General features: G+C 33.1%; 4 protein-coding genes, 1 long non-coding RNA gene and 1 pseudogene across 13 annotated transcripts; 3 read left to right on the forward strand and 3 right to left on the reverse strand.

Moving 5' to 3' along the window:
- Nucleotides 1-16,400: 16,400 nt before the first annotated feature.
- Nucleotides 16,401-18,550, reverse strand: LOC107897935 (superoxide dismutase [Mn], mitochondrial). Its single transcript, NM_001326852.1, is given in 6 exon segments — nt 16,401-16,493; nt 16,892-16,969; nt 17,364-17,420; nt 17,516-17,641; nt 17,728-17,774; nt 18,256-18,550. Coding segments are annotated over 6 exon segments (696 nt in total).
- A 1,478-nt stretch (nt 18,551-20,028) lies between these two features.
- On the forward strand, nt 20,029-27,960 carry LOC107897933 (uncharacterized). 5 transcript variants are annotated; one of them, XR_001684332.2, is made up of 5 exons: nt 20,029-20,438; nt 20,543-20,652; nt 21,104-21,520; nt 21,603-21,720; nt 24,168-24,571. It is a non-coding gene; the product is annotated as an uncharacterized lncRNA (long non-coding RNA). The 5 variants fall into 5 exon arrangements; XR_001684330.2 differs by having other exon boundaries at nt 20,031-20,438; nt 20,543-21,189; nt 21,311-21,520; nt 24,168-24,563; XR_001684331.2 differs by having other exon boundaries at nt 20,032-20,438; nt 20,543-21,189; nt 21,341-21,520; nt 24,168-24,562.
- A 7,414-nt stretch (nt 27,961-35,374) lies between these two features.
- Nucleotides 35,375-41,431, reverse strand: LOC107897932 (uncharacterized). Its single transcript, XM_041077873.1, has 5 exons — nt 41,379-41,431; nt 40,466-40,516; nt 36,230-36,808; nt 35,918-36,148; nt 35,375-35,819 (listed from the first exon to the last, which is right to left on the reverse strand). The coding sequence occupies exons 3-4, from the start codon at nt 36,803-36,805 to the stop codon at nt 36,140-36,142; spliced, it is 585 nt and encodes a 194-aa protein (XP_040933807.1). The 5' UTR covers nt 36,806-36,808; nt 40,466-40,516; nt 41,379-41,431; the 3' UTR covers nt 35,375-35,819; nt 35,918-36,139.
- On the forward strand, nt 39,249-50,242 carry LOC107897930 (reticulon-like protein B16). Of its 5 annotated transcripts, none has more exons than XM_016823537.2 (6): nt 39,249-39,422; nt 40,301-40,398; nt 48,171-48,351; nt 48,437-48,581; nt 49,272-49,341; nt 49,680-50,242. In XM_016823537.2, the coding sequence occupies exons 2-6, from the start codon at nt 40,308-40,310 to the stop codon at nt 49,844-49,846; spliced, it is 654 nt and encodes a 217-aa protein (XP_016679026.1). In that variant the 5' UTR covers nt 39,249-39,422; nt 40,301-40,307; the 3' UTR covers nt 49,847-50,242. The 5 variants fall into 5 exon arrangements, with proteins under 5 accessions (XP_016679026.1, XP_040933805.1, XP_040933803.1 ...); XM_041077871.1 differs by having other exon boundaries at nt 39,280-39,422; nt 48,440-48,581; XM_041077869.1 differs by lacking the exon at nt 39,249-39,422 and adding an exon at nt 46,985-47,301.
- A 315-nt stretch (nt 50,243-50,557) lies between these two features.
- On the reverse strand, nt 50,558-52,931 carry LOC107897931 (macro domain-containing protein VPA0103-like; annotated as a pseudogene).
- Nucleotides 52,932-63,154: 10,223 nt separating this feature from the next.
- Nucleotides 63,155-64,094, forward strand: LOC107896211 (probable methyltransferase TCM_000331). The gene is made up of 3 exons (XM_016821312.2): nt 63,155-63,261; nt 63,380-63,787; nt 63,868-64,094. The coding sequence occupies exons 1-3, from the start codon at nt 63,187-63,189 to the stop codon at nt 64,057-64,059; spliced, it is 675 nt and encodes a 224-aa protein (XP_016676801.1). The 5' UTR covers nt 63,155-63,186; the 3' UTR covers nt 64,060-64,094.
- Nucleotides 64,095-72,089: the final 7,995 nt, after the last annotated feature.

The raw sequence follows: 72,089 nt of genomic DNA on the forward strand, positions 1-72,089 counted from the left end.
TAAAAGGAAGGTTGCGAATCAAAAGGGAAAACAACCAGAAAATTTTAGTGAAGCTGATGTTGTAGAAGACTACAGCGATGGTGAACTTTTAGTCGCTTCTGTCAATGATTCTAAAGTAAGTGAGGAGTGGATACTTGATTCAGGCTGCACCTTCCACATGAGTCCCAATCGGGATTGGTTTACAACTTACGAAACAGTATCTGAAGGTGTTGTTTTGATGGGAAATAATGCTTCGTGTAAAATCGCAGGTGTTGGAACAATTAAAGTTACGAAACAGTGACGTGTGGCATGTTCCAGAATTGAAAAGAAATTTAATTTCGTTGAGTACTCTTGATTCAAAAGGGTACAGATACACAGCTGAAAGTGGGGTTTTAAAGATTTCCAAAGGGTCCCTTGTTGTAATGAAAGGGCAGAGAAAGATTGCCAAGTTATATGTTTTATAGGGTTCTACTGTTACTGGTGATGCAGCTGTCACTTCCTCTTCCTTGTCAGATGATGATATTACTAAACTTTGGCATATGCGCCTAGGGCATATGAGTGAGAATGGCATGGCAGAATTAAGCAAAAGAGGACTTCTTAATGGGTAAGGAATTTGCAAACTGAATTTCTGTGAGCACTGTGTTTTTGGGAAGCAAAAGAGAGTTCAATTCACTAGAGGAATCCATAACAACAAGGGAACGTTGGAGTATATTCATTCTGATATGTGGGGGCCATCCAGAGTGCCTTCAAGAGGTGGAGCTAATTATATGCTAACCTTTATTGATGATTTTTCCAGAAAAGTTTGGGCATTTTTCCTGAAGCAGAAAAGCGATGTGTTTTCCGTATTTAAGTCTTGGAAAATTATGATTGAAAAAAAGAAGGGAAAACAGATAAAATACCTCCGCACAGACAATGGCTTAGAGTTTTGTTCTGATGAGTTTAATAGATTGTGCAAGTCAGAAGGGATCATGAGACACTTGACAGTTCGTCATACTCCATAGCAAAACGGCATTACAGAACGAATGAACAGAACGATCATGGAGAAGGTTCGATGTATGTTGTCAAATGCCAACTTACTGAAGGCATTTTGGGCAGAAGCGGCCTCTACTGCATGTTTTTTGATCAACTGATCTCCATCCGTTGCCATTGAGAAAAAGACTCCACAAGAGGTATGGTCTGGTAATCCTGCTAATTATTTTGATTTAAAGATTTTTGGGTGTCCTGCGTATGCTCATGTTGATAATGGAAAATTGGAACCGAGATCTATTAAATGCATTTTTCTTGGCTATAAAGCTGGTGTAAAAGGGTATAAGTTATGGTGTCCTGAAAATAGAAAAGTTGTGATTAGCAGAGATGTTGTTTTTGATGAAACTGCTATACTACCTAACTTATCTCTTAAAGACTCTTCCAATAAAGAAAATCAAAAGCAGGTGGAGCATCAGATTAATACAGAGTCAACTCCTCAAGCCAGAATAAAAATTGAGAATAGAGTTGCTTCTTCACTACAATACTCTATCGCCAAAAATAGAACTAGAAGAGAAATTAAACCTCCAAAGAAGTATGCCAAGGTTGATCTAGTTGCTTATGCTTTAAATATGGCTGAAGATATAGATGCGAATCAAGAGCCATCTAATTATTCTGAGGTGGTTAGCTGTGAAGACTCAGAAAAGTGGATGTTTGCTATGCAAGAAGAGATAGAATCACTCCACAAAAACAGAAAGGTAAAAAGGTTGTTCGTTGTAAATGGGTGTTTAAAAATAAAGAAGGGACTCTAGGAGTTGAAGAACCCAGATATAAAGCAAGGCTTGTTGCAAAGGGTTACAGTCAAATTCCAGGAGTGGACTTCACAGATGTGTTCTCTCTAGTTGTTAAGCATAGTTCGATTCGAGCTTTGCTTGGTATTGTGGCCATGCATGATTTGGAGCTTGAGCAGTTAGATGTAAAAACTGCATTTCCTCATGGAGAACTTGAGGAAGATATTTACATGCAACAACCAGAGGGTTTTCTAGTCTCAAAAAAAGAGGACTATGTTTGCTTGCTGAGAAAGTCCCTTTACGGTTTGAAACAATCACCAAGACAGTGGTACAAGAGGTTTGATTCCTTTATGACTTCTCATGATTTCAAAAGAAGTAGTTTAGACAGTTGTGTTTACTTTAAGAAAAACAGTGATGGTTTTTTTGTGTATCTACTTCTTTATGTTGATGACATGTTGATAGCAGCAAAAGATAAATGAGAGATAAGAAAGGTTAAAGCCCAACTAAGTGAAGAATTTGAGATGAAATATTTAGGACCAGCAAAGAAGATACTTGGTATGGAGATTCTCAGAGATAGAAAAGCAAGTAAATTGCACCTAAGTCAGAAGGGGTACATTGAGAAAGTTCTTTGCAGGTTCAATATGCAGAGTGCTAAGCCTGTTAGTACTCCTTTAGCAGCCCATTTCAGACTTTCATCAGACTTGTTTCCTCAATCAGATGATGAGATTGAGTACATGTCACATGTTCCATACCCTAGTGCAGTGGGATCTCTCATGTATGCTATGGTTTGTTCACGTCCAGATTTATCATATGCAGTCAGTGCAGTTAGCAGATATATGGCAAATCCGGGTAAAGAACATTGGAAAGCAGTTCAGTGGATTTTAAGATACTTACGAGGCACTACGGATGTTTGCATACAGTTAGGAAGAACTAAAGATGGAGTTATAGGGTATGTTGATGCTGATTTTGCTGGAGATCTTGATAGAAGAAGATCTCTCACAGGTTACGTCTTTACAATCGGAGGTTGTGCAATTAGTTGGAAAGCCACTTTGCAAACTACAGTCGCTTTGTCTACCACTGAAGCTGAGTACATGGCGATTACTGAGGCTTGTAAAGAAGCTATTTGGTTGAAGGGACTATTTAATGAACTCAACGAAGACCTTCAAATCAGCACAGTATTTTGTGACAGTCAGAGTGCCATCTTTCTTACAAAAGATCAAATGTTTTATGAGAGAACAAAACACATTAATATTCGGTATCATTTTGTTCGTGATATTATTGCTCGTGGTGATTTTGTTGTGAGCAAAATTAGTACTCATGAAAATCCTGCAGATATGATAACTAAGTCACTTCCTATAACCAAGTTTGAGCATTGCTTAGACTTGGTTGGTATTCATTGTTGAAGTTAAACCCTTAAGGGGTTTTATGGAAGAGGTGGAGAACTTGTTTATTGAAAGTTCGCGATAAAGAACTTGTTCATTGAGAATTTGTGTTAAGGTGGAGATTGTTAGAATTAAGTGACCCAAATTCTTATTTAAATAAAATACGATGGAAAATAAAATAAAAGTAAAATCCATATAGAACTAGACTTCTTTTATTTTATTTTAGAATAAGGTTTTTAAACCTTATTAAACTCCATCTATTTTATATTGATTAGGATAAGGTGTTTCAATCCTACTAGAATATGGCTTTGCAAGCCTATAAATAGACATAGTCTATTCCTCTTGTATTTGATTCAAATTTTTCGACATAGTGAATTTTCTTCTCCTTTGCCCGTGGTTTTTTCCCGAAAGGGTTTCCACGTAAAATTTGTGTGTTCTTTATTTTATTTATTTTATTTTATTTTTTTCACAGATACGTATTACTAAGAAAATTTAAAGTTTTAAATGCATGAATGATTTATTGAAAGTAAAATAGTGGTAAGATTAATTGTGCATATTTATTGTTTTTACCTTAAATATTTGAATTATAGTAATACAACTGAGTGTATACTTAGCGTACGGTTTGTTTCCGTGCGCAGATTAGGTATAGAAATTTTTCAAGAGTTGAATTTTGAGATTGAAAGCTTTCATCTCATCACATCTTCAAGCAACAACATGGTATGTTTTAAAATTTTGAATAGAATGACATGTACTTAGGAAAAATATTAAGTATGTTCCAAGTGTTCATTTTTATGTTCAAATATATTAGTAATTAGCGAAGAATTACTTTGGCACCAAATGTAATATTCTTATATCAGGTTTCTTGAGTCGAACATGGTATAGGGGTGTTACATTTAGTGGTATCAGAGTCTAGGTTTTCTGATTACTGGGAAAGAACGAGTCTAGAAGTACATGCCATATAGGATATATCGATGTGATAAGATGTGATATCAATATTAGAATCATTGATAAGGAAATGATTTTGAATTAGTTAGTAGTGACTCAAGAGGGAAATAGATAAATACTGGAATTTGATAATAAAAAACTTATTTTTTTTCATAGATATTGAAAGAAATGGCAATGAATTTGATATTACCTGATGAGATAACATCTTCAGCACAAAGGGATAAAGTTGATAAGATGATGAGAGAAGTGCATGATTATAGAATGAAACCAGAAGAAGACATAGTTCAACACTTCTTTACTGTAAATCGAAAGATGCAAGAAGTGTTATGAAAGGGTCACGAACTGATTAGAAAGAATAAAGTGCAAAATTTGACCCTTAGAGGAGCATTAATAGAATAAGAGCACCAAATGATTTTAGACCAACTTTGGAAGACATTGGTACCACAAACTTATTGGAATATAGTTATATACTTTGTGAAGTTTACAATCTCTGAAGGAGCAAGGAAGATAGCGAGACAAAGTGTAGGCTCACAAAAGTTGACTAGGAAGCAAGATGTCTTTAACATGCCATGGATGGAAAAACTAGCTGTTAGGAAATTACCAAGAGAATTTATAGATTCAATGCCCGTTATAAAGATGCAAGAGAAAGAAAATCCCGAGGAATTTTCAAATTAGATCATAGAAGATGAATTTGAAGAGAATTTAGAACTTAATATAGATAATCTTTCGGGGAAAGATTGTAATACCCCAAACCCGGCCTGGACGTCATGGTCGAATTTGGCGATGTCACATGAGAGTGTTTTTGAAAATGCATTGACCTTAAAATCTTTCCAATTATTAACTTCTACATAGTTCGGTAAACCATGTTCTAATTGATTTGATTTAAAACATTTCTTTTGTGCGGAAGCTTTTGAAACCCAAATAATTTTTAAAAAACCGTTTCATTTACGAAAAATCTTAGTTTAATTTAAGAAAACCATACTTTGTTGCGTTACAACTTATAAATCCATAGTCAACAGTTTCAAAATCCCAAATTAAAACCAAACAATCCCAAAGTCCATCATACATAAAATACCAACAAGAATTAAGCGATATAACCGCAAAAACTGTAAATAAGCAGTTCGATAGTGATGGTCACCATTGAGCCCTCTGCTACACCGATCCGTCAAGTCTTGGGATTACCTACATAGATCAAATAGAAAAGGGTGAGATTTCGCAAACTCAATGTGAAATCCCCACAGAAATCACACATACAGAATACACATCAGGTGCCATAAATAAACAGTCTAGGGCCGGATCCCTTTACAGAATTAGTTAGGGCCTTAGACCATCAGATACAGAATCAGATACAACTTAGGGCCTTAGCCCATGTCAGATACAGTATACAGATAGAATATCAAAATGCTAGCCACCAGCCTCTACACACCATCTCCGTCTAACCCTACACACCATGTGGGATAAAATCGACCTACCCATCCCTATAAACCATGCTGTACTGAAATACGGCACATAATCAGATAATTGCAACTGAGCTGCCAGATATCAAGTTTAAAAGCCTTTCAAAATACTTCCTCCTAATAACATCATCCCAACCCTGATGCAATGCAACATACAAAAATGACATGCTAATATGCAATTTATCAGACCATACATTCAGTTCAGATATCTTAGTTCATGCTCGGTACAGAAATCAGACATTCAGAATACTCAATGAAGGGTTTAAGTAGCGTTTACCGACCCTACAGTAGGTCCATAGTCGACTTGGGCGACCCGTGAACCTTAAAGATCATTTCAGAAAAATGGGCTCATACGTCCATGCGTGTGGGCCCACACGGCCTAAATTGGCCTTGGCCGTATGATCACACGGTCTGGCCCAGAATCCCACACGCCCGTGTGGTTCACCCGTGTAGGCCCACACGCCTTTGTGGCCCACACGGCCCAATAGGTCGAGCTTGTGTGTCGCACATGGCCTCACCGGCCATCACACGACAGTGTCATGCTCCTTGTCCTGCGCGTACGACCTTGCTCATCGATCAACGCCCGTGTATTATCACACGACCTACCACACGGGCGACCACACACCCGTGTGGCGTCGACATATTCTTTTTTCAGCTTTCACCGTTTCTTGTTTTCTGTGTTTTCAGGTACACATTTGTTTTGATTTCGCAGCCCACACAACTTTAACACCACCAAAACCTAAATTTGACCAATAACTCACCAATTTAGTCACTTATAGTCATACTCAAACGAAAACGCACAAGATAACCAAATGCTAAACTCACAACAATGTACCTCCGATCGCACAATGGAAATTCCGCACACTTAAACCGTCAATTAAGAATCTCCAGCCCTTCGATTGTCTCCTAAACACCAACCGAAGCTCAATAAACTACGATTCATCATTCCAAGAATAATAATACACTAACCGTACTTACCAAAAATGCGCACAACGGATCGATATAATGGGATGCAGGAACTTTTCAAAAAAAGAAAACGATAGCAAAAGAAAAGAAGAAGATTAGGCAGTAAAAAGGGAAGGAATTTCGGCAGGGGGCTTTTGGGAAGGAGAAAATACCCCAAATATTCTGATAACCATCCCATTCCCCCAAATCACTCCACTAACCCACTATTCAAATTTTTAGTCCAACTCAAACTCTTCGGTACGAACAAGCAAAAATAATGCCCATGCAAGGACTCGAACACAAGACCCCCCTCACACTAACACCCCATTTAACCACCAAACCAACAGGCCCATTCTGATATGAAATTACAAATAATAAAATATAAGCCTAATGGACCAAGTTCAGGCCTTACTCATTAAAATACCAAAATTTTCTAAAGCTAGAACTTGAACTTAGGACATCACACACACACCTAGAACACTTAACCACTGAAGCAGATACAAATTTGTGTCAAATTAATACAGATACATAAATACCAAATTTTTGGGGCGTTACAAAGATACAAAATTAGAGATGGAAGAAGACGCAGAAATGGATTTAAATGGTTAAAAGTAAAAGTTAGGGACTAATGAATATGAAGGAAAATGAATATATATATGTATATATAGTTGTACATGTACAAAATTAGAACTTAAAAAGTCAGAGCTTTTAAATGAAAAGTTCAGTATATTAATATAATTTTAGTCTTTTGGAAATAGAAGAGATAATAGAAATATGAGAAGTAGAATAGAATAGTAATATTTTTCAATTATGAAGATCAAAAAATGAACTTTTTTAGAAAGAAGTATAGAAAGAAATAAAGACCCTAGTTAAAAAATAAAAAATAAAAATAGATTATAGAAGATAAGAATAGAATTGACCATGAAAAAAATAGTGTAAGTACTTTAGAGCACATAAAACGGTAGCGAAATGATTTTAAGAATTAATGAATAAAGAGCGATCTAAAGTGTGAAAAGAAGAAGAAAAAATAGCAAAGTTGTAAATTCTGTAATAAAAGAGGCAAACTTTGGAAAAAAATACTTACCTTGAGGAGATTGTTGGCAGCGGCCGGGCCAATAGATCCAATAGACTTCTAAAGGTTTGGATTAAGAGTAATAACTCTGATCCATAACTGGAATAATCATTGTTTTCCTCGAAAAGAGAAAGAAAAGAAAGAAAATGAAAATGAGAATATAAAAGTATAACAAAGTAGAGCCTAAAAATATATATATAGGATTATAAGAATAACTCCAAAGATAATCTACTAAAGGTTTTCGATTCTTAGGGAAAGAATATTTCCATTTATAGTGATGATTCTTGAACGGTTTTAGTCATGTTTTGATGTAAGACTAGAAGTGATTGCTCATGCATCTCGTCAGCTAAAAATGTATGAACGCAATTATCTAACACACAATTTAAAAACTAGTTATTATGGTTTTTTCTCTGAAGATTTTGATACATTATTTGTATGATGAAAAGTGTTATATTTATATCAATCATAAAAGCCTCAAAAATCTTTTATGTCAAAAGAATTTGAATTTAAGGCAGCGTCATTAGATAGAGCTTTTGAAAAATTTTGATTTTGTTATTGATTATTACCCTAATAAAGTTAATGTTATAGCTGATGCATTAACTAGGAAAGCAGCAATTGAATTGCGAACAACGTTTGTTCAGCTTAGTATCAATGACGATGAAAGCTTATTGGCTGGATTAAAAATCAAATCGGTGATGTTGATCAAATTAGGTTAGTGCAATTAGAAAATGAAAAATTGGTGAAGAAAAGATAAATGGTTCAGAATGGTATATTAGAAAATTTCAGCCTTGATATTTGTGGTTACTTGAGATTTCACAATCAAATTTGCGTTCTGGATATTTCTAAATTGAAAATGTTGATACTTTGCAAAGCTCATAATAGTCCTTTTGTTTTGTATCCTAGAGGAACGAAAATATACTATGATTTACAAAAATTTTATTGGTGGTCAGGAGTGAAAAAGAGATGTGGTCGAGTATGTGGATAAATGTTTGACTTATCAATGAGTTAAGGTAGAGTATTAGGTTCCTACTGGATTACTTCAGTTTATTAACATTCTTGAATGGAAATGGGAATTGTGTCACTATATTTGTAACAAGACTACCCTTATCAGCAAGTAAAAAAAGAATACTATTTGGGTGATTGTTGATAGGCTTATGAAATCAGCTCATTTTGTAGCAATCAGAACTGATGGATCACTTCAAAAATTTGTTGAAGTTTAAATTCGAGAAATTATGAGGTTGTGTGGTATTTTGTATTCCTATATATTGAATGAAAGAAAAATGACAGGGCCAGAATTAATCCAAGAAACGGAGGAAATTGTTAAGAAGATTCGAGATAGACTAAAGGCAGCTTCAACAGATAGAAATCGTATACAGATTTAAAACGCCGAAAAGAAAAAATTAGTCCTCGTTTTATTAAGCCTTAAGAAATTATAGGAAGAGTTGGGCCAGTTGCCTATTGCTTAGTATTGCCTCTAAAATTATAGAAGATTCATAATGTTTTTCATGTTTTCATGCTACGGAGATATTAATTAGAACCTTCTTATATTATTTCGACAAAAGACATTAACTCGGAAGGTAAGGAGTTACGGAATAAACAGGTTTCTTTAGTGGAAGTGTTATGGAAAAGTCATAGTGTAGAAGAAGCAATTTGGGAACTGAAAGAAACTATAAGATCTCAGTACCCCTATCTCTTTCAGGTAAATTTCGAGGACGATTTAGATTTTTTTTTTACCACCTCAACTTATGCTAAATGGCTTATTTTCCATTTTGGTCCTTTTTATTTTCTTTTAATCTACAATTCAAATTTTACCCTTATTCACTTTAGTCCTTTTTCCTAATTACTCTTAATTAAAATAAATTCACCTAATTATAACCTAATTAGGCACACCACTAGTCTCATAAATATTTCTAATAATTATTTACAAACCCATTTCGCTAAAACGGAGGCCCGATATTACACTTTTTTTATGCTCGTGAATTTTAGGTCATTACAATAGCAGGGCATAAATGTGCAATCACAGCATCATAATGCAAACAGGAGCACGGATGTGCTATCAGGAGCACTTATTCAGTATTTGGGACATTCATGTTATCACAACACTTCTAATAACTACAGCATGTATCAAGTTCATCTCAATTCCAAACCAATTTCACAATTTCACCAAGTTACGCAATTTTCAATTTATTACTCTATCTTGATAACAAATCAAACTCATACCAATATGATTCAATCAATCATAATAAGCTATTATTTCATTACATATATTAAACTTAAATTCATCATATTCAATTTATCAATCAAATTATCATTTCTTTACAATTTAGTCCATATCTCACATTTTGTACCAAATTGCAAAAAAGTTAAATTACTATCTAACATACATATTTTCATAATTAAGTTAGGTAAAAATTTAAATACAATCATACCATATGGACTTGCCAGATACTAATAGCAATAATTGAAGTGTCACAGACTAATTTTCAATTTTCCCTTTTCTTCGATTAACTATCGTTGATTCATTTCAAAATATTAGTGCCAATTACCCTATATCATCTTATTCAAGGCATATGAAAACTTAATTTCATTTTACAAAATTTTCCTAAAGTTTTACATTTTATTCAATTTAGTCCCTAAAATCGAAACTATCATATCTTTCACATTTAAGCCCTGTTTTACCATATGATTTCAAATACATCCTTCTACATCCCTCTAATTTCAATAATTATAGAAATTTCATGTAAATTTCAAAATATTTTTGTTTTAGTCCCTAAGCTCAAAACTAATAAATTTCACTTTACAAACTAGTCCTTAATCAAATCTAAGCTTACAACCAAGCCCTTTAACAAAAAATATATATATAAAAAACCATCAATGGAAAATTTCAAATTTTGATATTTTTACAATTTAATACTAGGGATTAGCTAAATCGAGTTACAATGATCTCAAAAACATAAAATTTACAAAAAAAAAAATGGGTCTTGATTTGCTTACCTTGCAAGAGGGAAAAAGCTTGATCGACAAATTCAAGCTCTAAAAATGGAGGATTCAGGTGGGAAAGAAGAAATGAAAAAGATGGTGGTTGTTTGTTTATTTTTAACATATAAAATTAATAATTTAATAAAATTTGAACATATAAAACCTTTAAAAATAAAGCACTAACCGTACACTAACTTTAAAATGGTCAATTTTCCATATAAACCCTCAATCATTTACCTTTTAAACCTTTTTAACTAATAAAAATCAATAGCGATTAACTTTTACGATTTTTACAATTTAGTCCTTGTACCTTAATTAGTCACTAAATTGGAAAAAAAACATATCCAAAATGCAATTCACTTATATAATCACTCAGTAAATATTTAATAAAAATATTTACGGCATCGTTTTATGGAAATGAGATCCTGATATCTCAAATTTCATACTTAACATGTCACTCTCACTTCACTTCTAGACTAATTCTAGATCTTACTAGTCGTTATAGATCTTAATCCTTCTTAGAACACAAGATACTTCTTAGAAAAATATCTATATAAAACACACTTTCATCTTCAAACAAACACTTCACATTTTTCCAGAATGGTTATTCACAAACACTATTCTTTAACGGATAATTACTAACCAATCTCACACTTGGCAGATTCCCATACTGGATTAACAATTATTAGACCAGCAATCAGATTGTAACCTGAATTAAACCCAAAACGAACTTATGCTAACGATAAAATATTTTAGATCATTCAAAAGAATTTTCATCATTCCATGTTACATAACATAAGAACTCCCAAATAAACAAATAGTTCAGATTCCAAATAACCTTAAAACAACACATGATACTATTCATACGTGGCCAATACCTGATAACTCATATTTCAACCCTATATAGCATAGGCAAACTCAAACCAACGAACACCTATATCTTTTATAACTATGAACAAGTCTATATCCTATACTGACGGACTACTATAGTGAATTCCCTCTTTAAAAATATAGATACATACTTTCTTTCAAGAACTGTCCCTTAAGACTTATTCAATTTCCTCACAAGACTAACTAAACCAAGTTAACTATAGACGTATGAGATCCTTATCATAGAATCACCTATTAAAGAGATCTTAGAACTTACCACAGAGGTGGATAACCAAATTCTGCCACGTAGGCATCCCCGAATACACCACATAGGCATTTCACCGATCACCATAAATACATCATAGAATACGCCACAAAGGCAATTACAAAATACACCACAGAGGCATTTACAGAATACGCCACAAAGGCAATCATAGATAACCTGCCTAAAAAGGATTTGTCTGGTTGCCACCAATGCACCACATGAACTGTCGTGTTTACCATATGGGTTTGCCTAAACTCATCATTGTGTGAAGTTTGCCCATCATTTCCCTAGGACACATAGAAACCCAATAAATAAATGCAACTCATCTACTCTTTTTAGAATGTATCATAGCCATGGTCTTTCCTAATAATTGTCATACCGAATTTTGTGTTTACTGTCTTAACGAACTTCACTGCATACCACCGCAGTGTCAAAACTCACATCACATAATCTCCCAACGCTCTGTTAAACCTCTATTCTCCAACATTTACAATCATGTATCGTACATCTAAAATAAGTACACATTCATGTAAGCTATACTCATTTTCCTAATCGAGTCATACTTCTTTACATGTTTCACTTACATCAACACTACCATGTATCACAGTATAAGTTCCATGTACACTCATACATTTACTTTACAAAATCACATGCACCCATACATACAACACATCACACATTTAAACTCACATGGATACTATACAAAAGATCACATATACACATTCAACAATCACTTAAGGGCTCATGCATCGTTACTTGAACATCAACATAAGAAGAACTTTCTAGAATAATTATAGGAGTCGAGACTAAGGTCCCACCTGATACTTACCTGGGATGTAGCTTGGAGTTCTAGACTCAAACATCATTCTCGAACTAGCAGTAACAACTGCTTAAAGAATATAGAATCACTATTAAAACTCATTTATATACAAATGACTAACATCTCAATTACAGACAACCCTCATGCAAGATCTCTTATTCACAACTCACTATTCATATGCTTCTTAACAACCTTATTCTTTTAAAAACGTAACATGCAAAGCTATCAGACTTACCAGGAGGTGGAACATCCACTCATTAATTCAAAAACCTTAGTTTCCAGCTAAATAAAGGAAAGGAAAACATATAATTTTAAGAAGAAAAACCAGAGAGTAGTATTGAAATAAGAAAAACCCTCTAGACAGACCTTTCTCTCCATATATATATCTAGTTCCCTTTAATGGAACTTGATAAGTGGCGATTGTATCCAGAATTTGTCTTAATAAATGACCTAAAAGATCCAGGAGAAACATAAATGAGAATCCTGTACAAATATTATTTGACCAGTCAATCCAGTTGACTCCTAACCAATTCACGTTACAAAACGCAATGCACAGTGCTCAGGCAAACTGGGCATACTATATTTTTGGCGGTAACTCACACCAAGCTTACTCTTTGATTGTCACTCTCTTTTCTTAAATAGTAGAATACTCTGAGATAAAATCTTTAATTACTTATACGGCAAGTAATTTACGCAAACTCTTATTCACCAAAAGACTGCAAATGGACGGACTAGACTACGCCAAATAGATAACTTCACATATACACGTCTTCTAATCTAGTTCCCCAAATTTGAGGTGTGACATACAAAATGAAATTCACTTATATAATCACTTGTTAAACATTTAATAAAAATATTTATCACCTCGATTTTTGAAAATGAGATCCCGATACCTCAGTTTCCAAAATCACTAACTTTAGGGTCAATACACTTGTACTTTAAATAACTCTCCACTTAACAAAACCATTAGACCAAATTCCAATATAATAATATAATTAAATCATAAATATTAATTAATAATATTTACAGACTTAATCATCGGAGAACAGGGTTCTGAAATCACTATTTTTAGTACCACTGAAAATCGGGCTATTACATCCCAATGCCTCTCAATATTTTATTGTTTTTGGGTTTATCAAGAACGAAATTGGTACAAAAGATATAGCAAGCTCTGCAAGCTTAAATGACTTCTGGAGGAGCACCAAAAAAATGTTTGGTGATAAGAGGGATCACTAAGACTCTAAATGCCAACAAGAAAAAGAGAGTATGATCAATCTATTTTCTGTTGTGAAATGTCATTGGTGTGATTCAAATGATCATGAGGGTTTCGAATGTTCGATTCACTATCCACCTAATGATGAAAGTTGTGAAGAAGAATATATGTATGTCACTTAGCCTATTGAGGAGTCTTCTTTTAGTGTTACCATCGACAATGATGACATGAATGAGCATGGAACTTCGAGTGACGTTGTTTGTAAAGGCAATAAGTGTGATTTTGTGCCTATTTTTTAGTCTAGATCTAACACTGCACCTTGTTCCAAATTTGATGTCAAAGAAGTTGATAGTAATAGTGAGAACTGTGATGATAGTGATAGTGCACTTTGTGAATCGAAAAAATTTGATAATAAGAACTGTTTCTTAGAGTATATGAATTTGGATGAGTTAGACCTTTATTGTCCTCCTAAAGAGTTGTATTCTAATGAATTTAATGTTCAAATTTTTTTAGGGGTTAAAGGGAAATGAGGATGTCATGTAAAACGATTGAAAGAGAAGAGACCTTGAGCGATAAAAATCAATTGAGTTCAATTTACATTGAAAAAAAAAAGAAAGAACCTATACAACGAAGAGGAATGATTATTTTTTCACTAACCTCAACTTGAATTTGTCTAAGGGACTTGCTTCTTTCAAGAATTTCTTTATTCTTTGAGAGGAGCTTAATTAAATCATTCCACCTATGATAAAGATTCTTTCTTATTCGACCAAAGAAAAGATTCAAAGACGAATCTTTTCAAGGAAAGGGGGAATGATACATGCACAAATGGGGTGAAATTTATTAAAGTCAATTCAACCAAGCTGCCAATTTTCAAGTTTGGAAGATCAATCAACTTGCAATGAACTTTTGGATGGGGTCTAAGCATTTCTAGGCTAAGATGTCTGCATAGCATTTGAAGAGTTATATTTTAGCTTCAAAACGCACTTTGAATCACTCAATTTCGAGTCTAAAAGCTTAAGTTATGATCATTTTACTGAAGACTATGTTGAATCACTCAATTTCGAGTCTGAAAGCTTAAGTTATGATCATTTTACTGAAGACTATGTGAGCAGAATCTATGGACAAGAATATCATGGGAAATTACAAGATTCAGGTTTTAATTCGAGTTTAAATCATAGTGGGTTCGAGTGTAATGTCTAATTTTGATTATATATGAACTCAATATTGTATCTATTAGGTTTTATTATTTTATTATTTATTTATTTCAAATTTTAGGATATTTTTAAGTATTTAAAGTTGTTTAGGAGTTTTATGTTTCTTAGTCAATAAAAAAGTTTAGTTCTACCAAATCTACTTCTTATTTAGATTAATTAGAGTTTCATCATACTTTAGAGTATTATTTTGATTTAATTAGTTAGCCTATATAAAGGTCTCTTCGTTATTCATTAAAGATATTGATTCATTCATTCAACTCTTGGAGTTAATTTCTTTTGTGCAATGTAATTTTTAGAATCAATTTTTTCTTCTCGATTTTCTTCAAGGAGTCATGAGAATCTATTCTTCATCTTTCAATTTATCAAAGATTATTTATTGAATGGTTGATTAGAGCCATTAATTGAATTTGTTGAGGTTTATATCTCAAACAATTCAATTGCACAACTATCTTCTATCCATATTCATCTGTTTATTTGATTCGTCTTTCACCTTCTAATTTTAATTTTCTTTATTTATCTATGTTTTGAATCTTTATTTTTTTTTTTATTCTTGAATTTCTTCTTTTAGTTATTTTTGTTTTCTTTGTTACTAAATATGTTTGTTTCTTCTTTCAAGTTAGATTTGAATTTTGTGTTGAGTCGAACAACTACCTAGCAGAAAAAAAGGAAACCACTCCTTGGTCCGCTGCTTCCCTATCACCATTCCTTAGTTCTCATTGCTCTATGTATACTGTGACCAAAAAAAAACGTAGGGGTATAACATGTCTCCCTGATGATTTCCCCTGGAAGGTGTAAATGCTTCCGTGATGACCCCATTCCACAACCTGCATCTTAGCAGTAGAAATACAGTTCATAATCACCTAAATTAAATTCTAAGGGAAGTTTGCTTCAATGAAGGAGTCTTAGCTAAAATCCCATTGAATATAGTTTTGAGCTATTTCAATAACTTTTATATAATTTTGAGCTTTTTCCATAACCATTATGGCCATTTATCCCCACATTGCCTCTCTTAATCCTCCTGTGCAATAATGATATTATCTGTAATGTTTCTTCCAGTAACAAAGCTCACTTAATTAGGGAATGTGTATCTATTCTTCGAGAATATTATATAAAAAATCAAGCGAATTGACTTGTAAGTGAACGTGTAGATCAATTCATTTAAATACATTACCGAAATTAAAAAAAATTATAGTTAAATTTCTTTTTAATACAACCTTCGTATTAAACATATTACAAATTTCTACTTCATCACACATAGATTACAAGTGTTACCATGTTTTGAATCAAAAACATAAGAAGTGCTACCATGCAACCACATATAAAAATTAAACCATATTTCAGAGACTGACGTTATCGCATTTAACAAATTGAAATTCATCTCACGCAATTACGTATCATTTTTTGCTACACATGAAAGAAGCTTGAAACGAACAAGCAAAAACCCAAAACCAAGGTCGTCACAAGGGAAATTATTAACTTTCATTCACTAAGAAAAGGGCCCAATCTCAAGCACATTCTTTCTCGTACACTTCACTGGCATATTTCCAATTGATGACTTTCCATATGTTCTTCAGGTAATCTGGTCTAACATTCTTGTACTGCACCATAATAACATAAGTCAAAGGGACACAATCAACAGGACAAAAGGATTTGCTAAGAATGCTGTCTTCAAACAGATCAATGAATAAGCTAAATTCTTGATACACACACATATATATCCCTTCCTTGTGCACGCACTGGAGAAACAGTTGTACAGAGATTCTCTTAAGAGGAAACAAAGTCCTAACCACTTCTATTGACTTAACAGGAATATGATGCAGTGATAGGCTTATTTATGAAACTAAATCAAGTAAACCATAAGATCTTTTCGACACTCCCTATCTTCAGTCATTTGCAGGAGTGCAACAGTGCAAAACTCAGTTTGTTGCTGTGACTAATCGTAGAAGATAACTTTTGAAAAATATATATAGTGGACAGCTTAAAGTTTGAGAATTACCTGTAAATAGTACGCATGCTCCCAAACATCTATGCCAAGCAAAGGAACTAAATGTGGCCCTTTAGTCACGAGTGGATCCTGCAGCAAAATTTCCATAATTATATTGAACCTGGCAAAATCTTCTGGGTTTCTTTTATCGTCTTACTACAATAGCCACAACTCTCAAGGTTCAAGAAAGATATGAATTTGACAAGACTTCAAACTTCAATCTATAGAAACTGATGGCAAGTAACCTCTCTATAAAAAGGGGAAAAAGAACACATCATAGACCTATAAGGTTATGGCCAACCCCGTTGCTTGGTAAATCTTCTAGAGAGCATAATCTAATATCAGATATTCTCAGTTATTAAGTTATGTCTTCCAGCAAAGCAGGAAAAGCAGGACGATAGAAATAAGTAGATTTAAATTCAACCAAACCAACTAAGATGCCACGGTAATTGGTCTTGGTTTATGCTATATATTACAATCATACCTGATTTGGAGTTGTTTCTATAACGAGTTTCTTTAATTCCTTGTTCACTCCAAGCCACTGCCAAGGCAAAAAGGAACCAAACAAGAAAAGAGAAGTAAGTTATAGATGCAAGCCATTCATGACCAATAACTAAAATTAACCAAATTCCTTACCACCCAACCAGAGCCCTGCAAAGCAGCACCCTCAGCATTCATCTTCTGAATCAATGATTCCAATGAACCAAAGTGTGTGTCAATAGCCCAACCCAAGGAAGCTTTTGGAGGTTCACCTCCTCCTTCCTGTCATGTAAACGTCAATAAGCAAAGAGGGAATGGATTTGAAATCACAAGCTCCATCACGTATTACTTGGAAATATGGAACTTACACGAATAGGGGCAAGGTTCTTCCAAAAAATGGAGTGGTTGACGTGACCTGCATGAGATACCAATCATCCAACATAAGGGGAATTTAATGTAATCACCTACAAAGGATAAAAAAACAAAGAAAGCGACAGTCTAGTCAATAGACAACTGTCCTAGTTACACAGAATCATTGATCAAGCATAATTGAATTATGCTTGTGTCTAATGAACTAAGTTTTTTTTCCCAACAGATTTGTAGTAAATCATCGAAACTTAAATTTCAAAACAATGGCGCATGAAACGAATGAAATCAAAATTCAATTGGGTTGAATTCCACCAAGTGAACTTCGGTATCAAAACTAAAGATAACATTTAACATTTATATCATTCAAATTTCAAGATATCCTATTTACTTTCGTAATCAGAAGCAAAAAGAACGTAAATTAAAAAAAAACGTCTTACAATTTCAAAATCTGTAGAAAAATCCCAAAATTTCAATCTTTAAAAGAGAAATTCGATTAATTAGTCGAACAATTAAAACAAAAAATTTACCTCCGCCGTTGAACTTGATGGCGCTTTGCAACTTAACGACGGTGGAAGAATCACCTTTCTGAATAGCCTCATGGAGCTGCTCTAAAGCCTTGTTATAGTTAGTGATGTAAGTTTGATGGTGTTTTTGGTGATGGAGTTGCATGATCTCTCCACTAATGGCGGGCTCAAGAGCGCCATAGTCGTAAGGAAGATCGGGGAGGGAGAAAGTCTGCAATGATCGAGACAGAGGCAGCAGCATCGTGGAATTTAGGCCCAATGTTAGGGTTCTTCTGGTGACTGACGAACGAAGAGCCATTAGGAAATGCTTTTGGATTAATTTTTCAAAGGGAAAGAAGAAGGGCGTGAAGTGATGTGAAGGGGTTTGGTTTATATAGGAAGACGGGAATTGAGGAATGGGCTGGGCTGGAGAAAGGATGAGTCCTCAACTCTTAGGTCAAATTAGAGGAAAGGACACCTCGTCACCTTTTGGCAATGTAGTCGATACCGACAAATTGTTTTGTGAACCTTCTATGATCCATTTATAATTATTTAATAATATTTTAGTAATTTTTTTTTATGTTATTGACATATAATTTTGATAATTTTATTTATTTTGAACTTTAAACTCGAATCTCAACCCTAAACCCTGACATTAATCCTAAATTCGAACCTTAAATCATGAACCTCGAATCCCAAATACAAGTTCAAGGTTAAGAGATTCAAGGTTTGGGGTTAGAGTTTAAAATTCAAGTTTTGGTTTTGGATTTAGAGTTTGAGGTTTAAGGTTTAGAGTTTGGGATTTGAAATTTAATATTTAGGATTTTGGGTTTAGGATTCGAGGTCTGGGGTCCGAGGTTCAAAGTAAAAAAAAATCACCAATATTATGTGTCAATGACATAGAAAAATTGTTGAAATGTCATAAATAATTAGAAAGAGGCCATAGATAATGTGATGGGAAAGACTCATAAAATAATGTTTCCCATATCGATGGATATACCATTTTTTATTAGTACGGGTAGGTATTGGTATCAGTTTGTTTTGGTATGCTGACCTATTTTGTATTTATGGAGATTTTTAAAAGTATAATGTATGTGTATGAAAAATATTAGCTATAATATCAGATGAATGAGATTAAATAAATTTCAAATACAAAATATTCATCAATTATATAAAATATTAGCTTAATTCATGATTTAGCCTCTAAAAGGATACCTATTTTTCTACTTTGATATCTAAACTTTTCTTGTCCCAAATTAGTACATAAAGTATCAATTTCTTCTATTTTTGGTCCATTCTATAACGCATGTTAAAAAAAAATCGGTTAGACAACTTTGGCAAATGGAAAATCGCCATGTGGCATGTTTTGGCTAATGAAAAAGTGCCACGTACAAATTAGGTTTATTTAAAATAAACAAAAATTAATTAAAAATAAAATTATAATATTAAATATTTAAATATTAAAAAATTTTAACTTTGATCGACCGTTGATTGATTTTGACTGACTGTTGACCATTTACGTGGCATGATTAGAATATGATTTTAGTGTTATATTTTATTGATTAAAAATGTAAAAAAAATTATATATAATAATTATAGAAAATTAAAAATAATATTTTTATAAAATTTTAAAATATATAATTATAAATTTTTTTATTTTAATATTAGGAAAGATGTCATTAATAAGAAAACATTACAGGACTGCATGACAGACAAGTGTTCTTCCCAGCCCTTACCTGCATAACAATACCAAACCCTCATAAATGAAAAATAAAAGTTTTACAAGGAAAAAAAAACTTTACTTTTGAAAAACCGTTACATAGACACAAGTAAAGCCTAAACCTAAGAAAAAACCCAAACACCAAATTTGAAATAAAAAAGAAAGAAAAACATAAAGGAAAAAGAAAATTGTTCAACTCTCTGGCATCCCTTATCAACTTCTCTACTACCATCGTCAAAACCATCAAATATCCTACCTTTTTTTCGTCCATGATGGAATGTATGTAGAGACTAAAACCATCGGAGTCCTTTCATTTGCATTTCGCCGACTCATTTCACCTTTCAGACGGGAACTTTTATCTTCTTTGAGCGCCGATTCCATTCTTGGATGTGCCTCTTCAATTTAAATCCTCGATGAATCCCATTGTTTCCCTTCCTTCGCAATTATGTGCGCCAAGTGGTGCATCGATTTGCCCGTAAAATGACAGGTAAAGCTTTCAAGCCTCCGAGCCCGTTCTCTTATTTCTTTAATAATCACAACAATATTTGATTTGTCCTCTTCAAACGTTTGGTTTTCTTTATGACTATCAAGGAGTCCCTTTCAATCGCTAAATTTCTGAATCCTAAACCTTCAGCTACTACCACCGTTTGTAAACAAGCTCTTGCTTCTGTCGTGGCTGCATCAGCCACAAAGGTATTAGGGTAAGTATATGCTACCAGTATATGTCCTTCGAAGTCTCTAAAAATTATTCATGTTACTAAAATCAGCATATAACTGTCATACTCTGCATTAAAATTACATTTTACCACATTTATCCTCGGTGGAATCCATGAACAATCATTTTTTCGAACACCTGCTTCTGTCACTACTTCCAGTTGAATGTTCTCTATGTAAAATGCCTTAATAAAAGATATCAATCTCGTTATGCACTGCCTTTCTCATTGATGATAAACTTTGTTTCTGTAATGCCATACTGCTCATAATATGATGACTAAAATGATAAACTTTGTTTCTGTAATGCCATACTGCTCATAATGTGATGACTAACCATTTACACTGCACTTCTTTCATATTCAAAAATAAATTTGCTAACCACATATTCCAATTTTGTTCCGGGCTACTGGATGAGCCATCAATCCCCACTCTTTGCAGGACACATTTAATGAACGTGCATTCCTAGAAGACATGACTCATTGATTCCTCCATTGTACGGCAGAGAGGACAAAGATTCACAACCTGTAAATTTCTATCTTTTAAATTGTTAAAAGTAGGGAGGAAGTTATTGGCAATTCTCTAAGATGTAATTTTGATTTTGCTTGCAACCTGTAATCTCTATAATTTGTTGTAAAATTTCTGTAGTAGCGTAGGCTGATGTATCCTTTCCTCCAGCCCTATTATCGTATCCTTCTGCAACAGCCATTTGTATCCACTTTTTTGCGGAATATACACCTGTTTTGTCACCCCTCCACACCTTTTTCATCGTGAATATCCACTGCAGCAAGTGGGATAGAAAGAATTCTGGATATTTTCTCTTCCTCAAAAAGCTGTTGTAACACACCAAATCTCCAGGTAACATGATCAAAATTAACGAGGTATGCTATTGATGTAAAATTAATATTAATATGTTGAACTCTTACTTTGCTATTCCCAGGTCTCGGGATCCAAGCTTCATTCCAAATATTAATCGACTTTCCATTCCTCACTCTCTATCCCATTCCTTCCTCCCAAAGTTTCCTCGCACTCCAGATACTCCTTCAGGTAAACAAAGGGTAAGATCCTAACCTCACACTCATAAAGTCAGTATTCGGAAAATACTTTGCTTTTATAACACGTGTAAATAAGCAATCTGGCTTCGTATTTAATCTCCAACCTTGTTTCGCAAGTAAAGCTATATTAAAATTCGCCAAATCCCTAAAACCAACCCTTCTTGATATTTCAGTTTACACATTATTTTCCAATCACACCAATCAATTCTCTTCCCTATTTTAGAATTTCCCCACCAAAATTTGCTAATAATATTTTCAAACTGACGGCATAGTGAAACGGGAAATAAGAAATATTGCATAGTATAAACTGGAATGGCTTGTAATATAGCTTTAATAAAAACTTCTTTACCTCTAAGTGACAACTGGCGAACACTCCAACTTTCGATACGTTTAATCATCTATCTTTCAAACTCGCAAACGCCTTCTTTTTTCACCTTCCAATTATAGTCGATAAACCCAAATATCTCAATAGATTATTGGAAACCCTTACCTCAAGAATCACTCCAATCTGTTCTTGCATATCGATTTGAATATTACTACTGAAAATAATTAGTGATTTCTCAAAATTAATCAACTGCCCTGAAACCCCTTCATATTCATTCACAACTGTTTTAATAGCATTTGCATTATCCAAACTTGCTTCCCCAAATACAATACTATCATCAGCAAAGAAAATATGAGTTAAACTAAGTCTTCCTCTCCCCATCCTAACACCTTTAATAGCTCCCTCTCTTTTTTCCAATTGAATGAGTGAAGAAAAACCCTATGCACAGATAAGAAAAAATATATGGGCTCAAAGGGTCCTCTTGTCTCAAACCCCTTGAAGGCTTAAATTTTTCTCCTCTAATCCCATTAAACAGAACCGAATATTCCACCGATCAAATGCACCCTATCACAAGATTCGGCCATTCATCACAAAAACCATTCGTTTCATTACTTGTTCAATAAAATTTCATTCAACCCTATCATAGGCCTTGCTTATATCTAATTTCAATGCAAAATAGCTCCGATTTCCCTCTCTTTTGGTTTTAATGTTTGTAAAACCTCATAGGCAATTATCACATTATTCGTGATTTGTCGTCCAAGAACAAAAGCTGCTTGCGCCTCATCAATGCGCTTGTCCAACACAATTCTAAATCTGTTAACAATTGTTTTGGATATGATTTTGTACACCATATTACATAAACTAATCGGCCTAAATTGTGTCATACAATTTGGGGAATCAACTTTTGGAATAAGCACTATACTAGAACATTTAATAACGTCAATCTTTTTTTTTTCCTATTAAGAATTTTTAAACAAAACTTTGTGATAATACTTTGAAATAACATATTTTTATGTGTTAATTTCATATATATTTTGAGTATGGTTCTACTAATTTTGGTTTTTTATAGTTTTTTATCTTGTAGGGATTAAATTGAAGGCAAAAGAAAATTTAGGGGCAAAAAGCATGAAATTAAAGACAAAATAGGTTAGCATGAGAAACAGGGAAGAAGTGGTGCCTAAAATACAAAGTATGAAAGACTTGAGGCAAAAATTCAAAAAAGAGATTTATGAACATAAGACTTTATATAAATTTGAATTTTATTTTTAGGATTATTGTTAGGATTATTATGATATTGTTTAGACTTAATTTCAAATTATATCTTTTATTATCTTCTAGAATTTAAATAGGAACAAGCTAGGTTTTTTATGTACTATAAATAAGAGATGAAGTGACATGAATATGGACTCATCATTTTCTGTAAAAAAAAACTCCTTCCCCCTAAAGCTCTTAGCTTTTTGTTTTTTTTTTTATTTTCCAATAAAATCCATTCCATTAAACTTATTTCTTTTTTTTCCCAAAAAGCATGAGCCACTAAACTCATCTAGCCAAAAGTTATCAAGACTCCTCCAAAAAAGTTAATGAGGCTTAGAAACCACATTAACCCTTCTCAACGGGTATTCATCATTTTTTCGTATTACGGGACTGAAATTCTGTCCATGTCCTTCCAAAAGTAATTTTTTTATCTTGTGCAAAGGCGGCCGCTTTGCATGTTTTGGGAAGGTTGCACAGTCGGTTCGTTAACTTACTGTATCAGAGGTTGTCGAGCCCAAGAGACGAAATGGCGTGGTATTCGCCATTGAGAAATGGTGATCTAGTATAAGACGGTCTCACAAAAGTGACAGTTGGCTAGAGTCAGGTTCCTCTAAATTGTAAGGCTAAAACCTAAGTGAACCTATGGTCATAGGCGTCCTCTTCCACTATAACCGGCTTATTTGGTCATGAGAATGATCATCTAAAAGTCGATGATTGAACCAAAGGAGAATCGAGATAACCCGGAGGCTAAAATCCCCTAATTGGAAAACCCCTTTCCTTCAACTCTACTTCTTATCACATTTACAATTTTGATCTATTTCATTTCGACTTATCCATATTTTTTAATTCTATTTTATTTTATTTTTTCCAGGTTAGCTATTTTTTTAGCACGACTGTGTCCGGGATTTTAAGAAACAAGAAGCTGTAGCGATCCAGTCCCTGAGGATTTGACCCTATTTCCCTTATACTATTATTTTTGTTATTTCTTAAGGATAGGTTATTTTTTGTGCTTTCAACGACACACCACTTTGTAACCTCCTCTCCCACAATATGTCAATACTTGTGGAAAAAAAGGGCTGGGAAACCGTCCATACCTGAAGCTATCAATGGTGCAATACATTTAACTACGGTTAGAACTTCCTCAGGTTTAAACTCATTGACAAGCTCAAAATTCATATTTTCTTGGATGCATATTGAAATTCCGAACAGTACTCTATCAGTGTTCCATGTATTTGAGGCTGTAAATAACTCTTTAAAATATCCCGTCGCCAGCCTTGCCTTCTTCTCTTCTCCCACAATCCACTCTTCATTCGACCCTTTCAGTTTTTTATATTGTTCCTTTTCTTCCGTTGATTTGCAAAGTTATGGAAAAAAGATGTATTTTTATCTCCAAATCAAAGCCAATTCACACTTACTCGTTGTTCCAAAAAAGCTTATTTTTATCGGCTTCCAAGTTTAAAGCTAACTTAACTTCTTCCATCTCTGCCAACGTATCATCATCTGGGTCAATTGAGCACAATTATTTCAATCTTGTAATCAATAATGCTGACGCTTTCCTTTTATTGGCTGATATTTGTCCCATCTCTTTTTTAAGGATGTCCCCTAACTTACCCAACTTTGTAGGAATCTCATCCATATTTCTTTCCCAAAACTCTTTAACTATTTGTTCACAACCATCCTCCATAATCCAATTTGCATTAAATTTGAAGTTCTTTCCCCAATTTGAAAATTCAATACTCTCTAATCTCAAATCCACCGAGATAGGACAATTGTCAAAAAAAGCACGCGATAAATATTTTAAATAATATCATAGAAAAGTCCTCCACCAAACTGAATTTGTCACTCCTCTATCAATTTTCTCTCGGATGTTATTTTCAGGTAACCTCCCTCTTTCCCAAGTGAACCATCTCCCCAAAAGACCCAAATCATTAAGATCACTCTCCTCCAATGCTTCTCTAAACAGAGTTATATTTCTTTCGTTTCTCAGCCACCCTTTTTTTTCTCAAAGAATACATAATTTCATTAAAATCGCTCATGACCAGCCAATGTAGGACTTGACAATATCCCAACCTCTTTAGTAGTTCCCATGACTCTATTCTTTTATTCTCTTCCGAGGCACCATAGAACCCTGTAAGTCCCCAATGTAGCATACCTTCTCTTTCCATAACTTCCACATTAATATGATTAGCCGGATAACTTTTCAATTGTACCACACACTCTCACTTCCTATAACGCCCCAAATTTAGGCCTAGAAGTATTAGGTGTTGAGCGTGGGAGCAGTTGGGAAGCTGCTCATAAATATTTAATTGTGCAAAGAAGTGACACAAATGCATATCTGCTTCAGTGGTTAAGGGCTCTAAGAAGTGTCTGAGAAGTCCTGAGTTCAAACCTGGAATTTAGCAAAATTTTTTGTTTTCCCTTGAATGAATCTGGACAATAGCATGTAGACCTTATAAATAATTGTAGGTGAAATATGACACAAATGAGCGTGTGGTCTAATGTCAAGGTGGCGTCTTACTTCTGCTAGAGGACTTGAGTTCGAGTCCTAGGTTGCTCAATGGAGAATTTATTTTGCTTTTGAGCTGGGTAGATGGTGGAGTTGGAATGAGACTCTGAGGTTGAATTGGTCATGGGAGTTTGAATAGAGTTTGAATGGGATGTTGGAGTGATTTGGGGAGAAAATCATGGAGAGGATTATGGAGAGATTTTAGGAGAGGATTAAGGGAGTTTGAGGAGGGTGATAGTAGTTAGCCGAAAATGAGATTCCCCATGATGTAAATTCGGTCATAGACTTTTGGTGCCAAATTTCCTAGTTTTTGCTCTCTTTTGCAGTAATTTCTCCTCTTTTGTTCGATCACTCATAAGTTTAGTTACTTATTTTTTAACCGTATTCTTTTGGTAAACAATCGAATGTTTTGGTGTTTCATTTTGGGGCTTTTTTGACCGAACACTCTTCCCTCCTCAACCTATTGTCGAATACTATTGGCTTTCTTCTTCTTCTCATATCGGTTTGCTCTAGCCGAATCCTTTCTTTTCTTTTCTACTGCCTCTCATTCGAGTCTTCTGCATTATTTGGTTTCCATTCCTTTCTACGTTGTAACCATAGCGGTTGTTATTACTCTTTTTCCTTCTCTTTATTTTTACATTGTAGCCGAATACTCTAGTTTCTTCTTCTAAACTTTCGGTTGTGGACTTGTGAAGTTCGACTGATTAGGTGTAAGGGTATGTGTATTCTTTCTCTCTCCTTCTCTCTTCTGTCGCGCTGATATCTAATATCTCCCTTTGCGGCTATTTTGCTATTCGAATTCAAGGCCCCTATCTTTTGGGCACTTTCAGCTCTTGGGTGGCATGAGCCGAATCTACTTCCCTTCTAATCTAGATCCTATATTTCGGTAAGCGATTGTTCTTCTAGTTCAACTATGTTCTTATGTGGTGGTTGATAAGGTTTTATTGGAATGTAGACAACTACTAAGGCCTAGGGATTGGGCTCTTGCAGTGAAGTGGTAGACAAACTTCCATTGACCGGTCTAGCAAGTAGAAGGTAATCTTGTGGTGAAGGGAATTTGATTAAGGCTTGCTCAAACTTATTTGCTAGACATCTAACGATAACTTTTGTGAAATAGGCTGGATTGCTCGTGGTATTGTTGCATCCTTACGATCAGGTGTGTATTCATACACTGAATAGACTGTAGAACAGCAAAAGCCGAAAAGCCGAAAGAATGGCCTTTTGGCCATATAGGTGTGTGAATGCACATGTGGTAAACCAAGCCCACGAAACATAGGTGTTAGACTGTAGAGGCCGCCATGAGCATTCTCATAGGTTGGTTCGTTCTGGGCCATGATGAGCTGAAATGGGCCGTGTGGGCCCAATAGGCTTGTAGGCTTCACACGGATAAATTTCACAATATATAGTAATTATTGGACCGGGCTGTGTAGTTCGCATGGCCATGGTAATTTTTGGGCAAGTAGGGCCACACGTGGGCCGCATAATGGGCCCTATAGGGTAAAATGACTGTTGTACCCCTTGATGGAAAGTGACAGATTTGTGCTACGATTTGACCGTACTGAGCATGACATCCTGCATACTTGTATGATTTATGACATGACATTCTGCATGAGGTTGGGATACTATTATGGAGGAAGGGTACTGTATTGGTAGCTTTGCCACATATACTATCACTGGTGTCTTTGCCACATATATTAATACTGGCAGCTTTACTGTGTTACTGTTACTACAATTTTACTACAATATTATTACTGGCAGCTTTGCTGCGTTATTGGTGTGTTGCCTGGGTGGGTCGACTTTATCCCATATGGTGTGTTAGTGGTACGGAGTGGTGTGTTGGCTGGATTGGGATGGGTTGCATTATTGTGTTGCATTGTTACTGCATTGGGCTAAGGCCCACACTGTTACTGTCTCGCAATGGGCTCAGGCCCAAATTGTTACTGATCTGGGCTTAGGCCCAGACTATTTTTGTTCACTGTTTGTTTATTATTGGGATTACACACTGAGTTTTCGTAAACTCACCCATCTGTTTTTAACTGTTCAGGTAATCCTTAGGTAGATTGGTGCTACAAGGGACTCGGAGATAGCCACACTATTGCTTCTGTTTCTTTTATTTGCTATTAGATTTCATTTTGGGTTTTAATTTATGTAATAAAGCTTCTCTAATTTTGTAGCTTTTAATTTGGGATTTTTGTTTATTATGTTTTACATCTGCTTAGAGTAGAACGCAGTTTTCCAAAATGATAATCGGTTTCAAAACACTACGATTTCGCAACATCTTTGAAATACTTCGCAACATACAATGTTTTAAAGGTAATGACAATTTAAAATGAATAACGGATTTTTGAATGATTCGAGTTCTAACAAAGAGGCTTTAAATTTCCAAATAGGTTTTCATCAGCTAGAGTAAGTTTTTGAAAAGCACCCCAATGTGACACACCACATACGACCATAACGTCTAGGCCAGGTTTGGGGTGCTACACTTCCACCCAATCGATAACCCCTTTTAGAACCCCTCGCTCCCACATCAATTCCATTATTAAAACCGTACTTCATTCAAACCTTTTCCATTCTTTTTTCACTTAATTTTGTTTCAATTAGAAACAAAATTTGGGGCAAAACATGGCTCACCTTATTTTTAAGGCGATTTATCGCTCATGGCTGCCCAAACCACAAACGTTCCAACTTAATATTTTTATTGCTCCCAGTCGGCACACTTAGCAACGGCTGCCGATCTCTCAATGAATTCAACCATTGTACTAATAGATGGCCCTATTGCAATTTCTTCTTTTGTTCTCTGTCTTTTCTTCCCCTCACAAATCGCAATTGCCTTATTCTACATTATTTCCTCCCTTTGGTCACTTCTACGTGCTTTTAGACCAACTGCAACTCTTTTTGTACATTTTTTATTTCGTTCATCCACATTCATGGTTAAAGAAATAGTGGCCCCTTGAAAATCACACGTCACATCCTCCCTCAAGCACTTACTTCCAATTAAACGTTCATTCCTTGACAACACCTTTAACGATAAATCCCACCCAAACTTAACTTCATGCACCCCAATTGTCATTTGTATTGGGCAAAAACCTTCCCTATGTCCTAATTTTCCACATAAGTAGTAGAACAACGTTAATCGTTCATATTGAAAGAAGGCCTATCCTTCTCGCCCTTGCCCCAATTTCAATTTTTTTTTACGTTTCAAAACAAGTCTGTCATCAACTTTGACTCTAAATCTCATAAATCTCTATTCCCTCATTGTAATCAGTACAACATTATATTATAAAAATTGTCCAATAAAATCACCTAGTTGTCTTGCCAAAACCTCTGATATAAACTTAAAAGAAAGATTGTGAACTTGGACCTAAAAATTAGTAAAAACAAATGAGACTCTCAATGGATCTTCCCCTCTAATCAATTGATGAAAAACAATAAGATGCCTATTGAAAGACCAAGGTATGCCAGCTAACACCCTTTTTATATCTACTTCATAGAAAAACGGAATAAATACATTTTTCCCTTAAATCCAAAATTATAACTCCTCCTAGTGGGTGCCATAAATCTGCCAAAGTTCTTTTCGGAGAGGGAAACCGAACCACACAATCCATTAGAGCTCTTCCTACCAAACAGAACTGATAATTATCCTCTATTGCAACTTGAACCTTCTCACAAGTTATTGGATCCTCTTCATCATCATCAATGTTTAAATTTGCAAGTTCTGCCTCCATTACCCAAGAAAAAAAAATCAAATCAAATAGATCCACACAAATAACACAATTTGAAAACCAAGAAAGAAAGACATACCTTTAGCAGACGAAGAAAAAACTTGAAACTTGCTAAAGGAAAAACCCTATCAGACGAAGAAAACAATTCAGCATAAAATTATGACTTGATAATACTTTTAGGTATGGATTTTATAATTATAAATTTTAAAACAATACTATCGATACTATTTTATGATTTTTTTCTTTTATAAAAGTTAGTCAAAAGACAAATATATCAATACCATTTTGAAGTATTGGCACCTTGATATAAAGTATCGATACCTTAATCTAGTACCGATACCATTTTTGCATTCTATTTAAAAATCTAATTGAACTAAAACGTTAAGTACCAATATCTTTATCAGGGCATCGATACCTTAGTACCAAAATGATCAAAAACTTCCATTTAGTGCCTATTTCATTCCCAACCAAATTTTGGGTATCGATACCTTAGTACCAAAATGATCAAAAACTTCCATTTAGTGCCCATTTCATGCCCAACCAAATTTTGATTCAAAAGATACGATTAAACACATTTAAAACAAGCAGAAAACTAGTCAAAATGCAACCATTTTGTTGTTTAACCATTTTCATAAACGACCAAATCAGCATGTATTAATTTGGCACCAAAAACACATCGAACAACATATTAGAACATAACTACTTCTCCATACATTAAAACTATTCAATCAATACATCATACATTACTATCCATAGGCTCAAAACATACCATAGTACTATCAACTATCATTCATGAAGACTCACAAATATGATTCATTATGTAGCCAAAACATTTATTTATACACCTATGTTTCATACCATTATCAACCTCCAAAATTGACTTTCAAATTAGCAACACATAAAGGACTCTCTTAAGTACATGCCATAAGACTAAAAAAGAATTTTTCACCAACTTTGAGGAGTCTAGGATTATGGCTGAATCCTGACATCAATAAAAGGATCACGTTCGAAACCTAAGCATCGCATGGAAATAAATTGAACGCTAAGTAATATACTCATTGATATTTCTATAATTCAATAATTAATAAAAGCAAGATAAATAATACATTCAATGATTTCTCCAAATCTTAACAGCTCACTAAATGTATCATTATGTCCTATTGATTCGTTTATACAAATGTTGTTAATCAATTCACCAACTTACTGCATTAGCTTACCATATCTCGATTCTCAACTAGTTTTACAAATTAATAGTTTGAGTTCAGTGCTTATCGATATATTTGGCACCCAGTGTCTCATCAGATATATCGAAGTAATTTAATTGCACCCAACGCTGATTGATGTATTTGGCACCAAGTGCATCATCGGATAAATCGAAGTAAGTCAATTGCACCCAACACTCATTGATGTATTTGGCACCCAGTGCCTCATCGGATAAACTGAAATTATTGGTGCCTCATTGAATAAACTGAAGTTATTCAATTACACCCAACGCTCATCAATGTATTTGGCACCTAGTGCCTCATCGGATAAATCAAAGTTATTTAATTGTGCCTAACACTCATTGAGGTATTTGGCATCCAATGCCTCTTCGAATATACCGAAGTTTGACATGCACATTGACTAAACAACAAATTTTTAAATTTCCATAAGATTTCAATTCTCACCCAATCAATCCCAATTCATAGTTCAACTCATCAATTTACCGCTTAACATAACAAGTTTCAATCCAGTCCAAAGCCAATTTTATACTTCTTTCCAATGACACTAATTGTTATCCTTTTCAATTTAGTCCTTTCTTTCGAAAATCAACATTTTTGTATCAATTTTATTTAATTGATCTATTACAACTAAATTCAATATTTTATCATGCTAAGAAATAACAATATACAGCAATTTAAATGAGTTGAAGAAAAGAAATACAAACTGTAAATTCCGAGTTATTTGTCGACAACTTTAGCTTTTCCCTTCCTTCTCGAGGAATTCGGGTCGACGTTAGCCACAGATTAACATAAACATACAATGCCATAAAAATTTAATCCAATTCATATTCAATCATTATTTTATACAAACATTACATTTTATTCAATTTAGTCCCTAAAACCGGGACTAGTATAACTTTCAATTAAAAATTTCAATTTAAAATCTGATTCCACAATAATCCATTAGGGACCTCCTATTTCTTATTTCTAGAGTAAAATTTACAATTTATTAAATTTAGTCCTTAACGTACGAAACTATCAATTAACTTGACAATTTAGTCCCTTTTTCACATATAAGTTTAGAATCTATCAATTTAACACCTAAAACTTTCAATTATCAACTATAGAAATTTTCAAAACTTTAACAATTTTACAAATTAATACTTGGGCTAGCTAGATTAAGCTTTCATAATCTCAAAAACATAAAAAATTACAACAAAATAACTAAGGACTTACTTGTAATTTGAGCTAAACTCTTACAAAATCAATAATGGCGTTAACCCCTTCTAGTTTCGGTCTATGGCTGGTTTGAGAAGATGAAAGCTTCTCTTTCCATCCACAATTGTTGTTTTATAAGGTTAGTTTAATTATAATATAATTATATTACTTAATTTAATTTAATTACCATCATCATCATACCGTCCACTTACTAACATTTAGACATGGTATATTTACTATTTTGAGCTTTAGATTAACTACAATTTAGGTCCTCAATTCGTTTCCTTATTAAAATCTAACAATTGGACTTTATGATTTAGTCCCTAAACCTTAATTAAGCCTTAATTTGACTAAATTATCTATCCAAATTTTAATTCACCTACACGATAACTCCATATATATTTAATAAAAATATTTACAAGCTTGATTTACACTAATGGGGTCTTAAAATCGTATTTTCTGACACCTTTGACTTTCAGATTGTTACACGTATTGTTTAAAACAAATTAATAAAAATAAAATATTTACGATATTAAAATGAAAGAAAAGATTAAATTATTTATCATGGTGTTGTCATCAATCTTGAGTCGACGCTGAGTTAACTTGTGACATTAACTCAATCAAATACATTGTTAATACATACAATGATGGAGGTAATAAAGTGTGCATAATAAATTTAAAATATATAAAAATATCAAAACAAAGTTTTACTAATACAATTGGTGTGGGTTCAAATCCTACCATACGTATAATTTTTTATTTTTAAGTGACAATATTAGAATAATCTTAAAAAAATATTACTTATTTTAGGGTCCGTTTGTTTACATGTAAAAGGTTTTACGGAAAATATATTCTGCATTTTTCCTGTATTTGTTTCACAGAAAATAGTTTGGTCAATGGAAAATGACTTACAGGTCAAGGGAAAATAAGCCCTTTTTCCTGTAAAATGACTTACCATTTTTAAAAGCGTAAGTCATTTTCCAGAAAAGAGCTCATCTATAGATAATTTTATTTTTATATAAAAATTAACTTAAATCAAGCTTAATATTATTATATTGATAATAAATTTTATTTTTGTTTTTAAAAATATTTAAAATATTATATTTTTCAATATTATTAAACATACATATTTAATTATTTATATTTAGTCATATAATAAATATAAATTATTAAAATAATAAACTATTTAATATTTCAATTTTATTTTAATAATAAATTTTAAAAATAATAATTTTAAATAATATTATTCACATATTATTGAAAATATTCAACATTAATATTTTAATAATAAATATTTATTACAATTATAAATATATTAATAATAAATGTTTTGTAGTATAAAGGTTAAAATATGTCACAAGTCTATGTACACTTCATAGATTTGTAATTTAGTCTTTATACTTTTATTTTCAAGAATTTAGTTCTTTTACTTTTCAAATTTGAAAATCAAGTCTAATTGTTGACATCGTTAATTTTTTTGTCAATTTTGTTGATGCCACATTTTTAAATAAAAAATACTCACTTAGTAGTCATGTAATTAAAAAAAGATGTTGTAATGAACCTGAATTTAACATAATATTTTTAATATATGCAAAAACAATGTAAAATATAAAATTATAGATAAAAATAAATTCAATTAAACAATGAAAGAATAAGAAAATCTCAAATGTATGTTTGATTAATTGAAAACAACTTTTATGAAATATTTTTAAGAAATCTACTAAACAACATAAAATATTTTACACAGATTCCTCCAAACATCAGAAAATATTAACTTTTCTAGAAAAGTAAATCATTTTCTAGAAATCATTTTCCGAAACTTATTTTTAATGAAATAAACGGAGCTTTAATTACGAAAATATATTCCTATAACTTTCTAACCGAGGTTATACCAACATATATATATCTTTTTGTATGGTTTCTTGTTGGTGGTGGTTTGTATTTATTATTGGTAGACATTCTAAACGTTAAGAAAAGTCAAATCTATACCTAGGAATGTCCAAAGGAACTTTTTGTCTTAAGACACGTGGCACATACTAGCAAATTTTTCATTTTATAAAAAATAATTAAATTTCACTTTTAATTCTTTTGACATGTTTAAATTTGATATCTAGCTCTTGTAGTTTTATTTCTAATATAATTTGATTTTTTATAATTTTATTAATTAATTTAAATAATTAATATCATTAGCTTTTCAATTAAAATATTACGTGATTGTATATAATTTAAAAGTAAAATTTTAAATCTATAAAATTGAGAAATTAAATTATTAAAAATAAAAGTTGGACTAAATTCTAAATTTACAAAGTGTAAAAACTTAGAGTCATAGTTATTTGAATCGATTGAACTGTTCGAGGTACCAGTCCGAAAAGAGGCAACAAACTAATTGACTTATGAGTTGGTACAGTTAATAGAACTAGACTAAAATGCTAATTGAACCATTTTTTAGTTTTTAAAATAATTTTATTTTTATGTTTTTAATGATTCATTTAATTGAATCATACGAACCAATAGTTTAATCAGTTCAACCACCATTTTAGTTCTAAAAACTTTACTTTAAATATATTTAATTTTTAAATTTTTACTCTATAATCAATCTAGCGTAAAATGTGAGTATATCATACTAATTATTATAGGATGAAAGTGATATATATCAAATTAGTAGCCAATCATATAAGTTGGCTAAGGCTTAGGCTTAGGGTGAGTTTGGATAGGCGGTGCGTTTAGCTGCGGTTAGTGTAAAAACAGTGGTAGCGGTGAGATTAAATACTGTAGTGATACTGTAGCGTGAGATAAAAAGTAAGCTAAACGCACCGCACCACAGTCAATCGCCCATCCAAACGAAGCCTTAGTTTGGATGGGCGGTGTGTTTATCTCCGGTGAGGTTAAAAACAGCGGTGGCGGTGAGATTGGTTACTGTAGCGGTGAGATTGGATACTATAGCGGTGAGATTAGAAACAGCGGTGGAGTGTGTGTTTGGATTCAAATGCAGCTGTAGCAGTGAGGTAAAAATAAAAAATGACTATTAAAGACATCAGATTAGAATTGATATATAATAGAAGTTTTTAAATTATTTTACTTATATAAAATTATTAAAATATGTAAATTTATAAATTCATTTAGTAAAATATTAAAATTTATCTTCCAATATTTTATTATAAATATTTTAATGAATTATATAATCAATTTAAATTATTTTTTAGATAAAATGATAATAATTTTTAATTTTTTATAGTTAAATATTCTTTTATAACAATGATAAATATTATTTTCGCAAATAGTAACATTATACTTGGATCAAATTTTGAAGTATCTAAACGAATGATTTTTAATAAATATATATATATATATAGTAACATAAGACATAACAAGTTTCATTATTACTAGAAATTAGGTTATGATACAAAATTATTTTTACAAATATTGATTCATTAAACTATTTGCAATGGTTTCCCTTAACATTGCAATTTCAAGGTCACTTTCACTGTTAGAAGAACTCGATTCACCTCTATCAAAATGGCCTGAAGAGATTGGCATATTGGGTATATTTTCAAATTGTCGCAAATCCTCATCATTTGACCAAGCATGTCTTCGAATATAATTATGCAAAACCATTGTTGCAAATACTATTAAAACTCGCTTGTCGAATGAATAGCTTGGAATATCTCTTAATATTGGCCATTTTTTTTGCCACACTCCAAATGTTCGTTCAATCACAGAGCGTAACGAAGAATGGGCATGATTAAAAATTTCTTTTTTTCCAGATGCTCGATGATTACCTCGATGAAAGTCAGGTAAATGATATCGTTCCCCCCTATATGGACCTAGAAAACCTGCCATTTGTGGATATCCTGAATCCACAAGATAATATTTTCCTACAAAAAAGTAAAACATAATATCAAGTTTAAAAAAAAATTAAAAATTTTAATATTGTTTTTTATGTAAAGATTAATTAAAAAAATTAAAGTTCAACCTGGTGGAGGGAGTGGAAACTTTAACTCTTGTTTTCTAAGTGCTTGCAAAAAAATACTACTGTCATGTACTGTTCCTTCCCAACCAGGAAATGCAAAAATAAAGCACATGTTGAAGTCACAAACTGCCATAATATTTTGAGTTGGTTCACCTTTCTGTCCGATATAAGGTATTTGACAAGAAGGCGAAATGCATGCTTTTATGTGTGTTCCATCTATGGCCCCTATACAATCTTTTAAAATAAATACAAGTAATGAGATAAAAGTTAGAAATAATTTATATTTTAAAAATATAAAGATTGTGTAAATTTTACCTTAAAGTGAGGCCAATATCTTGTATCATGTCGAATATGGTTCGGTACTTCCTCGAATTGACCTTCAGTGGGTTTAATCGTGTCTATTCCCATTCGAGCAAATATATGTAACATATCAGTAAAAATTCGACTAACAGTTTCCCCAGATCGTTGAAATCGTTCTGCTGCATTTGAATTTGATTCTCTATTTCCAAGAATATACAATGATAATGCTAACTTCTCCATCGCAGATACATTCCCATGCTTTAAGCCATAATTGGTTTGCAAATCATGCAACAAGCTGTGAAATATATTTTTTAGCATCCTAAAACTATTCGTGCAACGATCATCATGCCCATTTGATATTTCGTCCACCCACATTTGACCTGTATAATTTGAATCCATACACGGTTGCTTAGTGAAATAAGTTTCATGGTGTAGCAATACACTGCTTAACACTTGTTCTTCCTCTTCATGATAATTGTTGCGCTCAACTTGTGTAACAATTGTGGCTATTCTTCGTTGAGCTTCTTCACTTAATTCAAAGGTATCATAATTCATATAAAAACTATTATACATATTGTTAAATTCATCCATAACCTGAAAAAGTAATCAAATGAAAATAAATTAATAACTTGTGACATTCTATACAACATAAAAAATTGAATAAAAGCATAGCTAAAAATACCAAACATAAAAAATATCATACATTAGGTTTACCTATAAAAAAGTAGATCATACATTAGTTTTGCATATAAAAAAGTATATCATACATTAGGTTCACATATAAAAAAGTAGATCATACATTAGTTTTGCATATGAAAAAGTAGATTATACATTAGTTTTACATATAAAAAAGTAGCATGGTTATATTACAATAATAATTCTAAGGAGCTTATGGTGGAGGTGATGGATGGTATGGTTGGAAGGGAAAGGAGGATGTTGCTACCAAGGATGAAAATAATGCAATTGGATTTTGTTCAGCATACTCACGTCGAAACCACCAAACCCTAACATCTGGATCTAAGTTCAAAAACACTTCTCGTTTCACCGGTATTTGGAATATTTTGATGGCAAAATAGTACAGTTCATCTTTTTTTGGAATTTCATCTCCCAAATCACGCAAAGCATCCATTGCATTTGAAATAGTATATTCAGAGTGAGCAAAAACAATTTCATTCACTGACTTCCTTGGACTAGCCATACTCTCACACAATTTCTCAATATGAGTAGCCAATGAATCTCTTGATGATTTTCTACTTGAACTTGATTTTTTTCCTTTACCGTGTACAACCCCAAGTGTTTCCTTTCTTCGATTAGGAGTTTCACGAGGAGGGTTTGATGGTACCTCATTAGAAAGGATACTTTCATTCTCATTACTATTTTCATCTGAATCACCAAATCCCTCATTAGGTGTATCATCTCCCATAAGAACTCCACTTGGAAGAACACCAGACGAAGGTGCCCATGCATTCTCTCCAGTGGCTACAATGCCACCAAACATTTGCCACATTAAATCATTCAATTGTGGTTCAATTCCTTTCTTCTTAAATCCTTTAAAATCAGGATTTTCCTACATAAAAGTTTAAATGTTATACTCAGATATTTATATTTGTAAATTACTAATTTCACTAAACTTTATGCATTAAAATAATGATAAAGTTAACACTAACCTGTATTTTTTCAGCCCACCATTCTTCGGTCGCATCGACCGTCTTTTTAGATGGACACCATCCAATACCTATAGATTCCTTAAGCAACTCCCTCCATAACCTCTATTCCTTTTTTAATGTATCCCACTTGTTTTTCAATTGAGGTTTTCCATAATTTTTTTTTGTGTTTTTGCTTGAAAAAGAGCAACGACATTTTCCCATCCTTTTGAGTTTAGATGAGTTGTTGGTCTATTACCAGCATTGACTTCATTCACGCAAAGCTCACAAAATATCAACGTCATCTCATCATCCCAAACAGCTTTTGTTGCTAAGGTACTATCTCCCTCCACAAATTTTCGTGTCTTTACCATCTATTATTATTTTGATTTTAAATGTCAACCGACATAAAACCATAAATATATTATTAGATATAATAATATAGTTTCATAAAAAAATTAAGAATAACACATAACAAAAAGATGAAAACCATAAAATGAACAGTAAAGAAAAATTCTCAAAGATCCATGGTAAACAATTATGAGGATATAGAAAGGATAATTGATTATCATATGCTTCATAAAATTAAACAAACACTAATTGTACTACATAACTTGTTTTGGAAATAAATTTTAGACTTAATATATCATTTGGTACCTAAGTTTGACTTTTTTTAATGTAGCAGTACCAACTTTTTAGTATGTAATTCAAGTTTTAGGGTTAATTTGATAAAAAATAATTGCAAATATTATTAGATTTAAATTTTCATATTTTTTAATAAAATCATAACATTTCATTTCATCTTCAGATATCATATAGTGACAGAACCTGCAATGCCCTTAGAGGTCAGAACTCAATAATTCTAAGAAATTACCAGAGGAGTACATCGTGTGCTTTTTAAAACACTTAACACTAACAGGTAACTCGTGTTTAAATTTTAAGGTTTGTGTGCTTAATTAATTAAAAAGGATATGATTGCAAATTATGAAAATATTGAGGGCAGTTTTAATAGGATCGAATTGTATGTGGTTTTATTAATTAAAGTGTTTGCATGGTTATTAAACCATTTAGTTGTAATGGACGGTAGAATAATAATTTAAATGGCATTATGCATGATTTTTTTTATATGTTATTTAAGGTTATTTTGGTAAGATAATTATTATTGTAAGTATTATAAAACATAAAAATTAGAAAGCCATGCATGCATTCATTTTAGTGCCGAATTGGATTGGTTTTTTAACTTTGAGTGCTTATGTTGTAAGTTAACCTTAGACAAAAGCATAGACGGTAATTTGGAGATTGTTAAGATGAAATTATTAGTGAAGATTGATTTTAAGTACTTAATTGGTAAATAACCCTTTTAATTTGATGAGTGCCGTATATGTCCATGCTATATGTGCCGGTTTAAAATCAATTAGAAAGGCTAATATAGTAAATTAGTAATAACTCAAATATTGATAAAACAAAACACAAAAATGTTAGTGCTTGCATGTTCATCTTTTGGGGAGCCGAATGTTGGAGAAGAAAAGCTTTGAAATTTCGGCAATTTGAGATCAAAATTCAAGGTGAATTTCTAGTTAATTTTGTTACATTTTAGTAGTTTTGAACTCCTTGCTTAATTCTCTTCAAAACCCACTTGATAATTTTTGTTATAGTGACTAATTGATAATCTGCTATGGTTTAGAAAGCTATGGAATTTGAGTTTTTATGATAGAAATTTAGATATAAATAATAAGAACAAGAGTTTTTGATAAAATGAATTCCATAATTCTCAGCTTATTTGAAATTTTCTCGGGAAACAAACATAAAAGTATTGTAAACTAAACCAAAACACAATAAAGTTAAAAGAAAAAAAACTTATTGCCATTTCTTTCTCTCTCAGCAAACTTGAGAAAGAATACCCAGATTTCCCAATAAAAAGAAGCTACTTTGTTATCAAATAATTTTTTAAGAACCCATGCCATTGATAAAGTTTGACCTTCCACTCTCTTCTCTTTTTTCTTTTGTTTTTTTTTCTCTCTGTAATAAAAAACTTTGTTCCTTCTTAGTTTCAGATTTAAAATTTTAATAGTACTTGTTGAATATAATTTAAATTGATAAATTGTTCTAGATGTGGTATATTTGGATTACTGATTGTAAATGTGAATTGAAAGTGCTGGAGTAATGACTTTTACTAGTGTTTCGGCTTATGAAAGTTAGCATGATCAGCTTAGAAAAGCATGAACTATGCATGTGAAATGACTTTTGTTTCGGAGTAATGACTTTCATTTGTCTGCATTTACATATGCATGAAGCGAATATAGTTGAGTGGCTCCTATCAAGAGTATTTTTGAAGCATGACAATATCAGATGTCTTTAATAATGGTGATACTACTTGATAGGATTGACTTTTGTTTTGTTCTACAGAAATGACTTAAAATTGTTGATATGTTTTCATTTTCAGGAGGCTGATGCATAAAATAGAGTTTACTTCAGACTTCACAGGATTTAAGAAAGATGGGGCACAATGGTTGGTTGATAACACAGACATCAAACTTGTAGGTAAGATTTTACATTTTTCCTCGCAGTTACACGATTTTAAACAAGTTTCACTATTTCAAATACATACCTTGCTTGCTTCTACACTAACAAATGAAGTAGGCACCTCAGAGCCTCCAACCTGCAAGACACAAATCATAAGAACAGAATATTGAATGTTGAACTAAGCTCACTTTTTTTTTCTCACATTTCATAACAAACAAACAAAGAATTTATTTAATTGTAAGGTTCATTTTCTTCTCACTTTTCATAGCAAACAAACAAAGAATTTATCCCAATGCACTTCTAAAAACTCAATCCCATCAACACAACAAGGACTTGTTTTTTTTTCAGTTCCCATATATTTTTTCAATTAACCAAATTCAACTAAGTTTAGTTTTGGTGTTCAGGACTTCAAATTTAAGTCCCAAAGAAAATCAAAATAGGCTCATATGAAGAAAACAGAAATGGGAAAAGTTCATCTTGCTTTTCCTCATATTTATTAGCAAACAAACAAAGAATTATTTGTATGTACTTCCAAAAACTCAACCCCATCAAGGCCGAAGTCTATTTTCTTTTCAATTCTCCAAATTCAACTAAGCTCATTTTTTGCTGTTCAGGGTTTTAAATTTGAGTGCAATAATAACAAAACAGAAATGGTAAAAGTTCTTTTTTTAAGCTCACATTTCTCAGCAAACAGACAAAAAATTAACCAAATACACTTCTAAAACATTAGATCATTAATCTACTGCTTTAACATCAATAGTCAAAAGGACTAACAACTGCGACAAAGAAGAGTAGAAGAAGCCAGAACTAGAGATAATAAGAAATTAATGAAAATACCTCAGCCACAACCAAGAACAAAGCAAAAAAGAGGGAGAAATCAGTGTTGCAAAAGAAAATGGTTGTTTCGTTCTCAAAATAATAGTAATAATAATAACAACTGTGACAAAGAAGAGTAGAAGAAGCCAGAACTAGAGATAACAAGAAATTAATGAAAATACCTTCAAAAAGCAGCCACAATCAAGAACAAAGCAAAAAAGAGGGGAGAAATTAATGTTTTACTTCACAAATATGAAAAAGAAAATGGCTGTTCCGTTCCCAAATTTGAAAACAACTGTGGTTGGGGAAGAAATTAATTTAAGTTTCAAGGCTAAAATGGTAAAATAATAAATAAAAGTATGGGTATGTTTGTCTCAAAAAAATACCTACAAGTGTACTGGCTTTCACTGCAGCTGAATCCTCCAGCCTGTTTTCAGCATATCAGTGTGGCTGAAATAAGTTTTCACTGCATTGTGCTGTTGAACCAAACAGCATACCAGTGAGTTTACTATCCCTCACTGCACCACACTGGTCTTCACTGGTAAACCAAAGGAGGCCTTAATTTGGATGGGCGGTGTGTTTACCTCCGGTGAGGTTAAAAACAGTGGTGGCGGTGAGATTAGTTACTGTAACGGTGAGATTAGATACTGTAGCAGTGAGATTAGAAACAATAGTAGAGTGTGTGTTTGGATTCAAACGCAGCTATAGCGGTGATGTGAGAATAAAAAAAAGACTATTAAGGACATTAGATTAGAATTGATATATAATAGAAGTTTTTAAATTATTTTACTTTTCTAAAATTATTAAAATATATGAATTTATAAATTCATTTAATAAAATATTAAAATTTATCTTCCAATATTTTATTATAAATATTTTAATAAATTATATAATCAATTTAAATTATTTATTAAATAAAATGATAAAATAGAAAAATAATAAATATTTGATAAAATATTTTATTATAAATATTTTAATCAATTTAAAAATAATAAATAAAAGCATAGGTATTTTTGTCTTTTAAAATTACCTATTGCCCTCAGTGGGTTGACTGGAGCTTTTAGCACCAGTCAAAATTTTCATATCCAATGCAGCATGTTTGTGCACTGCAATTTATTCCAAACAGCATCCCAATGCACTGTGTTGTAGTGAGATTGATTTTTCAACACAAAATTTTTAACGCACTGTATGCGATATGAATCCAAAGGAAGCCTAAATTAAAGATTGTACAAAACAAATTTTGGGGTATTTTGCAGCCAAAAGCCAACTGCTTCAAATACGGGTGTCTACCCTAGGTCAAAAATCAGCTACACCAACAAAATTATTTGTTATTTTTTTTTCTAACAAATACAATGCATGCCATCAACGAGAAAACTAGGTTCAATGTAATAATTTAGGCACCAACTCTAAAATAGTATTGTTTTTATTTTAGTTATTCTAACTTTTTTGTTAATTTAATTATTTAATTAATATAATTATTTGAATTGGTTATTATCGTTAAAAATTCCGCTAATCTACTAATAGATTGCTGACATAAATTTTTTTAACTAAAGTTAATGACCTCTCTGCAACTACTCTAATTATATTTAAAAAAAAATATTTTAGACTAATTACAGAAAGGTCCCTAGCTTTAGTCAAAAGTAAAAAAAGATGACAAGTTAGTAATCTGTTAATGAATTAACAAAATCTTTTATAGTTTTGACCAATTAAAGCAATTATCTTAATTAAAATGACTAAATTAATCAAAATAAAAATAATATTATTTTAAAGTGACCTACGTACTTTACCTAATAATTTATAATTCACAATTTGAGATACCTTGAAAGCAAAGGCGCAGTAGAAAGTAGAAACTGAATAACCTTTTTGAAAATAGTTTGAGTAAAATTGGAACAATTTAGGGTTTATTTCTCTCATGAGTAAATGAATTTCAAAGATAAAAAGGCAATATATATATATATATAAAGTGAAGAAATTTTTTTAGATATTAGAATATTTCTTAATTGAAAACTTAAAATATTTTAAAAGCAAAATTAACCAAAAATATTAAAAAATTTTATTGAGTTATCATTATAATTTTGGTTGTGTGTGAATTTTTCATAGAAAAATTGCAATATTTTTTTCTAAATACTAATAAAATAAAATTAATTAGTATCATATATTTTTTTAACGATGTGACCTCAACATTTATGAGTGTTGATTCTTTTAATTTTTTTAAGAAATTTTAAACTCGTAAAGGACTTCGACACTCTTAGTTGACATAAATTCAGGCTTCATAACAACTTGAATCAATTATATTACGTTTGGTTCACTGTAATGGAATAGAGCTGTAATAATATTCTTGTGTTTGGTTAAATAGAATGATGTTATAATAGTATAAGGAAAAAAATTGAAATGACCAGAATACCCTTAGTAGAATTTTGTTAGGCAAGTGATTATTGTTATTGTTATTAAATTTTAATAAGATTATTATTAAAAATAATTTAATTATATTTTAATATAATTTAATAATATTTTAATATAATTATTTTTATATTAAATTATAATTTGAAATTAAATATTTTATATTAAATTATATTAAAATATTTCAAATATTTTATTTTTATATTTTCCATGTCCAAGTTTTAAAGAGCTAATCTGATTTTTTTTTTTTGTTATTCAATGATGCATGGAATAACCATTATTTAGTGAGAATAAATGATAGCTATTAAGAGAAGACAAGTAATAATCATTCTATTGAATTAATATTACGTTGAACTAAACAAAAAAAAAATCATTTAATGAATAATGGGAAATATTATTCTATTTCCTCAAAACATAGTGTTAATGTATTCGGCTTCACATCAACCTTAAGATCATGGGTGTTGAGATCATACTCATAAATACTTCTCTCATTCTTTTATTTTTCACACAAAACCTTAAACACTTAATTCTTGTGGCTATTAAACCACTACATACAGATTCCTGCCAAATTCCTTTAAGTTAGCCCAAAATTTCAAATTTTAAAATGGCTTTACAGGGACATGTATCTTTGATTGCCACAATCAGGAAAAATTGTTGACTTTATTATTAAAATTTGGTTAGGTTGTAACAAATTAAATATTAATTCTTTTTTTACTGATTAATGATTTGAAAATTAATTTTGTGGGTTTCATCATAATATTTATTTTGATGTTTCAAACTGACGAATCATCTCACATTTATGAGTGCTTGTTTATATATGACATCTCAAATAAGCTACATTTAATGTGCGCAAGATTTTTTTACCATTTTAATAGAAAGATAGAGACCTAAGACCCATTCTATTCAAATTTCATAAGGCAAAGCAACAATAACATTGAAAGATGTAGCTTTACAATCCGACCTTTCAATTGATGAAACTATAGTATCAAGAGAAGTTCATCAATCTTGAGGGAGTACTCTTTACATTGTCGGAGGTATTCTTCAAGAAGAATACTAATTTCAATGGTTGTTGGATGAAGCTAATATGGTTGAAAAACCTAATCCGCTTTCTCCCACTAGCTGCAAATGAGGTTGAGATTGATTGGCATGCTATACCTTACATGCTTTATATGATTGGAGAAATATTGATGCTAAACAAGTCTAGCAATTTAGCTCATTGCATATATCTCTCACTATAAACGATTTTCATTTGACTAGAACATACTTGGGGTTAGCAGTTCTAACGATCCTCTACAAAGCACTTTGCAAGGAACTTGGATTGAGATAAATGAAATAAATTGTTATTATTAATTTGCTTCTGCAAGTGTTAGGTTGGTTGTGGTTGTTGTGGTTAGCTCTCATCCAAATGGTGCACTTTTCCTATTATGAGAAGGTAAAAATATAATAAAACTGTAATATTTTATGTTATAGAATGCATTACATTATAAATATTCTATAATATTACTTATATTTAATATCTGAATAAATTTAGCGATCGTTTGAATCATATCAATTATGAGAAGAACTTTACTTGGATTTGATAACAAATCGATGAACTTGCATTTGAATGGGTAAATTATTGATATATTCATATTTAATTAATATAATTACTTTCAATGATTACAATTATATTTATATGATTGTATGCAATTTGTGTGGGTGTCGTACACTAGGATAATGTGGCTATTGTTGTAGAACAGAGTCATTTGTGGAAGGCATGCACTACATTTATATGCTTCTATACCATTGAGTGACATCACACTTATCAGGTCTTGTGACATTCGATTGGTCCAACAATTCACTTTGATGCAATATTGATTAACATGAGAAGACCACACAATATTTGCCTAATATTCATTTGCTTGTAAAAATATTCTTTGAACTCGCAAAATGTCTTGTATAAGAATGTCAAGATTATTGAACCCCAACTATATTTTTGCGTCATTTAAAAATTGATAAACAATTGGAGATACATTTCAATCAACAAAATAGTCGGACTTATTTGACATCCGATTAGTTGGAGGATATAAGCTCTAACATGTTGGGTGAGTTGAACATGGGTTGCATTGCTTGGAAGATTCTTAACCGACTAAGGACAAACAAGGCGAAAAAATCAACAACAAAAAGTTGGTTCTGAAGAAACACATAATTAGCAGCAATACAAGACAAAGGATGAAAGAGTCAATAAAGCCAACCTTCCAAACCAATGTGAGGAGTAGGTGGATGTCAGCAACAATATTCATGTCAATCGAACTAAGATTCTATCTATATAAGTAAGATATTTTTGTGTGAAAAGAAAAATGAATTATTTATAGGCTTTTAGATTTAGGATTTTACTAGAAGCATCTAAATGGATCATGACATCTGCTGGTGTTGATGTCCATTTAACAAAAATGTTTTCAGATTAAAATTACTTTTAACGTGTGAAATGAAAAATTTATTGATGTTGAGATTATTTTAAAATAAATTATTTTTAGGTATTAAAAGTCAACTATTTAATTGAAATCCCCTCTCCCATAATATCTTGAGGACTTGAAAAATTTTAAATTTGAGATTATTTCCCTTTTTTTAGAATTAGTTTTAGTTTTTTTTTCAATAAAAGGAAAAAGTTGAGATTGTACTAGAGGAAAAACTTAGGTCTTTGCAGGAAAACTCATTTATCTTTTTAATTTCCTTTATTTTTTTTCATTTTCTAAAATCAAATTTAAACTTTTTTTCAATAAAAAGAAAAACTTGAGATTTTACAGGGAATATATGAGTTTTTATAGGAAACTTGAATTTTTACAGAAATATATTTTATCTTTTTCATTTCCTTTCTCCTCTTTTAAAATTAATCTTAGTTTTATTTTTCTAGTAATAAGGGAAAAACTTGAGTTTTTCTAGTGAATTATTGAAAGTTTTATAGGAAATACCAGGGTTTTTCTATAATGAATTGAGTTATGAGGAACAAACATAGGGTTTCATCTCAACAATCTGTAAAAACTTAGGGCTTTTTTTCCTTCTTTTAAAAAATAAAAAGAAATTAAAAAAAGAAATAAATGATCAAAATGAAAATTTATTAAAGTTGGGTGACTAAAATAAGTGTACAATAATATTGAACCATGTGACTAAAATGAGAATAGTTTTTAACAATAGTGCTTAAAATGAAAATAATTTTTGACTGTGGTGCCTAAAATAGAATTTTTATTTTTCGGTCCTCAAAATGAAAACTTGTGAACTTTTAAGTGATCAATTGTGCAGTTTAACCTTTTAGAATGGGAACAATAACACGTTTTGATACTGCCAAACACCCTCTATCATATGTATTTCAACTGTTACCAATTTTTAATATTCAAATTTCAATAATCAGATAGAGAAGAAAGAAAATACTTTTGTTTCCGCTTTGCTCGTCAATTCCGTGGTAGATCTGGGACACTGCAATTTGGTTTCAGAGAGGGAAAACTTTAAGCAAAATTCGAACTTTGTGATTTTCTTTTTCATTCTGGGTACAAAGTTAAAAACTGACAAAACGGTGTTGATCGCAATTCATGGAGAATTCGAGTAACCCTGATGGTGAAGACACAAGAAATCAGACAATACCTTCCACTTCTTCAACATCCTCCTCCGATGATTACCGTTTGTTTGATCGTCAAGGTTCTCTTCACCAGTTTCTAGGTGGTGGTAAAGGTAAAAAAAGTGTTTTTTTTTTAACAATAACAAGACCCATCTTTTATTTTATTCATCCGTTTTCACCTGTATCTTTTCCCCCTGTTTTGAATGAAATCAAAATAATTTCTTTAGTCAATTGGTGATTCTTGGGTTTCGTTGATATTTTATGACAATTGAAATCTTGCTCGACAATTTTCTTTTTTGGTTACTTCCGCTTTGGGAATATCTCATTATTTATAGTAGTTACTCGTTTGTGCATACTGCCTAGGCAAAATGATATGCAACTTTCACAATCTGATTAGGTTTTTTTTTTCCCCTCTTTATTACTGCTTTATTTTGTTTTGGTATGCGTTCCAATAAATAGCCAAATCCCATATCTGGAATAAACTATTTGCTTGAAGTTAGTTTGAAAAAATAGAAGTTATGATGCCAAGGAGGAAAGTTCTTGATTGGTGCCTTGAAATTTTTGACATGCATCAAATTGATGCATGCAAATCTTGATTATGCACTGAATTCTTGCATACAACCTTTATTTCACTCTACTTATCTACTTGATTTGTGGATTGATATATATAGAAGCCGAAATGAGTTTTCCCTGGTGGGGTACATTCTTGGAGTCCAAGTTTCCTTCTACCTGTGCTCATTTAATATTTATCTTGAATCTTTAGTTATTCTGTTTTATATGTGAAAGTTTGTGGCTTCTAACAGTTCTCCAGCAACATTCTTCCAATATAATTACTATTACTAATTAGTGTGATGTTGGGGAAATCCTGTTGTGTAGTATGATATTATTTCTGTAAGATTATCTTGATGTCTTGTCACCCTTATAATACTAGTGCATTGTTTTATGTTATATATGAACTAATTTTGCTTCTCAATGTTTCTAGCGGCTGATATACTCTTGTGGAAGCGGTGGAGTGTTTCTCTCGGTGTCATTGTTGTTGCTTCTGTTGCTTGGCTCATATTTGAGTGGTCTGGATTACCATTCTTATCTATTTGTTCAGATGTCTTGCTGATATTAATTATAGTTTTGTTTGTCCATTCCAACTATGCTGCTTACAGAGATAGGTATTACCAACATTTCTTTTTTATGTGTTGATTTCCTTTTGAATACTGAAGCAGTTTTGACAATGAAGTCGATATATTATTTAAGCAGACAACCACAATCATTACCAGAGCTTGAATTGTCAGAGGAAATGGTTAACAACGCTGCAGCGTCGTTTCGTGTTAAAATCAATAACGTGCTTCTTATGGCTCATGATATAACTCTTGGCAAAGATTTTCGGCTTTTTTTCAAGGTCAGTTAGATCAGTTGTATTTAAACTAAATGTTCTGTGCTGCAACATACACAGGCACAAACAGATAAAGAATCAATGTTAAAATAGAATTGTATGTCTTGTTAGTGGAATTATGATTAAGTTGATATGTGACTTTTTTTACTATTATTACTAAAAATAGTCGTTAGAATGAAGGGTGTGGGAAGTAAGAGTAGTGGTTTTGCTCGTTCTGTTTACCTTCCAGTTAACTCCACAGACTCCTCCTTTTGGGGGCAAAAATCTCTTAATTCTAGGGATTTTGGAGTTGAGTATTTTCCCGCATTTTAATAAATAAATCAATTAAGAATATGTAGTCTTCATTTCCCTCTATTGTCTTCTCTCAACAAAGGTTGATCAAGGGCATTTTCCAACTTAAAATCTTACTTCAAACTTGAAAACCCTGTCTCGCTCTTCCAGCAAGCACTCTTCTATTCATTCTGACCTTTTTGTGTTTATTGCCAAGATGTTGTGTTAATAGTTTGCTTCAGGCCTCTATTTTTTTCATGTCATATGGAGCTTCATGGTGTTTGTATAATGTCCTGGGTTCTACTCCACTTTTGCAATATCACCAGACCTGTTCCAGTCTGCCAGCTTCTGCCATTCATTTATTGGGGTACGGGCTGGGAAGGCTGTTGCTTAACGAAATTTTCTAACCTGTAGTTGATTTGGCAGGTTGTGACTTGTCTGTGGCTCTTGTCTGCTATTGGTAGCTATTGCTCTTTCTTCACGCTTGCCTATATTGGTAAGCATGTTAATCTGTCAACTGAATGCATATTCATTTTTGTTTTAATTCATGGATATGATTAATTATTGTCATTTTTATTATTGGTTTGATGGATATAATGTTAAATGCAACTATCTTAGTTGTTTAGCCACAATCTCATTTGGTTTATTTCTGGTAAACAACTATGCATTTGGTTCATTAAAGATTCTTGTCACAAGCTCTCTAGGACCTAGGGATATTAAGCATATCTGTGCATTTTTATGCCAATCAATTGTCAAATGCAGGCATTTTGCTAATGAACTTTCTTTGCTTATTTACTCATTTAAATATAATGTTTTTGTCATTTGCGATGGCAGGAACCATCTTATCGGTTACTCTTCTTGCCTTCTACAGCAAATACGAAGAGCCTGTGAATAAATACTGTGGAATGATCCAGCGAAAGTTTTCCCAGCAGTACAAGATAGTAGATGATAGTGTGACGAACAGAATACCCCGCAGTTTTTCAAAAGATAAAGACACCTAATTCTCACAGTTTACGTAGAGCTTATGAGTAAACATGCTTTACTCTTTTCATTACTGATGCAAAGTTGTCAAGTTGCAACGTCTGCTAAATGCTTCCACATTAGAGTGGAAAAGAAAAAAGATGGTTAAGGGATTTCTGCAGACATGATATTCCTGGAGTTTCCTTAGGACTTATTTCTTGATATCGATTCTTGAAGAACCTCTATGGTCTGCTTGGAGCTTTCTGTATTTGTTGGGTTTGTAGAATTAGTTAGTAGTAGTTCGGTTGAGCCGATTTATCAATAACAGCTGGTAATGACTGTCTTCCTTCTTAAGAGAACAGCACATTGGTTGATGCTTTATGGATGTAATATTACACTTGATAAATTCGAAAGCATGCAACTGTCTGCTTTGTTTATGTCTTTCAGTGATGTCTTACTTGTAAAAAAATTGTCTGAGGTTGGTTACTGTGCTCGGCCTCCTCAAGTCTTATCTGGTTACTTAATGTCCCTCTAGAAATGCTGCTAAATCTTCATTTTAGTTTATTGAGCTAATTAGTAGTAAGCATTATGCATATTATCCACAAATGAAGATCCAGAGGTGGTCAAAATTGTGATGAAAATCAAAGAAACTTGAATTTATGTGAGCATTTTCTCCTGTATTCTGTTTATAACTTAGCAATCGAAAAACAGGGAGTAGCAAAGACATCAGCACATTCAAGTTGAGACATATATATAACAAGTGCTTCATGTGTTCCATTTTTACCGCAGATTTTTAGGATTTATAAAAGTTTAACTGATTAGAGGTAATTGTACTTTCAAAACAACTGTTGAAACCATAGCAGGTAGACAGCATGAACGTTGAAGCATGGATGCCTCAAATTTGCCAAATACTGTGGATCCTAGCAAACCAACTGAATGCAATTCTCTCATAGTTAAATTTAATACACACACTTTTGAAGTTTCTGAATCCTTAAGGATGAAGGCAGGACAAGTTAATTCTGGCTGCTTTGATGCATTGAAGCTTGGAGCAATTCCTTTGCCTTGTTCAACCAAACATTATACAGTTGATCCGAGAACAAAACAAAGTGTACCTGTGAATTTCAAGGGAGGACCAACAATTTTCTAATGAAGCTTTATCCCCCCCAAAAAAAAAGAAAAGAAAAAAAGAATAAGCATTGAAAAGGAGGATAAGGATGGATATCCAGTGGAACAATTATGAATTAAGATGAATCTGACATGAGTTGCCATGCACTATTACGACATAGTAAGGCTTCAACTGATGATGCTGATATTTAAGCAAGATTCAAATTAACAACAATATTATCTACATGGAAGATGGGGTCATGGTAATATTGATCTTTATTGAATTTCAACTTACAAGCCTATATGTACATCTATCATCTGGACAAGGATGTTTAGGATCATCGATCTATCAATCAACAATCTTGGACTGCAAGAATCTGAAGCCAAAAAGGAGAAAAAAAATACCTCTTTAATGCCATCTGCAAAGTTTTTGACAGTAGATATAGCAATTGTTGCAGCTTCTTCAAAAGGATACCTGAAAAATTTTCAGAGAGGTAAATAAGACATTAAATACTAACTGATCACATCATTCAACATCCATACTCATAACAAGTTTTCATTATTTAGATGAATATACATGTGTATATGCGTGTGATTTTGTAGAAAAGAATGATCATATTCTCCCATGCATGAACATTGAATAATACACTAAAAAATAGCAGATACGAGTCCATGTGATAGATCCACTGAGAAGCATGCAACAAAGATACACATAAGTTATTCAAATACACCAGTAAAGAAAAAACCACTGGTAGTTCCTAATACTAAAACATTTCTTACCCGTATACACCACAAGATATGGCAGTAAAAGCAATGTATTCAATGTTGTTCTCTTTAGCCACACTCAAGCAGTTTCTGCAACCAATTTGGTAATATTCAAGAGAATATAAATGATAAAAAAGTTAGCAATTAATATATAAGAATCATCTTGTATATTGATGGCATACTTGTATGCACTTGTCAAGGAGGCTTTGGGGTCTTTATGAGAATCATAAATAGGTCCAACAGTGTGAATTACATGAGATGCAGGCAGTTTAAAACCTCTGCAAAACACATCAATATGTTATTATATATAATATGTGTTTATATAAAACTAGAAAGAAGGATAACTTACGGGGTAATCCTTGCTTCTCCAGTGGGACAACGAACATCAGGTTCATTCTGGGACTTTATAGCATGCTTCAACGAGTTCTGGTCCAGCTGCTCTATGTATAGCTGGTATCATTGTATTAATATTGGTCATTGGAGCTTCATTGACATTATATTAATTCTTGTATGAAAATTCAATAGGCAGAAGGCCAAGAGTAAGTAACTTATGTTGGCCATAGTTAAATAAAATGTGAAGATGGTCGTTAAGTCGGATTTCAAATTTATCTAATTAGACCGAATGAACCAATCCTCCGTTCTCCCTATGTTTATTGTATATTTATTATACCTCCATCAGCCCCACCACCTCCAAGCATTCTTTCATTTGCTGGATTTACCTGTACAAGCTTATAAATCATCACAAGCCACAAGTATACATAAATTCCCTAAAACTTGAATTCTTCTAATTCAATTGTTTAGTTCAAGTTTCAAGCATAACACATACACTTATATGTATCAATAATATCTACTTGATGAGAATGAAATAATTAAGCAGCGATATATACACACCACACTTTCTTCTTTAATGGATTATACAAAGTTTAATATAATTTCAAAGAATATAAATTGGGGCACCTTTGCCCCATGATCTCACTAATCACTACCAATACTTCCCACCCCCAAAACGTATATATTTGCCATTAAATTATGAGGAAAAAAGAAACCCTCTGTTGCACAATAGAAAATTTGAAGAAAAAAGAAAGAAAAATTAATGACTTACAATAGCATCGGAGGAGCCATTAAGGAACCAGAGAGTGATGTCACCCTTCTGGATTTTAAGTACAGTGGTTTCGGACAACTTGAAGATATTACCAACTTCTTCTCCTTCTTTGCCACCAGTTGCCGATGCCATCCTTGAAAATCCTACCACCTCAAATTAGACACGGTTTAAATAAAAATTTAGGAAAGGCATAATGAATTTTTTGGCCCTCCAACTTTACAAAAAATTTATTTTAGCCCCCAATTTATCTTTTCACTTGTTTTTTAATCTTTATATTTGTATTTTTTGTGAAATCACCACAAAATAGATGAAAAAATTATGACATGTCAGAATTTAATTTTTATCCTTGCCTCATCCAACAAAATCATTAACTTTTTCATTAATAATAAGTAGATCAAATTGAAAACTTGTGATTTTTATCCTTGTCCCATCCAACAAAATCATTCACATCAGTAACAAAAAGAGGCTTATAAGATGCAATGCATGAAACCACAGGTGGCGGTAACATATCTTTTATCAGCTCCCAGTTCCAATCTCTACTCGGTAAAACCATTTCCATAACAGGAACATGTTCAATGGGTATAATTTCGGGTTGTGTACAGACATTAATTAGAGGACCCCATTCCTTCACTCAAGTATCTCTCCGAAAATCACCGTTTAAACACTTCCCAACATTCCATACGACTAGGAGTGTGCAAATTTTGGGTAAAACTGAATTAATTTGGTTAACTGACCGAATTCGGTTAATTGGTTAGTTAACCGAATTAATTCGGTCGGAGGTTGGTTAATAATTTTTTGGAAGTTCGATTAACGGTTAATTCGGTTCGAAATCGATCGGTTAACCGAATTAACCGAATTTAATAAATAAAATTATAATATATAAGTATTCGGTCTGTTCGGTTAATTTTTTGGAAATATAAATTAATCGGTCGGTTAAGTCGATTAATTTTTGATATGTTTTATACTTGTTTTAACCAAAAATAAAAAATATATATAAATTTCGGTTAATTCGGTTAACAGACAGAATTAACCGAAAAAAGTTCAGTTCGGTTAATTTTTTTGAAAAAATTTCAGTTCGGTTAACGGTTAAGAGTTTAAAAGGGTCGGTTAATTCGGTTAATAGTAATTCGGGTCGGTTAACCGATTGAACACCCCTACATACGACACTTTCCCGTACTTTGCTCTAGATCCTACAAATACCTTTCCAAAATTGAGAAGCATTACCCACCAGTAAGACAATAGGCGCCTTGCCCTTCCACTTATATTTCAAACCAAGAACCTGAACCCATAATTGCTCAGGCTTTCTGATAAGATTTTAACCAATCTTCATAAGGAATGCATTATTTTGACAATCAATTTTCTTGAACCCAAGACCACCATTTTTTGTTTTTGCATATATCTTCCCACTTGACAAGGTTTATCCCTTTCTTCTCATCATTGTGCCCCCAAAGAAAATTCTGAATAATTTTTTCCATCTTAGAACGTACTCCTTTTGAAATGACTATCAATTGCATGACATACATGGGTAGAGACGTTAAAACTGACTTCGCTAAAGTAATTCTTCCAACTAGAGAGAGCAACTTAACTTTCCACCCAACTATTCTTTTCCTCATATATCCACCATAAAATAACAAGTATCTTTAGTCACTCTCTGATGTAGAAGTGGGACACCTAGATACTTACCAAAATTATCTACATGTGAATAACCAAGGCCACAACTAATGCTCCTTTTCAAGTCATTATGAACATTTTTAGAGGAAAAAAATTCTTTTTTGCGCATTGACTCGATGCCTAGAACTACCGCAAAAACTTTCAATTACCTTTTTCATAATCAACATCTGATCAAAGGATGCCTCACTAAATAATACTAAGTCATCAACAAAGAATAGATGAGAGATACTAGGTCCATTTCTTGAGAGTTTTATAGATTTCCACACCCTTTCTTGACTTCAACATTAATACTTTGAGCCAAACGCTCCATACAAAGAACAAATAGGTAAGGTGGTAATGGGTCACATTTTCTAATTCCTCGAGGAGAAGTAAACACATCAGACGGATTCTCGTTCCAGATAACCCACATTGAAGATGAACAAACACAGTGCATGATAAGTTGTTTCATGGTACCTGGAATTTTGATATCCGATAAAGTATCCTCAATGAAGTCTCAATCAAGTCTATAATAGGCTTAAACTTGCATTTTTTGTGAAATCACCACAAAATGGATGGAAAAGTTATGACATGGTACACACGTAGATTGTCACGTGAATGACATGTAAGCATTGTGACAAGCCACGTATATGCTATATCATCAAAGTTAACAAATGTTAACTTTTTTTTATTAATTTTAAAGTAATTTGACAAAAAAAACAAATTCAAAAATCAAAATATAAATGAAGATCCAAAAGGACTTTTCAAAAAAAATTGAAAGGCTAAAAAAAATGATTATTCCTAAAAAGGAAAAGCTCGGGACTTGGAAGAGGGAGAGTAGGATGCTTTGAGCTTTAAGATATATTTTCTTATGAAACAACCGACTCTCGAGTTATACGAGGAAACACCCTTGACAACTTCAATCTTAAAAAAAATTATCATACAAGAAGAAGCAGTTCCCATCAAATTGGTTGGAGTTTATATATTAAAAATTGAATAAATCCTAAATTAAAATCTAAAATAATTAAATTGAATTTATTGATTAGATAACGAATGAAAATAAATATTAAGCAAGATGATGAATGATGAATTCAAATTTTGAAGGTGGTAATGAATAATTAGGCACTTTCTTCAAAAAAATAATTGCAATTAATATTTTGTTTTGGCTTTTCTTTTTTCATAACGTCTTAAGAAGTTGTTTTATCAACCAAATGAAAATTTATACAACATTAAACGTGAATTGTGGTACTTATTTTATTTTATTAAATGTATTTAAATCATTTGCTTTCTTTTTCTCAAGCTTCTAAGATGTTTTAGTTCATCCGGTTATCTTTTGTGTACCTATGAATTCAACAACAATTTGAAAGGTTGATCTATTCGGGAATTTCTAGATCTATGCTTATTTTCAACTCTTCGAAGTATTTCGTTGTTTACTACGTTTTTCCTTATCTCTGGGTGCCTAGATATCTATAGTAAACCTTTCCTCTACTGAATTAAGGTGTACTTACAGTATAGTATTTGTTTAATTTTATAAAGCCAATCTTGATTATATATTAAAACCAATGGGCCATAGGTTTTGAGAATCCATTTAACTTAAATTAATTGTAAGTTTTATATTTGGTTATTTATTTGTTTGAGTAATTAGGTTTATTTTGAAGTTGAGCTGTTGTTGTGGGTTTTATATGGGTATTGGGGTTTTCTAACGTTGGATATTGAGTATTTGTTTTATTTTGGGCTCGGTTTGGATATGGGTTTTGTGTTTAATAATTAAAACTTTACTCAATTTAAAATATTAAAACTGATTGAACTGAAAAATTGATTTATTTGGATTATTTTAATTCAATTCTTTTCTATTTAATTGGTTTATGAATTTTTTGCTCACCACTAAAACATTACTTATGGGAACTTGAATAAGAAATTATGTCTCTTTCCAATAAAAATAACCCCCAACATTCGAAACCCAAAAATCTAAAGGATATTTAACAACACTATCCGCCTGCTCCCTTAAAGTTGTCCAAAGTAACCGAGGAACATGAACTATTGAATCAAAGTTATCATATTAGTTTGTTGGCATTTTGCGGTCTTAGTATAGCGATTTTGTCATTATGTTTGTAAATTTTTTGAACATATATGCTAAATAAAATTTTATGGTTGAATAATTATCTTTGCATGTTTATCTTCAATGATTTTTGCACGAATAAACAAATATTGACTCATTAATTACCTAAGGATTAACTATTATTAAGTTGCATCATAAGGATAAATTATGATGCAGGAAGGCAACTTATAGTAGTAGGTAATCTAAATTATCCGTAGTCTAAGGGATCAAAATGAGCAATTGATCTAAGGGACTATTTTATTACCTATTAAGTCCAATTGGGAAGATACTTTATTTTGGGTATTGGAGCAGATGGCTCCTAGAATATAGAGACATGGCCTAAGTTGAATTGATCTTGGATCTACTCACTTGTGACGTTGATACATATGTGGACGGGGTAAAATTTATTAACTTAAATTCACCGAACCTACAGTTTTTCAAGTCTAGAAGATTAATAAACTTGCGGCGAGTTTTTAGATGGAATCCAAAAGGTTAACATAATTGAAAGTATTAATAAGTTTGCAAGAGTCTAAATTGTGAAGAGCGTAGCCCAAACAAACAATAATTGAAGACCAAGCCCATTTAAAGTTTATTCGGATCACTTGAAGACTTAATTGTTCTATTTTTGGTCTAATCTATCAAAGACCCAATTAGGAATTTTATTTTGAAGCCCATGTTGATTTGTTTTCTTGCAAATTTGGTCTATGCACAACTCTTACAAAGCTAGCCAAATTAACTTAGGCTTCCTTTGGATACAATTGATTCCCCGTTTCAATGCGTTTAGATCACCTTTTGAAATCAATCGCACTGATATTGGTGTTTGGATTTTTACCTGTCTACCATGTTGGAGTCTTCTCATCGTGCCGCAGTATCAGTGGCACCACTAGAGGTTTTACATGTAGTGAAAATTTGCAACTCCTTTTGAAAGATGGAAAGTACCATTTCATCCATGCTTTTTACTTTTTCTTTTATCCTTTTATATCTTATTTTTTTAATTTAAAATTTTCAAATAATATTATTAATATTAAATTTAATATGTATTTTTTATAATTAAAAAATTTAAATTATTTATTATTTTAACTTTTCATATTTTGATGTAAAGGCTTTCAATATTTTTATTTATTATTTATTATATATAATATCTAATCTAATGTCTTTAATAGTCATTTTCTATTCTCACCTCATCGTTATAGCTGCATTTGAATCTAAACATACACCTCACCGCTGTTTCTAATCTCACTGCTACAATATCCAATCTCATCGTTACAGTAACTAATCTTACTGCCACTATTGTTTTTAACTTCACCGGAGGTAAACGCACTGCCAATCTAAACTAAGCTTTAGTCTTTTCTTTTCTCTTTTAAGTTTTTTAGGAAGAAAGAGTCACCTTTTTTAACTGTTCGCATTTTTAAGCTAGTTTTTAGGGATTTTTTTCTTAGCCATCCACATTTTCTAGGCAAGTTTTTAGGGATTTGTTACTTTTTTAAAACTCTTTTCTTGTATAAAAAGGTGTCGCCACCCACCATAAAGGGACCCAACTTCGATTTGAATAAAAGTGCTCTTTGAGTTATTCTCCTTTGCAAGAAATATTTTCTTATTTCTTTTAAAATAATTTTCAACTCAATCTTCTTTGAGATTGTTGGTGAGAGTTCCTCACCTTTCGATTTGCCAAGTTATCTAGGTTAAGGAGTCGATTACAGTAATTAGTGGAGTTTATTAAGGCTTGTTCTTCAAGGGGTTCCATTAGATATCTTTCTCCCTTGATCTCTTTATCGTAAGTTTTTTTTATCATTCTTTCATCTTCCATCTCTCTTCATTTATTCTTTATTATTATTATTTTGGAGTTGTTCCAATCTTATTTATCTTTTAATTTCAGATTTGGCCTCATCCTTTTGGAAAACAAGTTTCAACTTTTCTCCTTCAAACTTCCCTCACACATTGACAAAAAGATTTGACCTAAAGTTTATCATTCTCCTCTTCCATACTATGTGTGCGCACCATTTAAGAAAGATCCAAGCTGAAACAAAATGAATTAGAAATAATGAAAATAAAGAGAAAAATAAATATTATGGTGGGAAGGAAAGAATATTGAATGGAAAAAAATGAAAATAAGATGGATGATGGAAAAATTGTCCTCTTTGAAGAACAAAACTTCAATAAAAACTGTTGGTAACGCAAAAGAATATTTCCAGTTGCGAAAAATCCTCTGATTGTTGTAGAAAATATTTTCAGAATATTTTCAGTTAAGGAAAATCCTCTACTATTTTTGGAAACTGAAAATGTTATTTTACCATTTTGCCGTTCAGAAAATTGTATAAATAGGAGGTCATTCTCCTTATTTTTTATAAAATAGAACAAGAGAAAAGTAGTTTCTCTCCGTTCTCTAAATTCTGGTGTTTTGTGAAATAACATAAGAGAGAAATTCTGTCTAGGAGATCAAGTTTTAAGCGGGACCGTTCGTGACCCTTCTAATCTTTCCCGGGAATTGAACCTAGTGTGGTCTCACTAATTTCTTCCAGTTTATTTTCCGATCAGATTTCCAATCAACTGCTTTTGTTATTCGGTTTCCATTCTTTTAAGAAGATCAATGTCCATTGTGTTTCACATTTTTATTCGGGTGTACGAATATTGAAGTACTGTGTTAACCTTGGGGGCAACGTCCACTACACGATTACACCGACCAGGGCGAATTTGCTTATAACGCAGTGGTTCTTCCACGACACATCTCTGGACGAATTTACTTATACATTGTTTTTTCCCTTTCTCCTGAAAACGCGTCTTTTTTCACTTCCACATTTGGACGTGTTTTCCTTTCAACGGTAACTTTTCAAATGGCTACGAGGACTCCAACAACCATAAAATTTCCTATATAAAGCCCTCAAAAATTCATTCTTTTCAACCAAATACTCCATACTCATTCTTCCTTCCTAAATTTTCGATCCTCAATCTTCATTCCTTAACCTCAATCCTCAATTTCCAATTTTCTATTTTCTATTTTCAATCTTCAATTTTTAATCCTCAATCCTCAATTATTTTTTTTAAATTTTATTCTGTTCAATTCTATTTTATTCGTTATAATTTTTAAATGACAAATCAACTTATTCGATTGGATGACAACATATTTCTGGCATTCAATTACAAATGGTAAGAAAATTTATAAAATTATTTAATTTTAAATAGTTAATTACTATGTTGTCTAGATTATTAATTTTTTATGTTTATATACTCAACTCAAAGATCAGATTTTGGAACGTACATAAACAATTTAAGCTAAGGTGCACCGGATGCTATTCATGGCCACTTGCGAGATGTATGATTTTTATACATGGCTCGCATGCTTGGGGGTACTAAATTGTATCCCCCACTAATCAGTGCTTTGGTCAAAAAATAGAGGCCAAAGACACTCGTATTCCATCTTTTCCTACAACAAGTATACAATTACACTTGAGGACGTTAGTTTACAACTCAATCTACCGGTTGATGGGGATGTCGTTACGAAGCCAGTTATTAGTGTCAATTGGATTGCAACATGCGAGGAACTACTAGGGAAGGTTTTGAACAAGTTTAGGGGTAGTCGGATCGAGATGAGATGGTTGAAGGACAACTTCCAAACTATCGAGGCTTCTGCGAGTGACATTAAAAAGGAACAATTCGCACGTGCATTCATCTTGAGGTTGACCGGGGGTCTACTAATGTCAGGTAATTCTCGCAATCTGGTACATTTAAGGTGGCTACTACTACTAGCCTACTTGAAAGAATCGAGATGACTTAGTTGGGGATCAGCGATGCTGATGACATTGTACCGAGAAATTTGTCGAGTGACAATACCAGATAAAGTTAAAATTAGCGGTTGCATGCTCCTTCTTCTATCATTGGCATAATATCAGCTACCATATTTACCCCATTGAGTGGAACAAACCCGTGAGACATAGTGATATACTGACTGAGCTCGAGGATATCTGATTATCTTTAGGTCAACAAACCGCAGAGGAGGTTAGTTTATGAATTTCAAAGTTATCAATTTTTTATTCTAGCATTTGAAATTTAATATTAGGCACGTGCTAAAATTTATAAATTTGTATTGTAGTTTGTATGGATGCCATATGCAAATCTGAAGATTTAATAATGCATCCCGGTTGAATTTTCAGCCAATCGCAATATTTGACATGTCAAAGTGCTATTGATAATTTTTGCAACGGTCGAGATGCATGAATCCAACCGAGTAATGCGTCAGTTTGGGTGTACGCAATGTATTCTACCGCCATCCCAGGAACTCGGTGACCTACACAAGATTGACTTGAGGGAGAGACTCGAGGAAGATTGACCAATATTCCACAAGAACTATATCAAGATATAACAGTGTAGGTACGATTACTTGCCAATGTGTGAACCATTTGTCACACCGGAGTTAGCAACATCTCCAGATTACATGGATTGGTTCAGGCATAACGGTAAGCAGTATCTACTATTAACTTTAGAAAGAAGCAGGAAATGTTTCCATAGGCCAAGATAAGGGCCCCTCAATCCTAGGTTGGGAGAAATGCTGTGGCGAGATCAATATCTGCTCCATCTATACTAGAGAACCCGATTATCATGCAACTTCTTGTTCAATATGGTTAATTTATTTTTGCTTCTAACTCAGTTTTTTTGTCACAAGCATCACAACACTCACACTCATTCCCCGCATTATCACCTTCAGCTCTGGTTTATTTTACACAACCACCACAACAAACACAATTATTTCCTGCATCAACACATTCAGCACCAATTTATTTTACAAAAGCACCATAGTACATGCACTTATTCCCTGCATCAAAACCTTCTTCAGGGATATATTTTGCATAATCGCCACCCACCGTACCATATTACATGTCGATCCTGCCAACAACACCGATGCGTCTGGTCTCACTGATAATTCCCACCTTCTATCCACAATTAGGCCATAGGATACCATATAGTGGTCCATTGATAGTGTCGCAAACACCCCCAGCATCGTTGTTCTATCGAGGTGGGTCATCCTTGCAACTGTCGACTCAAATGGGGGGTCTACGATAGGTGGCTAGGACACGGTCGCAGTCAACCACATAGGATGTAGATGAAGTTAGCGATCAACCTCGACGTACACATAAAGATAAAGTCAAAGTCAACGAGGAGTTGCCAAACCAAATAGTGCGACAGAGACCTAGGTGTGCCCGACGGCCACCCAGTTGTGGCACACATTCGGGACGCCGATGATTATGTTATTTTGTAATTTTGTAATTTTTTGTATACTTTGTTTTACATCTCAAATGTACACCTATTTACAATATACAAAATAAATTTATTAAATTGGTTTGATTTGTACACAATCGTATTGTGAGTTTAAAATTTACAATTATTTATGTTACTTTTTCATTTAAGTTTTTAGTCATTCATTTGTTAATTATAATATTTTCAGAAAGCAAAGAATTGTTGAGAAGGTTCGGAAAAAGACTAAAACTTTGGCTTGCATATTGTAATATATCTTACTTCAATAATTAATATTAACTTACACTTTATAGGAAAAATTAATGAATAAATGAATAAGCTAATATTTTCACTGCATTAGTTAGTGTTTTAATTAGCTCCTTTACACTTCAATAATTAATATTAAATTTGGCATGCGAGTTTTACACATGCAATTTCTACATTTTCCTCAATTAAGTTTATCTCGGGAATCCCGAGTTGCAGGGGCTCAGAAGCAATCAAATTTGGTGGTTGAAACGCTTAGAGAGAAAATGCTCTCTATAAGGGGCGTTTTCATCTAACATGGCAGTGAAAATGCTTATTGCAGGAAACGTTTTCAAGCCATATGTCTGACATTTCAGTGGAATTGCGTCCTTCAGGAAGCATTTTCACTCCCATGTTAGATGAAAATGCCCTTTGCAATGAGCGTTTGCTCTCTAGCCATTTCAACTTACCCAACTTGATTGCTTCTAAGACCTATAACTCAGGATTTCGGGGATAAATTTTTTTCCCTTTATACCCTGCCCCATTCCCTATATAAATGCTCTTTCTTCATCCTATACTCACCCATATCTCAGTCTCTTCTAAATTGTTTTTTTTTCCTTTTTCTTGCATGTTGAAATTTTCACGTTTAAAGATTTATTTCTCTCTCGCTTTGAGGGAGACGTATTTATAATTTTAAGTTATGCTTGTGTTTACGATGATGCCATGAAGCTCGGTAACCTACAAATTTCACCTGCCGTGTGAGTATGAAGTCATACTTTTAATATAGAGGATTTCTTGTCTCAAGACAAACTTCAAATTATTTTAATTATTTTTGCTTCAAAGTTTGACCGTCTCAAAACATTAAAATTTGTGTCTCGAGATATGATTTCATATTTTTGAAGACGGGTCTATCATTTTATTATATATCAAATATTACTTTCAAATGTAATTTCAAATATAAGATATTAAAATTTGATTTATATTTATATTTTAATATTATTTTACTAATACGGCAGCCTCCGGAGGCTTCCTAAGAAATGATTAACTTTATTGACCAAATCACGAGTTAATTGTGGTGAATAGCTCAAGACAAAACAAGTTCTAGGGATAATTATTATATTTATATATATAGAGTCGTAAGGAATGAGCATGGACAAACGCAACATTACATCAAGTTTTTGAAGTAAATAAGCAAAATGGATGCAGAAATGATTCTTCACATGAATGCAGCAGATCATGAAATTAGCTATGCTAATAATTCATCTTTTCAGGTCTCTTTCCGTCCTTCTTTCATCTGTAATTTTAATATTCGTCAGTTCTCCATTATATATGTTCTTTTTCTTTTTTTCAACATCTTCATCTTCTTCCTTATGTTAAATATTCTTTCAGAAACAAGTAATATTGAAAATAAGGCCAATTATTGAAGAATCTATCACAGATGCATTCAAGAAGATTGTTCCAGTTTGTATGAAGGTGGCAGACTTGGGTTGCTCTTCAGGTCCTAATGTCTTCTTGGCTATATGGCACATTATTGACACCGTTCATGGGATATGTCAACAAGAACAGTTGAAGTTACCCGAGTTTGAAGTGCTTCTAAATGATCTCCCAGAGAATAACTTCAATTTTGTGTTTAAGTCAATTCCTGGATTCTATGAGAGGCTTAAGAAAGAGAGAGGAGATATGTTGCAGGAAAGGTGTTTTATAGGAGGAGTTGCAGGTTCTTTCTATCACAGACTCCTTCCAACCAAAAGTTTGCACTTTGTGCATTCTTCCTATGGGATTCATTGGCTCTCAAAGGTTAGTCATTGAACCAAAAAAGATAGATACCTGTTTTGGGTGTTATCCCTTATTTTAATTGTTGGAATATATGTGATTAGGTCCCTGTTGGACTGGAGGACAACAAGGGGAACGTATACATGGCAAGATCAAGTCCTCCCACTGTTTTCAAAGCTTATGCAGACCAATTTCAGAAAAACTTCACAAATTCTTCACGAATTTGGTCACTCTTTAATGGGGTTGGAAATAATTTCCAATTTGGTCCCTATTCCTTTTCTCGCATTTTATTTTAGTCATTTATTCTGCTTTATTATTTAATTTATTATGATTTATGCTTTTAATTTCATTTAAATTCCAATTCAGTCCTTTATTTATTTAATTTCACCCTTTTATGAACTATTTTATCATTTATTTATTTATTTATTATTCCTTTACTCTTTTTTAATACTTAAAATTGATGTTATTTATATTTCCTTTTTATTGTGCATTTTTTGCCCTCATTATTATTATTATTATTATTTCATTATTCACATTATGATAGTAATCACGACATGAAATCATTGTTATAAATTAATATTTTCACTTTCATTATATTTGCCTTATTATTACTCACTAGTATGACATTTTTTATTTTACCTTTTTATTTATTTTCTTTATTCATCTACTTATCTATTTATATCATCATTTCATTTTTTTATCCTCTACTATTTTACCTTATCATGCCACCTTGTTAAAATAATTTTTCCATCTTTACACTATGCCCAAATAAACTAAATGTACGTCGATTTAAGTGTTACATTCATTTTTACTCGATGCATAAAAAGGAGAATTTTAAAACCAATGCAACGTTCTTATTTAGAGATTCTAGAAGTTGTGCCCTAACTTACGAGGTTTGACTTTCTCTTTGAACCTAAATAATCGAACATCCTTTTAAAACTAAAAACACATGAGATTTAAACAAGAATTAAATAATGAGCAATTTTATTTTCGAGAATTCAAGATGTCGTGCCCTAACTTATGGGACATGACCTTTTCGTTTTGGTTATCTCGAAAGAAGAAGGTTTTTTTTACATAAATTTTAATTTAACTAAGTGATTTTAATTTTAAAAAATCATGCAAAGAGGGATTGTATTTTAATTTTCGAATTTTCAACTTTCGACACTAAGACACCAAGTAATCAGTTTGGTACCAACTTTGGGCGTTATGAGGGTGCTAATCTTCCTCGTACGTAACCAACTCCCGAACTCATTTTCTGGACTTTTGTAGACCAAAAATAATTTTAACATTTTATTAAAGTGAGAAAACTTTGAGGTGATCCGATCACACTTAATTAAAAAAGATTGGTGGCGACTCCCATTTTCATTTTTTTCAAATAGAAGCCAATTTCCAAAAAGGTTTCGATAGTTTAGCTGTAACGCCCCGAATTTTGACCTAGAAGTATTGGGCCTTGAGCATGGGTCCATAAGGAGATTGTATATAAGTATTTAATTGTATAAGGAAATGACACAATTAAATGTCTGCTTTAGTGGTTAATGGCCCTGAGAAGTGTTGGAGAAATCTTGGGTTCAAACTTGAGCTTTAGCAAAAATTTTGGTAGTAAGTGAATAAAACCCTGGATGCTTGGATGAAGGCCTTTTAAATTATTGTGGTAAATAAATGACACAAGGAAGCATGTGGTCTAGTGGTTGTGGCGTCGTTAAGGTTGTAAGGGAGCCTAGGTTCAAGTCTTGGCTCTTGCAATTTATTTTGGTTTTTCTTTTAAAGGAACCTGGACTTTGGCCTATAGACTTTATAATTAATTGAGGATAAAATATGACATAGAAAGAACTTGTGATGGAGTGGTAAGGTGTTCTGTAATTGTGAAGTCTAAGGTTCAAGTCTTGGGATACGGAAAGGAGTATTTATTTTGTTGTTTGAGCTGTATAAGAGGTGGAGTTGGACTGGAACTCTGTGGTTGAAGTGGTCATAAGAAAATAATGAATTTTTTTAATGGTTGAAAGTAATCCCATATCGGGAAGCTAACATGGGAATTGGTGAGAAGCAGGATGTGCCAAGGTTGGTGATCGTTGACTACTTCGGTGCGTTCTCATAAACAGGTGTGTATTCACGCCCTTCTTTATTGGAAGTCGGAAAAAGCCAAAAAGTCGAAACCTCAGTATTCGGGGCTTCAAGAGCGTGCGAACGCACGTAGGGCGATCCAAGACCACAAGTCATGGACGATAGAATGTATAGGTTGCCACGAGCGTTCTCGTGTGCTAGGGCTATTCTGGGCCTCGATGGGCCCAATGGGCCCTATGGGCCCGCTTGTGAAAACTTCACTGATAAGTGGGATGTAGATAGACTTGTCATGTCGTGCACACGACTTAGGTAGTTCTGGGCCACGTTAGGCCTAGTTGGGCTGTGTGGGTCGACACGCACACGGGCGTATGATCCCGAATTGTTTGAAATATTTTGCAAGGTTACACGGGTCACCCAAGTCGACTGTGACCTGATTGTAGGGTCGGTAAGCGTTACCTAGATCCCTATACTCTAATCTGATACTAAGATGTATGTAAAAGCTCATGTGTATCTGTTCTGATGTGATGATAATGTTATGATTTGATATCTGCGTACGAGCATGCCATTGCATTGCATTGGGTTGGATTATTGCGAAGAGAAGGGAGACTGAAAGGCTTTTAGCCTGCTATTTGGAAGCTATGCTGCATGTATCAGATATGTGTCGTTTTATGGTACCATTTGGTGTGTAGGGTTAGATGGATTGATCTTATCCCCATACTTGGTGTGTAGGGCTGGGTGGGTCGATTTTATCCCTGCATGGTGTGTTGGGTTGGACAGAGATAGTGTACAGGATTGGATGGGATAGCATGCATCCATGCATTCACACATTCTGTTTTGTTACTGAGATGGGCTAGGCCCAATTGATTCTATTATGGGCTGTGACCCAAATGATATTATAACGGGCTTTGACCCACGTATGCTCTGAACTGGACTATACTGTTACTGTTAAAGGGCTCTGGCCCAGACTGTTTCTATTTTTGTATACTGACTGTTACTCTAGTAAGGGGATTACACACTGAGTTTTCGTAAACTCACCCCGTTTATTAACTGTGCAGGTAATCCCCAGCGTTATATGGATCGGTGTCGTAGAGGGACTCAGAGACGACCACACAACTGCACATGTTTTTTCTATTTCATTTATTTAGTTAAGCACATTGGTTTTTGATTTGGGTTGTATTAAGGCCTCTTTATTTTCTTAACTTTTTATTTGGGAAATTTATTTAGTATGCTTAATATTTGTTAGAAGTAGGGCGCGATTTTCCAAAAAAACAACTGGATTTCAAAATATCACGTTTCCGTAACTGTTTAAAAGTAAGCTTCCGTAGCAAGTAAGTTTTTAAGGGAATTAACGTTTCACAAGTTTTAAAATGGCTAGAGGTTTTGAATAGTAAAAAGGGTTTTCAATGAGAACATGGTTTTGGAAAAACACTTCAATGTGACACGTCAGATTGGGGCTGGTTTAGGGTGTTACATTAGCGACTCCGTTGGGGAGAAATAAGAGAGTCAAGCCGCAAGTTGATTACTTTTTGGTCTTTTGTCGAAAATTGATAATTCAGTTTAAATTAACGACCCCTTCCTTGTATTTCATCCTTTATGTTTTATTTTAGGGGTAAATAAATTCTTTGTTATCTCGGGTTACACAATTATTTAGTATGTCTGCTTTATTGGTTCGAATTTCTCTTGGTATATTTTCACACATTGCATGGCATAATAGTTCCATTTTACCCTTCTTAAGTGGGAGTGGGAAGCTATTCTTTTATGAGGTCTTCACCTCCGTATAGGATAATGGACCACTTTCGGGATACATCCGTACCTATGTCTTTGGGAGGTTTTCACCTTCATACAGCCATAGGGAAATGTATTCCTTTGAACTGAACTCGGTCCGTTGAGCCTATAATGGGTGAGGATTGAGGAATCTGTTGGTTCAGGTACCCTTACTTTAGAAACGAGCTGCATATAATGAGCCCTAAAGAAACCACCCTAGGTAGAACCACGTCAAACCTTTAGGGGTCACCCGAATAGATGTTTTATTTACTATTTCTTGCTTTGTATTCTAGTTTTGTATGAAGTATACTGACTTTTTTTTGTTTTGGCTATGATTGCATTGCATTTTTATCATAGAAAAGGGTGTTGATTCATATTCAGTTGCTAAGTAGAGAGCTTTTCATGGAAAAGGGATTTCTTGAAAAAGTGAAAGACAATACGTCCGTAGGAATATGGTCTGAGAAAACACAACAAGAGAAGGGTGACAGCCTGACGAAGGGGTACATGTCAGAATTATGGAATTTCACTAGCATCAATGTAACTTAGAATAATCTTCAAGAGTTGAATATTTTGAGCTTTTGCCCAATATTAGAATCTCGCCTATAGCTACTTCACTTTTAGAAAGGTAGACTTGGTGCCCATCGTAGATGAATACACAACTCTGCTCCATTGCTCGAGGGTCTAAGTCGACAAAGCTTATTCTAGAGCCGCCAACCTCCCGACTTTCTTAAAAAGACTAATGAACATAACTGGGATGAGTGAGCAATGGGTCGCACCTCGGATTAAACAAAAGGGAGATATTAACTACATTCCTTGGAAAAGTTTCCAGGATCTGATCTTGGCACATCCAGGTACGAGGAAAAGAGTCGACGTCTTTGCCTTGAGTATTTACGAGTTGGTCATCTTCCCTAAAGCACTAGGGCATATAGATGATACAGTTTCAGATCTATTTGATCAGCTTGACAAAAGGTTCATGCTTGTCCTGACAATTTTGGCTGTAACTTTTAGATATTTAAGTGCTTGCCAGATAGCAAGTGAAGAAAGATTTATCAGGTGTACAGAACTCTTGATAGCCGGGTTCCATAGCCACTTTTGGAAGGTAGAAAAGGTCTCTTGTCAAGTGTTCTCCGAGGACTACTCTCCATTGAAAGAATTTGTGGCTACCCCAAGGCGAGACAACATTTCTGAAGAAAAGTGGATGATAATTCTCTAGAGTCTCCAAGACGAAGACATTGAATAAAGGGTCCCTTGGACGATCCCTGATGAAATTTTGTACCAATGTGGAGACTTCGAATCGGTCCCTCTACTCAGGATATGGGGAGCTATTAGATATGCCCCTTTACTTGTATTGAGACAGTATTCGTCAAGGAAGTTTATACCAACAACGCAAGGGTTAGCTCAATGTGAGTTTGCGTACAAAGGTGATAATTAAAAAAAGAAGGTTCGTGAAATATCGAATGCTTGGAACCAAACTCATAAAATAAAAAGATTTACTACAAATCCCATGACGACCCTCGAATATGATTGGTGGTGGGGTAAATGAATCAATGATAATGTCCATTCATCAAATCAAGGAAACACTCGGCCGATAAAAGAACACTTGCAAGTAATCCTGTCTGAATTAGAAATCATAAAGCAAGGCTTCAAAAAGAAGAGTTCAAAGTTTGGGAAAAGGAAAATGTTCAGATAGGATTAGATGTCGACATCAAGAAATTAGAAGCTGAGAAAATGAGAAAATGAAAGAACAAGGCTGAGGAAGACTTGGATAGCTCAAAAACGGATTATAAGAAACTGTGTTTGTCGATAAGGATTGTCGGGTTGGGTAAAACATCAGAGTAATGGCGGCTAGAAATCCAAGAAGAAAAGATAAGAGCTGGCCAGTGGGAAAAAAAATTCCAAGATGCTCGAGTCCGAGAGGATACTCTAAAAAGGGACTTGTTAGAAGGCCAAAATGAAAAGGTTGGATTGAGAGCCCGAGTAGCAGAATTAGAAAGGTCACTGTATCAATATCGTAGTCGCAACTCTGTGATCGAGTTGAAAGCAAGCCTAATTAAGATGGAAGAGTTGAAAGGAAAGAAAGAAGAGCCCGAGGCCACACTGTAAAATTGTGAACTTCGAATTGAGCTTCTTGAAACGAACAATGAATATTGGAAAGAGCAACTCCAACATTCTCAAGGTCAGATCAGGGATAGAGATCACATCATGGGCGAAGTTGTGACTTAAGTACGGGAAGTAGTCGACCATTTGCAAACCCTAGAAGTTCAAGTTGACATGCTAAGATTGATATACAAATCAGAATCAAATCGGGGCCGAGAATTAGGTTGGGTTCTTAGGAAAGTTAAGGCTTTGAGTATTAGGGCAAAGCCGTATATGTAAAATGTATCCGTTTTATGTAAAAAAAATTGTTTTCTAGTGTAGTTGTTCTAATAGAATTGAATCAGAATCAATGCCTTTTTTTTGCATTCATTTTTCATTTCATCATATACATTAAATTTCATAAAAAATATCCTAATTAATTGAAATTATGATAGTTACCCTAGAAACGAACAAGAATCTTCCAACCAAATATCATTACGATTCCCACGGTAAAACCAAAGCCATGGATCAAAGGTTAGAGAGACTAGAACAAATTCAGAAAGACATGTAAGATTAGTTGTAAGTGCAGCTGTAAGACCAATTAGCTAAGGTACAGCAAGACATCAGGGATCAAATACAAGAGTCCCAATGAAGTATGATAAGCTAGTTGACCCTGTTACTGGCCGAAGGGATTGAAAAAGGAAAGAGTACTGTGATTAACATTGGGAATGGTATTGAAGACCCTACATACCCCCAAGGCTTTACCCCAATGAATGTCCAAGCCCAACCATATACATATCCACTAAAGGTACCCATTACCATAAGACCACAACAATACCAGGCCGGCACCTTAAGTCTGGTGAATTACCTAACGGGTTCAGGTTCCAATCCTGGAGATAATCTGACCAATCCCATTGTTCTCGATTTGGACGACATGGTGGAAATGGATAGAGTAAGAGTAGAATTGTCAAAACAACTAGAAGATCAGCGCAAGTGGTTGGAAGAGAAATTTAAAGCTATGGAGAGTGCTGACTACATTGGCAGGGTCAATTCTAAGGAATTGAGTTTAGTCCCAAATCTAGTGCTCCCACCAATATTTGAAAAATACAATGGGACTAGTTGTCCTGAAGCCCATATCATAATGTTTTGTTGAAGAGTGACGGGATACGTCAATAATAACCAATTGTTAATCCATTGCTTCCAGGATAGTTTGATCGGGTCAACTGCCAAATGGTATAATTAGCTAAGTCGTGCCAAAATCAATTCATGAAAAGACTTGGCATAGACTTTCATGAAACAATACAGCCATGTAACCGACATGACACCCAATAGAATTACGTTACAAAACATGAAGAAAAAAAAGTGAAAGCTTTAGACAATATGCTCAAAAATGGTGAGTGGTGGCAACAGAAGTTCAGCCACCTCTTCTGGAAAAATAGATGACAATACTTTTCATAAACACTCTGAAAGCCCCGTTCATTAACCATATGTTGGGTAGTACTACTAAGAGCTTCTCAGATATAGTAATGTCTGGAGAAATGATTGAGAATGCAGTAAAGAGTGGAAAAATAGACGCGAAGTAAACACTAAAAAGTCTACCTCTATAAAGAAAGAAAATAAAGTAAACACAGCGAGTGTGTATAATGAGAGCCATTCAAAACCGGTAACTATAGGCCAACCAAGGACCATGACAACTAGCCATCAAGGACCTTTGAGGCAAGAATCTAACTCAATGCCAAACAAGTAAAAACTCCAGTTCACACCTATCTTGATGACCTATAAAAAGTTATATCAGAATTTGTGTGATGCATATGTGGAATCCCCATTTTACTTAAAACTCATGCAAATTTCGTTTCCAAAGTGGTATGATGCGAATGCTCAATGCGAGTACTACGTAGGAATAACGAGATATTCAATTAAGAACTATATTGCATTCAAGAAGTTGATCGAGAGGTTCATCAAGATGAGGATTGTAAGGTTCGATGATCTCTTGGGACCTAATGTGGCAAGAAATTCGTTACCAGTCATTCTGACCAAGAGGTAAACGCGGTAACCGAGAGTGGAGGAAAGAGGACTGAGATAGATGTTACGGAAGTAAAATCCCACTAAAATGGGTTTGGAAAAAAATGATAGACGTGGGATTAATCATTCAAGATTCAGAAAGGATGCCCAAAGGAGTGAGGAGTTATTGTGAGTTCTACGCTAAAGAAGATCATGAGATCCAGGAATGCATTGAATTCAGAGCTCAGGTACAAAGTCTGATGGATAACAAATAGTTAGAATTCTTTGAAGATGTTAAGGGCTTAAAAGGAGGAAATGTAAGCGCCTCAGATGAATGATTAATGGAAAAAGTCAACAAGGTCAACCATCTAGTTGTGATTATTTCACGACCAAAAAGCAGTAAAGTGGGAGCACAAGTTATGCC

The sequence above is a fragment of the Gossypium hirsutum genome, chromosome A10 (genome assembly GCF_007990345.1).
Source record: "Gossypium hirsutum isolate 1008001.06 chromosome A10, Gossypium_hirsutum_v2.1, whole genome shotgun sequence".
Classification (NCBI taxonomy): Eukaryota; Viridiplantae; Streptophyta; class Magnoliopsida; order Malvales; family Malvaceae; genus Gossypium; species Gossypium hirsutum.

Coding starts and splice junctions, on each gene's coding strand:
- LOC107897932 (XM_041077873.1), bottom strand. CDS start 36,805: ATGGATGAATTTAACAATATGTATAATAGTTTTTATATGAATTATGAT.
- LOC107897930 (XM_041077869.1), top strand. CDS start 47,163: ATGGAGAATTCGAGTAACCCTGATGGTGAAGACACAAGAAATCAGACA. Junction 47,302..48,170: donor GTTTCTAGGTGGTGGTAAAG/GTAAAAAAAGTG, acceptor CAATGTTTCTAG/CGGCTGATATACTCTTGTGG. Junction 48,352..48,436: donor TATGCTGCTTACAGAGATAG/GTATTACCAACA, acceptor ATATTATTTAAG/CAGACAACCACAATCATTAC.
- LOC107896211 (XM_016821312.2), top strand. CDS start 63,187: ATGGATGCAGAAATGATTCTTCACATGAATGCAGCAGATCATGAAATT. Junction 63,262..63,379: donor CTAATAATTCATCTTTTCAG/GTCTCTTTCCGT, acceptor ATATTCTTTCAG/AAACAAGTAATATTGAAAAT. Junction 63,788..63,867: donor GGATTCATTGGCTCTCAAAG/GTTAGTCATTGA, acceptor ATATGTGATTAG/GTCCCTGTTGGACTGGAGGA.